At 32.9% G+C, this 72,089-nt stretch overlaps 3 protein-coding genes across 3 annotated transcripts; 1 reads left to right on the forward strand and 2 right to left on the reverse strand.

Moving 5' to 3' along the window:
* Positions 1–21,385: 21,385 nt before the first annotated feature.
* LOC134716807 (uncharacterized) lies at positions 21,386–39,332 on the forward strand. Its single transcript, XM_063579815.1, has 12 exons — positions 21,386–21,417; positions 22,092–22,234; positions 22,719–23,514; positions 24,115–24,428; positions 25,275–25,355; positions 26,164–26,272; positions 30,436–30,593; positions 31,537–31,708; positions 35,133–35,297; positions 36,403–36,584; positions 37,873–38,115; positions 38,285–39,332. The coding sequence occupies exons 2-12, from the start codon at positions 22,109–22,111 to the stop codon at positions 38,729–38,731; spliced, it is 2,793 nt and encodes a 930-aa protein (XP_063435885.1). The 5' UTR covers positions 21,386–21,417; positions 22,092–22,108; the 3' UTR covers positions 38,732–39,332.
* On the reverse strand, positions 26,549–28,957 carry LOC134715953 (collagen alpha-2(VIII) chain-like). Its single transcript, XM_063578547.1, has 2 exons — positions 28,833–28,957; positions 26,549–26,972 (listed from the first exon to the last, which is right to left on the reverse strand). The coding sequence occupies exons 1-2, from the start codon at positions 28,852–28,854 to the stop codon at positions 26,557–26,559; spliced, it is 438 nt and encodes a 145-aa protein (XP_063434617.1). The 5' UTR covers positions 28,855–28,957; the 3' UTR covers positions 26,549–26,556.
* Positions 39,333–47,777: 8,445 nt separating the features above from the next.
* Positions 47,778–55,944, reverse strand: LOC134715954 (uncharacterized). Its single transcript, XM_063578548.1, has 2 exons — positions 53,701–55,944; positions 47,778–51,983 (listed from the first exon to the last, which is right to left on the reverse strand). The coding sequence occupies exon 1, from the start codon at positions 55,694–55,696 to the stop codon at positions 53,708–53,710; it is 1,989 nt and encodes a 662-aa protein (XP_063434618.1). The 5' UTR covers positions 55,697–55,944; the 3' UTR covers positions 47,778–51,983; positions 53,701–53,707.
* Between the last annotated feature and the right edge of the window lie 16,145 nt (positions 55,945–72,089).

The following is a 72,089-nucleotide window of genomic DNA, read 5'->3' on the forward strand; positions in this document are numbered from 1 at the left end:
ATTCTACTTAATATAGAGTAGGGGGCTCATATTCGCCGTTTTATGATTTTGAGGTGTAAAAGCTTCAAAGGATGGTTGAAATGGAAGAAATATGCCGTTAAATTATATTTTTATAACAAATTTGATTATTTTTGAAAATGAGACTAAATTTCGGCACTTACGGCAAAAGGACCGAAAATGGACAACGATTTTCAGCCAATTTCCTGAATAACAAACGATTTCAAAGAAGCATTCCATAGTAATTTTTTGACTGATTGCCCTAAATTTCATTTTTTTTTACACCTTTCAAATGTCTTCTATTCGTCTATAATGAAATTTATTTGATAAATATTGTTTAAAGCTGCAGTTATTTGGTTTTAAATAGATATGTAAAAACCGCGAATATGTGTCCCCCGTTAACAAAAAAAATAGGACATTTCAAACACCCTTTAATCCAACTTTTCAGATGATTATTCTCAAAACATACACATTTTCAAGCTAAGAATATTTTGCATTTGAAGTTAACTTCATATAGAAATATCAGTATACTTCAAAAACATAAAGACCTGAACATAAACTGAAGAAAACATGGAAAGATATGGCGAAAATGAGCACCCCACAGCCCAAAACAGTTTATTTTCGATTTTGTCTCCGTGTGTACGAGACATAAGGAGTTACTCTCAGGCGGTGGCGGTATATGTATATACGAATGAATGAAAATATGTAAACTGGTGAAATTTTTTTTGCATTTGTAGAGGCATGTACATGTATTAAGCTAGTTCTCGGCTGACTACTACATTTTGTTGTTTGAGTGTAGCGAATACAAGCAAATTCCAGTTTAGGCATGTATGACTTGATTTGTTTCTCAACGTGAGCAATTATCACAACCAAGAATTTCTACTCTACGGTATGCAGTTTCTACATATAAGGATATAAAGAAAGAAAAATGAAAAAAGGCGTATAATGAATAAAGAAAAATGACTAAAAAAAATATTCAGAGAATAGAAATGCCGGACCCCCCTTTTTTCCCTCCCCTGCTTTTCCCGACCCAGACTCTCATATAAATTGAGGATCCTCATTGCAGTGTCCAAGTAATCACATACTCAAAAAAAGTTTTGTCAATATTATCATCGTATAATCATTAATTATTTGATGGAAAAAGGGGTGTTCCATACTCCGGAAAATATTCTTCCGAATTTGTACCGGTTATTATATAATACTGCATTCGCATTGGTTAGGCTGCTGCAACGGTTAGCTCTACGTAGCACTAGCCTAGGGTAGTATGAATATTCATGAGTTTTATAAAACAACGCGAGATACGAGATCACGTCATTGGCGCGATAATTATCTGACAGAACTCTCAGCAAGCGGTAAACAAAACAAAAAAATGTTCAAAAGCTCCCAAGATGACGGGCATACATCACTGGAACAGAGACGATATGAAAATTAGATAATAAGCGCTTTGAATATTGAATTAGCTTCGATATTGTACAGAGACAGCATATATTATAGGCATTCTAAAGACGATTTAAAAAAGGGGGAGTTTCACACAACGAAATATGACTATGCATTCGGGGGCTACTCTTTTTGTTAATATGAAAATATACAGAAGAGCTATATTAAATCAGCGACAGTAACTATGCGGAAAGGGGGGGGGGGGGGGGGGTGGTGCTGCTGCTCCTGTCCTGGTCAATCGTCCTCATCCATTTGAAAAAATACCCGCCTTATGCAGAAGATTTATTGGCTATATGTCTGATCTGTAGTCCAGTCCCTATGATACAGTCATGTCTGAATGATTCCCTTTATAGACCACCAAATTTTCCTCACTAGGGGGGGGGGGGGGGGGGGGGGTTCTGGTCAATCGTCCATATCCATTTGAAAAAAAACTGTTCCCCTTATGCAGAATATTTATTGGCTATATGTCCAGTCCCTATGCTACAGTCATGTCCAACCAACCTGATCCCCCCTAAATCTGTTTTAGAGACGCATATACACTTGTATCTTTGTCTCAGAACAAACTGATCTAAAACTAAACCTAAGCCTAACTCAGTAACTGATTAGACCAATAAATAAGATGTCTAGAAGGGCTTTTTGTCATAATTATCTAGACTACTACTACTTATGATCCCACCATAAACATATGGCCAAAGGGGATGGGGGCTATCCTGTGCTTGTTTCATCTTGTGCATAGTTACATGCTTTGGTACATGTATGTATACAGACATCTGGCTGGTGTAAACCAGAATCTGACACCCCATTCATTTACATTTATTGTACATTTATTTTTGCTTGTAAGAATCCATACGTATATTTAGCTGCCTACTCAAATTCTTTTATTGTTCTGATGTGTTTTTTTCCCTTTAAATCTGATTAACACAAAGAGTGAAAAACATCTGACACTTGTGAAGACAGGAAGTATCTTTATTAATAATTTAAATATACTTATATACATGCTCTTATTAAAAAGGAAAATTTACAAATGATGTATTTTGTTCAAAGTAAGCTGATCACTTTTTGTTTAGTTTTAAGTAAAAACTAGGAGTAAGGGAATTCTGACAATTTAAAAAAAAAATCAATCTAATGTCAAATATATTAATTTCACTAGTCCACTTAACCATGTTAATACAAAAAGGTAAAGTGCAAGGAGTACATGTATTTTTTTCTGCATTTCTTGTTTCAGCAACTGCTGTACCTTTCCAGTTACTAATTATGTGTTGTGTATTTATTTACAATGGACCATAACACTTTTGAGTGACTGGACAGGTTGATTATATTCATCTATAGAAAAGATACTGGAGAGATTGGTAATAGTTTTAGACAGCTGCAATTGAAGGTACACAAATTCAGGTGGTCATATCAACCTTAAAAGTCATATCAATAGCCCAGGCTAGGGGTCATCAGACATCAGTTATATCAAAAGCCTAGGGTAGTGGTCCATTACAAGGAATCACCAGTTATCATTATCAATAATGGTCTAGGGTAGTCAATTATCTGAAATGATTAGTTAACAAAGCCATGTCACTAGCCTAGGAAGTGCCCATTATTCAGGAATCACTAGTTACAGTCATATCACTAGCCTAGGGTAGTGCCCAATTATCAGGAATCACCAGCTGTGAACAAAGTCATGTCACTAGCCTAGGTTAGTGGTCAATTATCTTGAATGGTAAGTAAACAAAGTCATGTCACTAGACTAGGGTAGTGGTCAATTATCTGGAGTGATCATTCAACAAAGTGATGTCACTAGCCTAGGGTAGTGGTCAATTATCTTGAATGATCAGTCAACAAAGTAATGTCACTAGCCTAGGGAAGTGGTCAATTATCTGAAGTGATCAGTCAACACAGTCATGTCACTAGCCTACAGTAGTGGTCAATTATCTGAAGTGATCAGTCAACAAAGTCATGTCACTAGCCTAGGGTAGTGGTCAATTATCTGGAGTGATCAGTAAACAAAGCCATGTCACTAGCCTAGGGAAGTGGTCAATTATCTTGAATGGTAAGTAAACAAAGTCATGTCACTAGACTAGGGTAGTGGTCAATTATCTGGAGTGATCATTCAACAAAGTGATGTCACTAGCCTAGGGTAGTGGTCAATTATCTTGAATGATCAGTCAACAAAGTCATGTCACTAGCCTAGGGTAGTGGTCAATTATCTGGAGTGATCAGTCAACAAAGCCATGTCACTAGCCTAGGGTAGTGGTCAATTATCTTGAATGATCAGTTAACATAGTCATGTCACTAGCCTAGGGTAGTGGTCAATTATCTGGAGTGATCATTCAACAAAGTGATGTCACTAGCCTAGGGTAGTGGTCAATTATCTTGAATGATCAGTCAACAAAGTCATGTCACTAGCCTAGGGTAGTGGTCAATTATCTTCAATGATCAGTTAACATAGTCATGTCACTAGCCTAGGGTAGTGGTCAATTATCTTGAATGATCAGTTAACATAGTCATGTCACTAGCCTAGGGTAGTGGTCAATTATCTGGAGTGATCAGTGAACAAAGTCATGTCACTAGCCTAGGGTAGTGGTCAATTATCTGGAGTGATCAGTGAACAAAGTCATGTCACTAGCCTAAGATTGTGGTCAATTATCTAGAGTGATCAGTAAACAAAGCCATGTCACTAGCCTAGGGAAGTGGTCAATTATCTTGAATGATCAGTCAACAAAGTCATGTCACTAGCCTAGGGTGGTTGTCAATTATCTTGAATGATCAGTCAACAAAGTCATGTCACTAGCCTAGGGTAGTGGTCAATAATCTGGAGTGATCAGTCAACAAAGTCATGTCACTAGCCTAGGGAAGTGGTCAATTATCTGAAGTGATCAGTCAACAAAGTCATGTCACTAGCCTAGAGTAGTGGTCAATTATCTGAAGTGATCAGTCAACAAAGTCATGTCACTAGCCTAGGGTAGTGGTCAATTATCTGGAGTGATCAGTAAACAAAGCCATGTCACTAGCCTAGGGAAGTGGTCAATTATCTTGAATGATCAGTCAACAAAGTCATGTCACTAGCCTAGGGTAGTGGTCAATCATCTGGAGTGATCAGTCAACAAAATCATGTCACTAGCCTAGGGTAGTGGTCAATTATCTTGAATGATCAGTTAACATAGTCATGTCACTAGCCTAGGGTAGTGGTCAATCATCTGGGTCAGGATCCCTAATAGACCTTGAGATGAGGAACTCAGATGACGTAATTAAAAAACAATATTAGTCCGCCATACAATTGTGGATGCTGTGATTTTAAAAATGGACATTAATGAACAATAAGAACTGTTTTAAAGAGCTGATGTGATGAGAAAAGAAATATGTAGATTTGACCTGAAATAAATTATTAGAAAGGACAATTTTTTTATTGAGTTTTATGATCAAAATTTTGGGATTATTTCATGTGGAGAGTGACATTTTTCACCATCTTCCGGGGTCCAGCAATTTGCGAAAAAAGTAATCTCACTTGCCACCCCGAAAATTTAACCAGACATGTATAAATGTATCAGCTTCGATATGAGCCATCATACATGTTCAAGTAAACGATGTGGACTGAGCAATGGAGGAAAACGTTACCATTGTTGCCTATGGAAAATTAATTAAAAAAGTTGACCCAAATTGCGAACAATTATTTCAAAGGTGTTGGAGTGTTTCATGGTTCAATGATCACAATTTCGGATGGGAGCTGCTGAAATCGAGGTCAGTTACACTCTTTTAGTGCTATTTGATTAAAAAGAATACAAAATGGCTTCCAATAATTTAGATTTTTATCAAAAATATACCAATTTTATACTTATAAACAGTGAAGAGGCAGAAAATGGGACATGAATTATTTGGACTGGGGCCACTCAGAGGAGAAATAATTATGTTCTAGGGATGATCAATGTCACATACCCAAATGCCAAACGTACTAAAATGAATGTTGCACGTTTAGCAAAAATTTTGCAATTGAAATCTACTGATTTAGCCAAAAATTTAGATGCTTCACACCTTTGTCATAATGCATTGTGTGTGAATACAGACCATATTGTTTTAGAACCTCGGGAGATTAACAATCAAAGAAAAATATGTGTAGCTTCACACCAATGCACCACACATATTGTGCATGGCACAAACTATACTAACTGCATGCTGTATCTGAAATTGTGGTTTGTTATTATTATGTAGTAAACATGCCTTGCACATTTTACCTCCACATTAATCATTTCTGAAAAAACAAGTTTTTAACACAAGTAAAAAACGAAAATGGGAAAAAAGCCCACCCTCATACCCCCAAGACACTGAAACAAACATGGCAAACATGTTTATGCAAGATTATAAGCTCAGTCAAACATTTATGTGGTTTTTTTCGCCAGTGTTTACTAATTTTTACAGTGCAAGGGGAGTAACTCTTGATGGTTTCATTACTGTGTCAGAAAACTGGGTCATTCAATCAACAGCTGATCAAAGGCAGTAAACATGCGGTAGAGAACTAAATGAAAGTGAAACATAGAGACAAATCAATGAACAAAGTATGACAGTCATTAATTTAATAAGACAACAAAAAACAAAATAAATAAAAACAGAAAGAAACAAAAATCCAAATATAAAATCGAGTTACAAAGACAAACTGTGAATGACCCAATGTGGTAATATTGATTTTATATGGTTTTATTTTGTTTATAATTTTATTTCATGTCATTGTATGTACTGTGGTTTGGATATTGGGAGATATGAAGTGGTCTTTTTGTCTGATACAAAGTTTATTTCAGTGTCTTGGACCATTATCCCATTTTCATAACAAACTAAAAATAAACAAACTTTTTAATTTAAAAAAAACACAACTAACTCATATCATGCTCATATATTCCTGAAAAAGTGTTTGTTTTAATATATTGTAAGATGTTTAGTATTCTCTGTAAATAAACAAATAAATAAATAACTAAATATGCTTCCTGAAAGGCTGAAAGAAAACCATATTGTGTAACCTTTTAATATAAATGTTAATCTGGCCAAGAACTACAACCTGGCTGTGGAACGAATTCTTTCGGACTTGAATTCTGACATAGCTTTGGTTCTAACTGATGTTTTTTATATCCACTAATCAACCTGTTTCGCACTCTCTTGTTTAACAAGAAATCGATAGCCTGTTTTTTGCGAGCTTTTAACCTGTTTAATTTGACACGTAAACTTTTTTGATATGCACAATCGTATATTTCACATTTACGTATTTTTTTCAGAGCCACTACAGCACGAGACTCTCTACCCAGACCACAACCTACAGCTTTTAGTGTCTTAGCCAATGCAACATCCCGTTTATTATTGACTTTCAAGACTGCTGCAGATGCACGGCCTAAGGCATTGCGAGAAAAATTCTTATTCTTAGGTAGGTATGTAGAAATTGTCCTATTGACGGACTCACACTTATTAGTATTGCTGAAAAATTGCATCTGATTTAATGCGGTCTGAGACAGTTTCATTTCTAACAATGATTCTATTAATAATTTGTCAGTCTTATTTGGTTTCAAAGACCCATTTTGTAAACCATGACTGCTAAGGTTAATAGATTTGTACCACCAACTAGTTTTTATACCACCATTACATAGTGTTATGCTCCATCTACACGTATCGCTACAATTACCACTATAACAATTCACGACAGACTTAACAATGCGTGGCAAACATTTTGAAATTTGTTGTCGGTCACCATTATATTTTGCAAACAAACATTTCATTATACCATGCGAACGTAATTTTAAATCATTGGCAAAAGCTATTTTAATATCATTCCTCTGAGCCTTTGTAGCTCCAGGGAACATACCGACACTAAATTTTGCTCGCAATACCTCACGGAACTGACTTTGACCCCGGTGTATAGTATCTGCCAGTCTATTTACTGACCATAAAGGGTCAAATATTTCTTGCATGGCTTCTTGTAAACCTTGTACACTTTTTGCATCCCCATCAGTAGTACAATAGTCCACAAGTAAATCAAGTTTAGCAATTTTTTTACCTATTTCATACCCAAGATCCTTCTCACTCAAAGGATCATGCCTATTTGTATTTGATGTGCAGTACTCGTGATTAGGACATTCAATGTCATAACCTTTACCGCGTAACCATGCACCAACCCAGCAAAGTTTGTTTACAAGGTGAAAACCAATGATATCATGATTGTCAGTTTCATTTTCACAGGCAATACCAATAACTTGTGATGCATTTTGTCCCATTTTATGCCTACTTTTTATATGCACACTCTGATAGGTACCATCCATTTGCAATTTTATAGGACTATTTTTATTTAACCCTAAGGTTTCATTTCTCTTTCTGAAACTCTCAACCACTTGTTCGGTTTCATTTTCAGCAAGTTTAACAACCTTGTCACAAACAGTATTTGTTATTCTCTGCATTGTTCCTTTTGACATAGGAGGTATACATGAACTAGTTAAAAGTAGTCGCGCGCTATCATTACCAATATTACAGTTTATCACGCCAGTCTGAAACCCATAGTTAATTGTAGCACTCTTGCGACCAGCACGTCCTGTGTCAATTTCTCTAAATAATTTATATTTTTCTGAAATAAATTTACAATTCGTACACTTCATTTTCCAAATCCAACCAAGACCCCATTGAGTCTCTTGTACCAGTTCAAAATGTGGAACAACACACTTTGGACTTTTATTTAAATGACATATTATAAGACTATTGATCATTAAAATATTCAGATCTCTATCTACTGTTCTATTTTCAGTACTTTTATCCTCTAGATATTCATCTAAATAATCATCTGACAATTTATGCGGTCTTAGTAGTTTGACTGTAGTCGCACATTTTTCAGTTTGGGGGGCTACATAAGATTTTTTATCGTAACTCTCTTTTGAGTACAGCTTGAATTCCTTTTCTGTAAGGCGGGGTAACCAGACAGATTCTGTGGTGTTTTTAGGTGCCAAATCTGTAGCGGAATTAGATAATTCAAGTTTAGGTGGTGCAGGTGAAACTTGCATAGATAATTGTTTTAAAACCTGTGTAGATGGAGGTGTAGATGGAGCTGTAGATGGAGCAACACCATTATTAACACCACAACCTTGATCTGTTGTTAGGGGTACAAAACGCAATAGATGGGCTTGGTTACCAACCTTATATTGGTTTCTTTTCCTTTTCCCTTTCATTATTGAATAAATACACACTCTGTTATGTTTGTACAATTCTAAATTATGACACCATAAAGTCATGACGTCACAAAAGCGATGACGTCACAATGTTATCTTTACCAAAGAAAAGCACCATTTTTCCCTATTTGAACACTCACACAAAAAGAACTCTAAAATGGTTATTGCTTGATGGATTTTAAAACTAAAACCTGTTTTAGAATGGTCTGTGAATGATCTTAACAGTTATAAAAAAATTAAAATGTTCAATTCCTTATTTGAAAGAAACAAATATCAAAAACATTATTTTCTGAGTGAAAAAATCCTTAAATCTACCTTATTTACAGTAAAAAACACAATATTTTCATGCTTTATCATCTAAACATGATGATTTTAATAAAGTCAGTAAGGTAATGAAGGTTTGTTGAATGGCACTTTAAGCTATGAAAAGTCTTAATTAATGTCTAAATTGTGGATTGATAACATATGGATTTTGTGCTTTTTTTCTACTAAAAGATATAAGGAACAGTAATAAGCATGCTTACTTAAAAATACTAAAAATTAACTTATTTTATTTCAGATGCGGAAAAAAACTTCACAGAATTGTTCGAAAAGGTCTACCGAAGGAATTCATACTGCAATACTAGTGGAATCTGACATTTGCTGATCTAATATGGGTCAGGATCCCTAATAGACCTTGAGATGAGGAACTCAGATGACGTAATTAAAAAACAATATTAGTCCGCCATACAATTGTGGATGCTGTGATTTTAAAAATGGACATTAATGAACAATAAGAACTGTTTTATAGAGCTGATGTGATGAGAAAAGAAATATGTAGATTTGACCTGAAATAAATTATTAGAAAGGACAATTTTTTTATTGAGTTTTATGATCAAAATTTTGGGATTATTTCATGTGGAGAGTGACATTTTTCACCATCTTCCGGGGTCCAGCAATTTGCGAAAAAAGTAATCTCACTTGCCACCCCGAAAATTTAACCAGACATGTATAAATGTATCAGCTTCGATATGAGCCATCATACATGTTCAAGTAAACGATGTGGACTGAGCAATGGAGGAAAACGTTACCATTGTCGCCTATGGAAAATTAATTAAAAAAGTTGACCCATCTGGAGTGGTCAGTCAACAAAGTCATGTCACTAGCCAGTAGCCTAGGGTAGTGCCAAATTATCAGGAATCACCAGTGAACAAAGTCATGTCACTAGCCTTGGTAAGTGGTCAATTATCTTGAATGATCACTAGCATAGGGAAGTGGTCAATTATCTGGAGTGATCAGTCACTAAAAACATGTCTCTAGCCTAGGGTAGTGGTCAATTATCTTGAATGGTAAGTTGGCTATTGGTACTTTACGGAACGGAACGGAACGGAACGGAACAGAATTTCATTTAAGGTATCCAAAGGGGGCATTTATTAAAATTTCGAAAAATCTTTAAAACAAAACAAACTTTAAAATTTCTGTGTTTTACGGTTTTCCATATACAAATAACACAAATGTATACTTAATCTCATCTTCACAGGTGAAATGTGCAATAATGTATAACATCGGGAACTATTCTGTAAATGAATATGTCGGATTGTCCTGATAAATTATCATGAAATTAACGCATTTGCATGTCATGCATTATGATATCTAGACTGACCTCACGTCGTCCTTTCCGACGATGATTAGAAACATTGGTTCTGATTTTAATTTTTTAAATTTATTATTCCGTTCCGTTCCGTTCCGCAAAGTACCAATTGCTCTGAGGAATTGGTATTTAACGGAATCGAACGGAAACAGACATCTTTAATGTAATTAAAGCAGTATGATAAAAAAAAAATTGTCTGACACCTCTTTTTGCATAAGTGGTATGTGTTTTAGATAGCATTTTCGACTTGATCAATAATAAAAAATTTAACACAAAGGCAGGTTACACAAAAAGTCTTTCTCCTTCCATCGGTAATTATATTTTAAAAAAGAGGCCTACAACAGCCCGTTCCGACGTTGATTAGAGACAGTGATCAAGTTGAATCTGATTTAAACTTTTTAATTTATTATTCCGTTCCGTTCCGTTCCGCAAAGTACCAATTGCTCTGAGGAATTGGTATTTAACGGAATCGAACGGAAACAGACATTTATAATGTAATAAAAGCAGTATGATAAAAAAAAATGTGTCTGACACCCCTTTTTGCACGAGAAATAAGTGTTTTAGATAGCATTCCCGACCTGATAAATAATTAAGAATTTAAAACAAAGGCAGCTTAGACAAAAAGTCTTACTCCTTCCATTGGTAATTATATTTTTTAAAAGAGGCCTTCCACCTCTCGTGCCGACGAGGATTAGAAACAGTAATCAAGTTGAATCTGATTTAAACTTTTTAATTTATTATTCCGTTCCGTTCCGTTCCGCAAAGTACCAATTGCTCTGAGGAATTGGTATTTAACGGAATCGAACGGAACCAGACATTTATAATGTAATAAAAGCAGTATGATAAAAAAAAATGTGTCTGACACCCCTTTTTGCAGAAGAAATAAGTGTTTTAGATAGCATTCCCGACCAGATAAATAATTAAGAATTTAAAACAAAGGCAGCTTGGACAAAAAGTCTTACTCCTTCCATTGGTAATTATATTTTTTAAAAGAGGCCTTCCACCTCTCGTGCCGACGAGGATTAGAAACAGTAATCAAGTTGAATCTGATTTAAACTTTTTAATTTATTATTCCGTTCCGTTCCGTTCCGCAAAGTACCAATTGCTCTGAGGAATTGGTATTTAACGGAATCGAACGGAACCAGACATTTATAATGTAATAAAAGCAGTATGATGAAAAAAATGTGTCTGACACCCCTTTTTGCAGAAGAAATAAGTGTTTTAGATAGCATTCCCGACCAGATAAATAATTAAGAATTTAAAACAAAGGCAGCTTAGACAAAAACAAAAAATCTTACTCCTTCCATTGGTAATTATATTTTTCAAAAGAGGCCTTCCACCTCTCGTGCCGACGAGGATTAGAAACAGTAATCAAGTTGAATCTGATTTAAACTTTTTAATTTATTATTCCGTTCCGTTCCGTTCCGCAAAGTACCAATTGCTCTGAGGGATTGGTATTTAACGGAATTGAACGGAAACAGACATCTATAATGTAATAAAAGCAGTATGATAAAAAAATTGTCTGACACCTCTTTTTGCATGAGTGGTATGTGTTTTAGATAGCATTTTCGACTTGATCAATAATAAAAAATTTAACACAAAGGCAGGTTACACAAAAAGTTTTTCTCCTTCCATCGGTTATTATATTTTTTAAAAGAGGCCTTCCACCTCTCGTTCCGACGATGATTAGAAACAGTAATCAAGTTGAATCTGATTTAAACTTTTTAATTTATTATTCCGTTCCGTTCCGTTCCGCAAAGTACTGGTATTTAACGGAATCGAACGGAACCAGACATTTATAATGTAATAAAAGCAGTATGATAAAAAAATGTGTCTGACACCCCTTTTTGCAGAAGAAATAAGTGTTTTAGATAGCATTCACGACCAGATAAATAATTAAGAATTTAAAATAAAGGCAGCTTAGACAAAAAGTCTTACTCCTTCCATTGGTAATTATATTTTTTAAAAGAGGCCTTCCACCTCTCGTGCCGACGAGGATTAGAAACAGTAATCAAGTTGAATCTGATTTAAACTTTTTAATTTATTATTCCGTTCCGTTCCGTTCCGCAAAGTACCAATTGCTCTGAGGAATTGGTATTTAACGGAAACGGAAAAAATATAATTACCAATGGAAGGAGTAAGATTTTTTGTTTTTGTCTAAGCTGCCTTTGTTTTAAATTCTTAATTATTTATCTGGTCGGGAATGCTATCTAAAACACTTATTTCTTCTGCAAAAAGGGGTGTCAGACACATTTTTTTCATCATACTGCTTTTATTACATTATAAATGTCTGGTTCCGTTCGATTCCGTTAAATACCAATTCCTCAGAGCAATTGGTACTTTGCGGAACGGAACGGAACGGAATAATAAATTAAAAAGTTTAAATCAGATTCAACTTGATTACTGTTTCTAATCCTCGTCGGCACGAGAGGTGGAAGGCCTCTTTTAAAAAATATAATTACCAATGGAAGGAGTAAGACTTTTTGTCCAAGCTGCCTTTGTTTTAAATTCTTAATTATTTATCTGGTCGGGAATGCTATCTAAAACACTTATTTCTTCTGCAAAAAGGGGTGTCAGACACATTTTTTTTTATCATACTGCTTTTATTACATTATAAATGTCTGGTTCCGTTCGATTCCGTTAAATACCAATTCCTCAGAGCAATTGGTACTTTGCGGAACGGAACGGAACGGAATAATAAATTAAAAAGTTTAAATCAGATTCAACTTGATTACTGTTTCTAATCCTCGTCGGCACGAGAGGTGGAAGGCCTCTTTTAAAAAATATAATTACCAATGGAAGGAGTAAGACTTTTTGTCTAAGCTGCCTTTGTTTTAAATTCTTAATTATTTATCAGGTCGGGAATGCTATCTAAAACACTTATTTCTCGTGCAAAAAGGGGTGTCAGACACATTTTTTTTATCATACTGCTTTTATTACATTATAAATGTCTGTTTCCGTTCGATTCCGTTAAATACCAATTCCTCAGAGCAATTGGTACTTTGCGGAACGGAACGGAACGGAATAATAAATTAAAAAGTTTAAATCAGATTCAACTTGATCACTGTCTCTAATCAACGTCGGAACGGGCTGTTGTAGGCCTCTTTTTTAAAATATAATTACCGATGGAAGGAGAAAGACTTTTTGTGTAACCTGCCTTTGTGTTAAATTTTTTATTATTGATCAAGTCGAAAATGCTATCTAAAACACATACCACTTATGCAAAAAGAGGTGTCAGACAATTTTTTTTTATCATACTGCTTTAATTACATTAAAGATGTCTGTTTCCGTTCGATTCCGTTAAATACCAATTCCTCAGAGCAATTGGTACTTTGCGGAACGGAACGGAACGGAATAATAAATTTAAAAAATTAAAATCAGAACCAATGTTTCTAATCATCGTCGGAAAGGACGACGTGAGGTCAGTCTAGATATCATAATGCATGACATGCAAATGCGTTAATTTCATGATAATTTATCAGGACAATCCGACATATTCATTTACAGAATAGTTCCCGATGTTATACATTATTGCACAAATCACCTGTGAAGATGAGATTAAGTATACATTTGTGTTATTTGTATATGGAAAACCGTAAAACACAGAAATTTTAAAGTTTGTTTTGTTTAAAAGATTTTTCGAAATTTTGATAAATGCCCCCTTTGGATACCTTAAATGAAATTCTGTTCCGTTCCGTAAAGTACCAATAGCCTGGTAAGTTAACAAAGTCATGTCACTAGCCTAGGGTAGTGGTCAATTATCTGGACTGATCAGTTAATTAAGTCATGTCACTAGCCAAGGGTAGTGGTCAGTTATCATGATCACCAGTTAACAATTTCGTGTCAATTATCAGTAATCTGCAGTTATCAAAGTCTTGTCACTAGCCTATAGTAGTTGTCAATTGTCAGCAGTGATCACTAGGGAAGTGGTGTTGTCACTAACTTAGGGATGTTGTAAGTAATATGTCATTAGCCTAGGGGTGCTGTTAGTAATGTGTCACGAGCATAGGGTTGTAGTCACTAGTGTGTCACCAGCTGAGGGATGTAGTCAGTAATGTGCCACTAGCCTACAAATGTTTTCACTCATGCACCAGTCTAGGGTAGATGTCAGAAATTAGTCGTATCATTAGCAAACGGTAGTTGTCAGTAACATGTCATAAAACTAGTTTAAGGAAGTTTTCAGTGGTGTGTCAATAGCCTATGGTTGACATAGGTTGTCACTAACATATCACTAGCCTATTGGTGTTGTCAATAGTATACCACCAACCTAGGGATAGTGTCAGTAATGCGTGGCTAGCCTACGGTTGTTAATGAGATATCACTGTGGTGTTTTCACTAGCTTAGGGATGATGTTAGTAATGTGTCACTAGCCTAGGGGTGTTGTCAGTAATGAAACACTAGCCTAGGAATGTTGTCATTAATGTGTCACCAGCTTAGGGTGTTGTCAATAATGTCTCACTAGCCTAGGAATAATGTCATTAATGTGTCACACGCTTAATGGTGATGTCAATAATGTGTCACTAGCCTAGAGATGTTGTCATAAATAGATCACCATTATAGGGGTGTTGTCAGTTATGTGTCACTAGCCATGGGGTGTTTTCAGTAATGTGTCACTAGCCTAGAGATGAAGTCACTAGTGTGTCACCAGCTAAGGGGAGGTGTCAGTAATGTGTCACTAGCCTAGGGATGTTTTCACTCATGCGCCAGCAAAGGGGTGTTGTCAGTAATGTGTCACAAAACAAGAGGTGTTGTCACTTATGTGTCACTAGCCTAGAGATGTCAGTAATGTGTCACTAGCTTTTTGGTATTGTCACTAACCTAGGAATGCTGTCAATTATGTGTCACCAGCTAAGGGGAGTTGTCAGTAATGTGTCATTTGCCTGGGGATGTTTTCACTAAATGTGTCACTAGCCTAGAAATATTGTCAGTTATGTTTAACCAGCTTAGGGGTGTTGTCAATAATGTGTCACTAGCTAAGTGGTTTTGTCACTAGCTTAGGGATGTTGTAAGTAATATGTCACTAGCTTAGGGGTGCTGTCAGCAATGTGTCACGAGCATAGGGATGTATTCACTAGTGTGTCACCAGCTGAAGGGTGTTGTCAGTAATGTGTCACTAGCCTAGAAATATTTTCACTCATGCACCAGCCTAGGGGTGTTGTCAGTTATGCGTCACCAATCTAGAGATGTTGTCAGTTATGTGTTGCTAGCCTGTTGGTGTTGTCAATAATGTGTCACTAGCCTAGAGATGTTGTCATAAATAGGTCACCAGCATAGGGGTGTTATCAGTAATGTGTAACAAGCTTAGGGGTATTGTCAATAATGTGTCACTAGCTTAGGGATGTTTTTTGTAATGTTTCACTAGCGTAGGGTGCTTTCTGTAATGTGTCACGAGCATAGTGATGCAGTCCCTCATGTGTCACCAGCTAAGGGGTGTTGTCAGTAATGTGTAACTAGACTAGGGGTGTTTTCACTCATGCACCAGCCTTGGGGTGTTGTCAGGTATGTGTCAGTGTAACTAGCTTAGTGGTGTTGTCAGTAATCATTACTAGCCTAGGTTTGATAATTTATATCACTAGTCTATAGATGTTGTCAATAATGTGTCACCAGCCTAGAGATGTCATAAATGTGTCACCAGCATAGGGGTGTTGTCAGTTATGTGTCACTAGCCATGGGGTGTTTTCAGTAATGTGTCACTAGCCTAGGAATGTAGTCACTAGTGTGTCACCAGGTAAGTGGAGGTGTCAGTAATGTGTCACTAGCCTAGGGAGGTTTTCACTCATGCACCAGCCAAGAGGTGTTGGCAGTAATGTGTCACAAGCCTAGAGGTGTTGTCACTAATGTGTCACTAGCCTAGTGATGTTGTCAGTAATGTGTCACTTGCCTAGGGATGTTTTCACTCATGCATCAGCCAAGGGGTGTTGTCAGTAATGTGTCACAAGCCTAGAGGTATTGTCACTAATGTGTCACTAGCCTAGAGATATTGTCAGTAACGTTTAACCAGCCTAGGGGTGTTGTGAATAATGTGTCACTAGCTTAGGAATGTTGTCAGTAATGTGTCAACAGCCTAGTGCTGTTGTCAGTAATGTGTCAACAGCCTAGTGGTGTTGTCAGTAATGTGTCAACAGCCTAGTGGTGTTGTCAGTAATGTGTCACTAGTCTACGGGTGATGTCAATAATGTGTCACCAGCCTAGGGGTTGGCAGTAATGTGTCATCAGCCTAGGTGTGTACAAGTAATATGTCACTACCCTAGGTTTGTCAATTATATCACTAGTCTAGGGGTGTTGTCAATGATGTGTCACCAGCCTAGTGGAGATGCCAATATATATCACCAGCCTAAGTGTGACGCCAGTATTGTGTCACTATCCTAGTGATGTTGTCAGTAATGTGTCACTAGTCTATGGGTGTTGTCAATAATGTGTCACCCGCCTGGGGGTTGTCAGTGATGTGTCACCAGCCTATGTGTGACGCAAGTAATGCGTCACTACCCTAGAATTGTCAATTATATATCACTAGCATAGGGGTGTCATTAATGTATGACCAGCCGAAGGATATTGTCTGTACACGTCAAGAGCCTATGGTGTAAATAATAAATCACTAGCCTAAGGATGTTGTCAATAATGTGTCACAAGCCTATGGGTATTGTCAGTAATGTGTCACAAGCCTAAGGTTTTCAATAATATATCACAAGCCTAGGGGTGTTGTCAGTAATGTATCACTAGCCTAGGGTTGTCAATAATATATCACATGCCTTTGGGTGTTGTCAGAAATGTGTCACTAGCCTAGGGTTGTCAATAATATATCACATGCCTTTGGGTGTTGTCAGTAATGTGTCACTAGCCTAGGTTTGTTAATTATATATCACTAGCATAGGGGTGTTAATAATATATCACAAGCCTACGGCTTGTTAATAATTAAAAAAGAAATACTAGTAAGGAAATTGTAATACTTTTTTCTCAGATTTAGCCAAGGAGATGTAGTGTACAGGTCCAATGGACAGCATTCAAACAACTCAAGTACGTACAGTTTCTCAAAAGAGATTTATCATTATTCAACAAGGTTAACTGGATTTCAAACTGGCTAATCATACATGAATGTCATCATGTCTGCTTGTATTTAAATGGTAGAACTACGTTTGGTAACTGATCACTACCCTAGGGTGGTGACATGACTTCGTTAACTGGTCATACCTGATAATAGACCAATACCCTAGCTATCGGCTAGTGACATGACTTTGTTAAGTGATCATTTCAGATAATCGACCACTACCCTACGCAAGCCGTTAGCGATATGACTTTGTTAAATGATCACTGATGATAATTGACAACTACCCTAAGCTACTGACATGGTTTTTTTGAACTGGCGATTCCTAATAGTTTACCACTACCCTAGGCTAGTGACATGGCTTTGTTAACGGGTGATTCCTTATTTTTGACCAATACCCTAGGCTAGTGACAAGAAATTGTTAACTGGTGATCCCTGATAATTGACCACAACCCTAGGCTAGTGACATGACGTTGTTGACTGATCACTCTAGATAATTGACCACTTCCCTAAGGTAGTGACATGACTTTGTTTACTGATCACTCCAGATAATTGACCACTACCCTAGGCTATTGACATGACTTTGTTGACTGATCACTCCAGATAATTGATCACTACCCTAGGCTAGTGACAAGATTTTGTTTACTGATCATTCAAGATAATTGACCACTAACCAAGGCTAGTGACATGACTTTGTTCACTGGTGATTCCTGATAATTGGGCACTACCCTGGGCTACTGCCTAGTGACATGGCTTTGTTTACTGGCGATTCCTGATAATTGACCACTACCCTAGGCTAGTGACATCACTTTGTTGAATGATCACTCCAGATAATTGACCACTACCCTAGGCTAGTGACATGACTATGTTAACTGATCATTCAAGATAATTGACCACTACCCTAGGCTAGTGACATGGCTTTGTTGACTGATCACTCCAGATAATTGACCACTACCCTAGGCTAGTGACATGACTTTGTTGACTGATCATTCAAGATAATTGACCACTACCCTAGGCTAGTGACATGACTTTGTTGAATGATCACTCCAGATAATTGACCACTACCCTAGTCTAGTGACATGACTTTGTTTACTTACCATTCAAGATAATTGACCACTTCCCTAGGCTAGTGACATGGCTTTGTTTACTGATCACTCCAGATAATTGACCACTACCCTAGGCTAGTGACATGACTTTGTTGACGGATCATTCCAGATAATTGACCACTACCCTAGGCTAGTGGCATGGCTTTGTTGACTGATCACTCGAGATAATTGACCACTATCCTAAGCTACTGGCTAATGACATGGCTTTGTTTTCTGGTGATTCCTGATAATTGACCACTACCCTAGGCTAGTGACATGACTTTGTTGACTGATCACTCCAGATAATTGACCACTTCCCTAGGCTAGTGGCATGGCTTTGTTGACTGATCACTTCAGATAATTGACCACTACCCTAGGCTAGTGACATGACTTTGTTGACTGATCATTCAAGATAATTGACAACTACCCTAGGCTAGTGACATGACTGTTGACTGATCTATCAAGATAATTGACCACTACCCTAGGCTAGTGACATGACTTTGTTCACAGCTGGTGATTCCTGATAATTGGGCAGTACCCTAGGCTAGTGATATGACTTAATATTTGAAATATTCCACCATGTATGGAATGCATTGCATTATAAATAAATTTTGTGTATTTACTGTCTTCTGATTGGTTAAAATTATTAGTTTTATTTCAATGTTATCAACTTTGATGGCGACACGCCCACTCTGACGTTGTGTATTCATACGCCAACATGTGTGTACGTTGTTATTGTCAAGATAAATAATATAAAATAAGTTCTTTAAGTCTTATTTTTGATAGAAATTTATTTATAATGAATGGCAATAATTTATTTTGATTTTTACTTCGCGGATTATTCAATGTGAAGAGTCAAAAATTAGTTTTATGGTTGAATAAATTCAAAAAAAATAATAGCCATTCATTAAATAATAAAAAGGAAGAGAATAATGATCAGATTTTTAGATTTGAAAAGTCAAGCCTCAGAATCATTGTCATCGCCAGATCAAATTTATAACACTATATATATATATGTTAACTTTTTGTTTTTTTGTTAAATGAATCAAAGAAATAAAATCTTAACGCATCTTTGTAATTATAGTGCCTGAAAATTTTCCTAGAATTAGATACATTAAGTAAAATTAGTGAATAAAAAAAAATGTCTTTATATTGAAAAATGTCTTAAAATAAGATAAAAAAATTACAACAAAAAAAGTTTTCAAATTATGAAATTAGGTGCCAGGAGAGAGCTAGAATGCATATTTTAACACCATTTACCCCCAGACCCCGGCCTTAAAGGCCACCTCGCTATGCGAGGTGGGAGACTCGCTTTGCGAGTCTAACATTCCTCCTGTAACTTATCATATTTCTCCTATAACTTCAAAACATAATGACATCCCTGCTAACTACTGATTCCTGAATAATGGGCACTACCTAGGCTAGTGACATGGCTTTGTTAACTAATCGTTTGAGATAATTGACTACCCTAGACCATTATTGATAATGATAACTGGTGATTCCTTATAATTGACCATTACCCTAGGCTTTTGATATAACTGATGTCTGATGTCCCCTAGCCTGGGCTATTTATAATATATCTTTTAAGGCTTACAAATGTATATGACCACCGGAATTTGTGTACCTTCAATTGCAGCTGTCTAAAACTATTACCAATCTCTCCAGTATCTTTTCTATAGATGAACATAATCAACCTGTCCAGTCACTCAAAAGTGTTATAGTCCATTGTAAATAAATACACAACACATAATAAGTAACTGGAAAGGTACAGCAGTTGCTGAAACAAGAAATGCAGAAAAATAAATACATGTACTCCTAAATTGTCAGAATTCCCTTACTTCTAGTTTTTACTTAATTTAACTAATAGTAGTCTAGATAATAATGACAAAAAGCCTTTCTAGACATCTTATTTATTGGTCTAATCAGTTACTGAGTTAGGCTTAGGTTTAGTTTTAGATTAGTTTGTTCTGAGACAAAGATACAAGTGTATATGCATCTCTAGTCCAAATAATTATGACGTCTGGGACGGCTATTTTTTTTTTTTGGGACGCCTTCCTTTGTCCCAGAAAAAAATTAAAATAGCCTTGCCAGACCACAGGTACTTGTGGACAGGATACCCTTTGGGTGCCCCTGAGTGGGAAATTCCCGAATGACCCCCATGTAGTTTAATTTTGATTTATTTTTTATTAAACGTTTATTTAAATTGTTTTCACTGGGAATATATGTCGAAGTTACTGACAAACAGCATTTGAGATTTTTGCCAGTCGACTGGCAAAAATCTCAAATGCTGTTTGTCAGTAACCCCTCGAATGCATAGTCATATTTCGTTGTGTGAAACTCCCCCTTTTATAAATCGTCTTTTGAATGCCTATAATATATGCTGTTTCTGTACAAAGTCAATAGGCCTATCTAAGCTAATTCAGTATTCAAAGCGCTTATTATCTAATTTTCATATCGTCTTTGTTCCAGTGATGTATGCCCGTCATCTTGGGAGCTTTTGAAAAAAAAAATTTGTTTTGTTTACCGCTTGCTGAGAGTTCTGTCAGATAATTATCGCGCCAATGACGTGATCTCGTACCTCGCGTTGTTTTATAAAACTCATGAATATTCATACTACCCTAGGCTAGTGCTACGTAGAGCTAACCTGCTGCAACAAACAGATTTGTTATTGACCCGATTTTCTCCTTTATCCCCCTTCACTTATTGTTGAAAAATGGTTTGAAAGCATAAACACAATATCGAACTACTGGTATGATCATAATCATTAACCTGAAAAAGATTGAAAAGATAGTGGCCAAAAAAGCCATCATACTTTTATAAACTTTTTTTCAAAGAGTTATGCCCCTTTGATACCACACAACGGTGTCATAAAACTTAGTTTATAAAATTTATGAAATACTATGAAGATGCGCATCATTTGACTATTGTAGGATTTGTCATTTTGGCAGTTGTATTTGTGCCACCACGGGCAAAATAGCAATTTTGTTTGTTGCTTTTTTTTGGGGAGGGGGAATGGACCTTTACCAGGACTCCAGAATAGGGCTCTTCACGGTTAGTTCGGCCTATTGGATAGGGGGCAGATTTTTTGACAGAAGGTGGAAATAGTATGAAAGAATGGGAAATCCTATGTGTGTTTCCAAGCAACAGCTCTGTTTTAATGATGTTTTCCCGTATTTTTCACACTATTTTTACCTCTATTATGAAAATCTGCCCCTATCCAATATGGCCGAACTAACCATGAAGAGCCCTATTGTTTACTAATTGATTTGTTATCATCATTCGTTTAAATTGTTAAAGTAATTAAATTATGAAAACCTGCCTTGCGTTTTAGCTATGTCTATCATAACATTAAGTCTATCGATAGATTGACCCTTTGTCCCTTGGTCCCAGCACATACGAGCTAGCTCCCCCTTATCTAACAGTGGTATCGAATGGACCTTGGTGACAAATGACTTCATCTACAAAAGAATAAGTCGGGACATACAAAAGAATCTGATGACAAAAAGTTAAATAAAACAAACTCAATAATTTATTTTTTTATTCATTCAATCAACATGATGAAGCACAAAAACTTATAGAACATGTAGAATGCTTCACAGTTAAGCAATACTACTGTTAACCAAGACTACAGACTATAGGAATCTTTGTTCACATGTATGTGTATCTATATCAGAAATATCATGAATATTGTATACATGTATCACAATGCATATATGTTTTTTCAGATATAAAAAGTACCACAATGGAAACACTACCAATCACTAGAGGAAGACATGGTATTTTCTCAAGTCTTGTAAACTGGATTATATCTTCATGGAATCCATACCCTCAGAAAGACTTGCAAAGAATGATTGAAAGAAAAATACAGGTACTGAATCAAATCTCTTGGTGAATCGTCAAAGATATGGCACCCTACCACAGCTGTTTATCTTTTAAAAACACTTTAATTAAAAGGAAAAAGATTCTAGCCGACTACTGTTTAATTCACACTCAATTTACTATTAATATACATTACAATAGTAGTTTTTTAATCCTGAAAAGTCAATATGTATTTTATGCCTCAAGATTGAACAAGAGGGTGATGACACAACGTCCGAAGATAATTAGGTTCCCATCATGCAATACATTTAGTTGGTAGTAACATTCTCAAAAAAGAAATTTAGATACTTTAGCTTGCTTTGATAATTTTTCTCTGCTTAAAAACCGCCAATCTGAGTCAAACATAGCAGACACCCTGCATATAGCGTTCTACACGGTGTATTAGCATATTTTAATTCTGATATAAAATAGTTTGCAATTTATTGAATTTTAGAAATTTTGCCCCATATGTATTAAAAATTGTCAAATTTCAGAATGGACAGATTGGCATTCATGCCTCATTACAGATCTCTGATTCATCATCAGTATGTGATGAAATGGAACTTTTATTGGACACAATCTTACAGCAATCTACTGTACCAGAAACTGACAAGGGAGATAATCTTATACAAAACCCAGACAGAATGGGTTATCAGCTATCAAAACTTGATAGGGGCGATAATTTGATATTTGAAACAGTTAGGGAAAATACAATTACAAATACTGCGTCTGTATCTGAAATGGAAATGGATTCATTAAGTCAGGAAATAATTTTAGCAGAGCTTGATAGGGGAGATAATTGCTTTGTTCATATAGATTCAAATAAGGAAGACTTAATTGAAAGTAAACAAATTTCAAATGGATCAAACTTGGAACTGATCAATGCTGATGTAATATCAAAACCAAATCAAAATATGGATACAGAGCAGTGTAAAAACATGAAAACTTCATGTCTTTTAAATCCTGAGCAAGCTACAACTGAGTTTATGAAGGATGTTTTTGATGGTGATTTTGACAGTTTAGGTGTACATAAAGATTCTGATACCATGGTTGACACTAATGAGATAAATACCAAACCACTGAATCAGACTCAAAAACAGGGGGGAAATAAAGTAAATAATTTCTCATTTAATGAGAATTCCTCTGCAAAGGATATTAGTAAAGCAACAGGGAGTTCTATAATGAATAATTCAGTATCAATACTGAAGAGTGAAGGAAGCCTGTCAGAGAATACAAAAGTGGGTGAAATAAAGAAAGTAGTAACGGTTTTTGGCAAGAAGGATACAGAGGGTAAATTAGTACATTGCATGGTTTTTTAAAGCCCCCTCTTCAATGGTAGAGGGGCATTAATTTTTTGTATGTCCTTTTCAGTATCAGGTCTAAGATTTGGTGTAAGATGGATTCAAGTTTAGATTTAAGGTAACTTGTGGTAACAGAAACTTTATTTGTTAAAAATGGTTGCTGACTGTCAATTTTTCACACTTTGGATAGTTAAAGAATTTTATTCATCAAAAGGTGTCTATTTGAGCAGTGCTCATAGTATTCTAGTTGATCATATAATATAAAAAAGAAGATGTGGTATGATTACCAATGAGACAACACTCCACAAGAGACCAAATAACACAGAAACTAACAACTATAGGTCACCAAACATCCTTTAACAATGAGCTGATAATGTATAGTCAACTATAAAAGGACCTGAAATGACAAATGTAAAGCAATTCAAACGAGAAAACATAATTTATATAATGCATTAAGTGGCTAGCCTAAGCATTAAGAACAACTGGTGCATTATGCACTCATGGCCCAGCTGTTAATTATTAAAAATTGTCAAATGTACCTATATTAGTTTATAAAAAGCTTACCATTCCTTAATGGATTTCTTTTCAGACTGTACAGCAAAAATAAACACTGGGAACATGAATTCAAAGTCAGATTTAGATTATAAGAATAAAGAAAATACTGATTCAGAAACCGCGCTTAATGATGTACAATTGACATGTAAAAATGATGATCAAAAGAATGAAACAGAATCTGGAAATTCAGTCCATAAAATGAAATCAAAGACAAAATCTGTCACATGGGGTCAAAGATTAAAATGTGACAATAAAACAAAATATGCTGTCAAGACCGTCGATTCTGAGGCCAGTATGACAAATCTTCCTTCAACATCAACCTATAATCCTGATAATCCATATGGAGAAGTAAGTTTGTTTTTAGTTTATGATAATTTTTATGTCCCATCTAAATGTATTATGTTTGTCAGTCTGCACCTGTTCATTCATTTGTCCTCCGTTCATCCTTCTGTTTGTTCGTTTGCTGCAGGTTAAAGTGTTTGGACATTGAAGGTAGATTTTTTTTCTTCTAATTTTAATGCCAAAATTAGAGTTTTGACCCTTTTTAGGATATACATGTATTACAATCCATATTATGCACATATTTGTTTGTCATTAAGGGTAACTTTTGACCTTTTTTAATAGATTTTTTGAAACAGTACTAAATAATAGTTCTCTGTGTAAATACTATATATATATATATATATATGAAAAAGTACATGTTCTATGAAAAGTTTTTCATTTAATTGACTTGATAAAGCTATAGAGAATATTATTGGTTTTGATTTGTTTCATATGTACATTTTCTACAAGGCTAATTTTCAAGATACAAGAATTCAGAAAGACCAAAAAGCTGAAATTTTCATTCTTAATTTAAATCTGATTTGGTTGTGTTTAATTAGATACATGTATAATGTAACTCATCTTATGGAATAAAGGGACTGAAAGAGACCAATCTTGAAAATTGTTTTTCTGTATAACTTTTTATAATATAGATTTTGTATATTTTAGATATAGATTTTAATGAACATGATAAATGCAACAGTTCAAATTAAATCATTGATACCATCAAACATTATTAACAATTATTTTTATTTAAATATTTTAATTTCTTGTAATATTCTAATATTTATATTAACAATATATATTTAAGACGGTAGCAATATCTGTTTCTCAGTCAAGTGGAGATAACCTAGACCTGATTTTATTTTTCAGTCATCCAGTGAAGAAATACTAACAGAGAATGATTTGGCCTATGGGAATGAAGGTTTTGCACAGTACCAGTTGTTTATAGCTGTAATGATCATTAATTCACAATTAAATTATATGGAAACATTAGGAAAACAATGATCATATACAAATTATATGTTAATAATGATCATTGTATTTTTACATCACTCATTGTTGGGTTTTAGGGAGTATAAACTTTTGCCTTTCTAGATCCCCTCGTCCAAAGGCTTTTATTATTACATGTTGTCTTGTATGTAAACATTTCTGCAAAGATTAAAGCATCTTGATTGAAAATGTTTAGGGGGCTAGGCTTAAAAACGAAATTTTACATTTAGGTTTGGTATACTATTGAGTATTTGAAATTGATTTCATGTGTAAAACTTTTGGCATGTTTTATAAATCTGAGCCAAGTAAATTCAAGGTACATATTATTTTGCTTTCACCAAATTTACAGATTCGAAGAAATATTGATGACTCAGAATCATGCATTGTTTTGTTTGTAAATTATTTACTTCTGTTCTTCTCACAAATATACCTGCAAGGTCATTGCTGACCTGTAAGTTTTCTAGTTTATATATAGCATCCAATATCGTATGTTGAGTTCAGAACAAATTCTAAGAGCATGACTTCTTACTGACCTAGTTTTATTTAGACCTTATAGCAAATCTTCATCATTGAAACCACTTGAATAATTGGAATCAGACTCTGAAATAATTCCGTGGGTTTGTAGGCTTAAACTTTCAATATTTCATCTTGATTATGCATGTACTAGACAAAGGATTTTGTTCAAACAATTATCCAGTCAATTGTTGTTTTGATTTTAATTCTAGTATTGTTTTAGGTATATTTTATTTGTATGCTATTTGTACTTCAGATTGAAAAGAAAGTAGAGATTGAAGAAATAAATGATAAAATGGAAAGATTGAGACAACTACATCGATGGAAAATGGACAAGATCAGAAACATTGTAGACATTGCTAGAGGTTGGTTTTAAACATATTCCTACTGTCATAAGCAAGAGAAGTAAGCACAATTTTTGTTTTCCCAAAAAAAGAATTTCAGACAATATCTATCAACATCCAAAACATCAGAATTTTGTAAGAAATCATCAATCTTAAGATTTAATTATGAATTTGTTTGTAATATATAGCCTCCAAAAGTTACCAATGATTAATCAGAACACCAGGATACTACAGGATCAAACCTTCCTCAGATTATAATAATACTCAGATAAATGAATAAATCTACTGGGGTACATCAAATTTGTTTATTGAGAAATCATATGTCCTGAAAATGTGCTGTAATTCATGATGTCGCTATAAATACTATAACTTGAATCAGACTTCATCGTTAATTGATCCCCTTTCTTTACATCCAATACCATACTGAGGGCCCCGGTCTGGTAAGCTATAGACTTTATGTACACACTTGATACTCTGGTATCATTGAGATAAAGAGTTGCAACAAGTTTTTTCCCACTTTGACTCATAACGACTGAAGAAAACTGATATACACCTGAAATAGGTACAGTGAAAATGCCAGTGCTGGGATTGTAGCCATTTCTTATGTTTGTCAACACTTTGTTGAACTTTACGATCTCCTTTGCTGATAGTGATTTTGAACTTGTTAAAGCAGCTGAAAAAGCTGGAATTTTCTTCTCATGGAACAAGGCACATCCTTTATCTACAATAGATCATTAAGATTGTAAAACATTTGATAGATAGCTTTAATTGTTTACATTTAAATCAGAAAGTACAAAAAATGGGAACCCAAAAAAGACCTCATATGTGCATTTTTCTGTAAGGCCAAATGAGCTTTTCTCGTCACTTTGTGTCTGTTGTCTGTTTACAAAATTCTTCTCCTCTGAAACTATTGAGCCAAATTTAACCAAATTTAATTTTGAGTATCTAGTTAAAACAAATGTGTCCAATGACCAGGCTTGTCAACCAAGATGGCCAACATGCCTAAAAAATAAAACATTGGTTTTGTCTATTATTGTTGATTCATTTATTTTCGTGGATACCAATTTTCGTGGATTATTGAAAACGTTCATGTTTGTGAATATCTAATTTCATTGTTTTGCAGAAGTCTGCATAACAGTCTATAACAAATTTGTTATTCATTGAACATTTAATTTGTGGTTCACCTGTTTCCATGAAATCCACAAAAGTTGGTACCCAACAAATATTTTGAAAACAGCTATGAACAGAGTAAATCTGACAGGGACTGAAATGTTCAAAATGTTGAGATCTACCTGCTGCATGAGTATGTTAAAACTGTCAGACAGCTTCTTATACAAGTTATAGCTCTTGAAAGCTAAATTTTGTTATTTTAGTGAAATCTGTGACATTTCTGTCCCTATTGTGAGACATAGAGATCCAATATTCCTTTGTTGGCTACATCAACATTAAGGTTCAGTCTGTTGTTAAAAATTTTCATAGACATTAATATATTGGTCAAACCATCATAGAATCTTATAAAACTTTTTTTATACCCCACCTACGATAGTAGAGGGGCATTATGTTTTCTGGTCTGCATTCGTTTGTTCGTTCGTTCTTTCGTCCGTCCGTCTGTCCTGCTTTTGGTTAAAGTTTTTGGTCAAGGTAGTTTTGATGAAGCTGAAGTCCAATCAACTTTAAACTAAGAACACATGTTCCTTGTAATATGATCTTTTAATTGTAAATCCAAAATAAACTTTAGACACCAATTTCATGGTCCATTGAACAAAGAAAATGAAAGTGCAAGTTTCAGGTTCAAGTTTTTGGTCAAGGTAGTTTTTGAAGAAGTTGAAGTCAAATCATCTTGAAACATAGTACACATGTTCCCTGTGGTATGATCAATTTTAGTGCCAAATTAATTTTTTTACCCTATTTCACAGTCCATTGAACATGGAAAATGATAGTGCGAGGGGGGCATATGTGTACTTTGGACCCATTCTTGTTTTAAGTATTTATGATAGATGGACAAAGTTTTTTGTTACAGTTAACCTTTACAGACATTCTGAATTAGATTTATTTACATGACTAATTTGTTAAGCTAAATGTTATCAAACTTTGACCAATACTTATCTTCAAGACCAACAAATAGTTTCTAAAGAAATAGTTTGATTTTTTTTTATAAATTTTGTATTTTACTGATAAATGGACTCTCTTTATCAGTGAAAATTACACTTTTACACTGACGGCAGTAATTGTTCAGAGGGTTTAATATTACCCCTTTCAATTGAAAAATTTTGAAAACAAGAAGTTATAAAATACAGAGAAATTTTTATTTATATAAATAATGAATGAATAATGTGCCAAGCAGTGTACTTTCTTTTCCATGAAGACGCTGTAATGAAATATTTTTCTTTTTTAGATTGTTGTTTCCTGTAACTAAATAAAGTCAAGTTCAATTTTCATGATTTTTATTTTTTTATTGTTAAGTTGTATTTATTTCTGATAGTCAAAAGTGTGATTGAGGTTTTTCCCTTTGAACAGAAATGGTTAATTGTATAAATGAAAGTTTAGAAATGACTTAAAAGACTCAAATATTGAATCTTACCTGAATCTTTCTTTAACAACATTTCAACTAAATCCTTGACAAGGGAACCCTCTGAAAAGAATTTATGACATAAATTTCAGTATAAAAACAGAATACATTATGTTTAAATTGAAAATCTTACATTAGACTGCAGTTTGATTTAACTACAAATATTACAGAATTCTCAATGAAATGATAAAAAAAAATAGTTTAAGTGCCCACAAATGATGTTGACATGCACCAACAGCTAGGTTACTTCCCTTTCATGATCAAATTCAATGGTCAACACTGGCAAACCTTAAAAGTTTTTTTTTGTTTTGTTTTGGTTAAAAAAAACATTTCTCAATTAAACTCCTTTCCTTATCTTGAACATAAATGTCTTTTGAAAAAATTACTGAAGTTTTCTATAAAGTCAAAAATTTATTTACCTAGTTTAACATCACATGATCCCATTATCATCTCTACACATAAAACCAATGTCAGAACAGAGATACTGTACATTATTGTTAGATTCATGATGATTCAAAGGGAAGTAACTCTGGTAAGTTGAAATAATTCAAAATTGCAAACTTTTATAGTTATGTGTCCTAAAAAAACAGTAAGGTTAGAGGAAATAGAGAAGGTCAGGTAATGGGATACTCTTAATGAGTTTTTGTCATGTTGAAATAAGAAGGAATGAAAAATCAATTCAATTCTTGGAAAATTTACTGAATATTGTGGTGTTGGATTTGTGACCAGATTTAGTACAATTTCTTCATTTCAAAGGTATAAATGACATTCAGGGCTGAATTACCCATGTATAGTTTTATAAATAAACATAATATTTTTATTACATAAGACTGAATAAACCTTTGATTCAGCAAATGAGTGATAGTTTGAAAGACATTTGATTTTGCTGCAACATTACCTCTTTATCTGACTTTTTCCTTTAATAAAATCTTATCAGTATGAGTTCTTCTTACACTACTGACATTATTGACCATGTTGACTTGTCTTTGGATATTCTTCATCAGTATGGTCTAGATTTTTACTAATTCAGTGGTTTAAATTGATGAAAAAAGTTCAGTTAGATCAAATTGAACTGATGTCCTAGCTGAAATGGAGTAAGTAAAAATGTCACAGTAGTTGTTCCTCAATTGTAAATGACCTTATCCTCTTGACAGCAAGTATATAGAAAATGACAATACACCTTATCGCTATTAGCCTACTCGGACGGCCGACCCGGCCCCTTGACCTTTTGACGCATACAACAATCACTTTTCCATTGTGGCGTCAGATATTTTTTTTTATGACGTCAAAATTTTACGGGAACCTGTGTGAAATCCAGTAATGGCAGACAAAGGTGTATACTGGAGTAACAATGCTAAATATGCACTTTTTTGTTAAGAAAATTTAAGAGACTCTCAATTGAAGTAATTCTCTGTTAGGAGAGATTTGGAGCTGAAAGCAGATACATAAAGATGTGCCAAGTTTGAAAAAGTGCTGTGTTCATAATTAACCCTCCACCTGATATTGTTATAACCGAAAAGAAAGTCTTCTTTTAGAGTTTTACTCATGCAAATGTTCAAAATAACTTTAATAGGTATGACAAATAGTGTTACTTCTTATCATTTGTTTATTTTAGCTTATTATGTGAATCCTACAGGAAGAGTCGTTGAAGAATGGAATGATCTGAAGCGGGGCATGAAAATTGAAAAACAAGCAAAAAGTCTTACCCATGTGAAACTCAAGATGTCAAAACTCCCAGAATTCATACCATTCTTCACATTGTTTATTACCTTGGTAATTAAATAAAGTGATGAATTGAAATAATTGTTTACCTCAATACCATTTTAACTGCATTTATACATATAAAGTGATATGCTGGGAACAGATGATATATAGATATGTGATATTGAAAAAATAAAGCCTATATATGTATTACCCTCCCATTAACTGCAATTTAGAATAAGATCTTAAATTCATGGCTTCTCCATGAATTTAAAATGACCAAATAATTATTTAGTACAAACATTTTGTATGGATAGCAAGGTGAAAAAGTCAGGTCTAAGTCATGAAATACCAGAAAATAAGTTAGAGTTGTTTCCCTTTACACAGGTGATTTAAAATTTAAAAAAGTTGATTCAAAAAATACTAGAGGTCCAATGCTAAAGTTGAAAGTTATATTCAAAAATGCACTTTGAAGAATGACTAAAATTGCATGGACTTCACAAATACCAGTTTTGTATTGAATTTCATTGATTTGAAGACAACATCCATTATGAAAAATGTTTTTTCAATAAAAGTAATTTTAGTCTTTTTGTAATTTAGGAAGAGAAGAATCCAAACACTTTAAAGGATGCACTTTAAAATTAACAGAACTGAACCCTGATCAAAGAGTTGATAATTATCATGTGTTGTGAATACAATTCTTGCCCTTGCCTATGCTGTGTTTATATTTATTGGCTTATATATATGGATTCAAACAAATGTGTGGCTGAATCAGGACTTTTCATTTTTGAGTAGGGGTCTTTTCATTTTAATATTGTGAAGTCAAGAACCTACAAATATTATGACTGATGCTTTAAAAAGGACATTTAACTCTCTAAAGAGCACAGGTCTTTCACTTAGAAATTTAATGGGTCCTCAGGATCTCTCATTTTATTTAATGAGAATTTGAACCCCTGATCATTCATAATATAAAATAAGCACATTAATATAAATTTGTTTCTATTTTATATAACAGGCCCAGTTTGTAACTTGTGGTGTTTTCTGCTATCTTGGAGGCCTGGATTCTCTTGGTATAGACCCCACTATAGAATGGAGAGATGGCATACAGACCTTTCTAGGAACAGAGACAGTCCACAAGTGGGTTATACCAAATTTGTGGATAGGACCATCAGGCAAATATATAACTAGTAAGAACTTTTGTAGTGATAAGGTATAAGCAATGGTGGCTGAAGATATTGTTTTCAGTTTTATATGTGATAAATTAATAAGAGTATGGTACATGGTTTATGTGTTTTTTAATATTAGAATATTCATTTCATCTTGAATATAAAAAAGAAGATGTGGTATGATTGCCAACGAGATAACTGTCCACAAGAGACCAAAATGAAACAGACATTAATAACTATTGATGCCTTTTAAACAAATATGACAATCCATTCAGTAGATACTGCTATTTTAGAAATTGGTACATCTTTTGTAATTTATAATCAATTTTGTACAATGTGTGGAAACTTAGTCTCAAAATCTGGTACTCTCAGGAGGGCAGCTCTGTGGACATCTGCTTCTGTCAGTAGGGAATAGATTATCTGTACTGTAGGTACCTTCTTTGCAATACATTTTTTGCATGGTGCTAACAGTTTAAAAAAAAGGAAAGTTTGGTACTTTGACTTTCCTAGTGTGTTTTTCTTTGTTTATAAACATCAGCCAAATGTGAACACACTGTGTGTGGCTTTCTACACTGATTACAGAATTTACAGTAGAAATTTTTTTCACCATGAATCAGTGTTCTTGGAGTACATGTAATGGTATACATTTTTCTGTGTACACATCTAATCAAAGTAACAATTTTAGGATTTATTTGAATCTGGCATAATATTTAAACTTGGAAAACTGATAAGAAAAGTATGATGAAAATTATTCCCATATTAAAAAAAAAATCAGTGAACGTAACTTGAACCTTGGCCAGCCATGTGTTTATTTCTAGTTTTCATTAAAGTTATTTTGTTATCAATTTCCAGAATTCGAAATGATTTTAGATTCAAATAATTACTTATTAAACAATCAACAAAATCATTTAAGGATTATGTACCCTTGTGTTGCTTCAATGCTAAGCATATGGAAATTTTATAGAAAATCCACAACCTTCATCCTTGTTCTATCATATTTGGCAATTTGATGACCGATATATATAGGATTATTGCATGCAGTGCTAGCATTGATTTCCTTAAAACAAGTTTATTAATGTAGTTATTGGTTAGAATAAATAAAAATATGGACCAAATCAAGTACACCTTTTAGGGTGCGCTTGACTTTAGCTACTCTGCAAGAGGTATTCTGGAATTTACAGGTTGGTTAGAACTTTTTGTAAAATATAAACACTAGCACATCATAAAAAAGCAAGTGAGTAATCTATGTTTCAAATTTTATAACAAAAATCTCTTTATTAAAGGCTGTGGATTTTCTATAAAAATCTTGGTTTATTTGCCACAAAGTACTCTTGTTCTATCAAATGCAATGCAACAGTAAATAATAAAGCTTTGCATCAAGTTTCCCCCTAGTAAATGTCCAAAATAGCCTGTCTCTATTATTCATTATATCTGTAGTTTTGATACAATTGATGTTTGAAAAATTCGTACAAAAATGGCTACAGAAGGGTACATAAACCTTAATTTTGATGCAACAAGAATTGCATATTTTACAAATTGAACACTGTAAACCAACTTAATTTCGCTTTTATGTCTTTGTAGTCCACTTCGCAACAATTTTTTTGAGATTTTCTAATTTACTTGATGCCCCTACTTGATAAGGAAAGATCCAAGTTATACATATTTTGTGACAATTTAAATTTGCATTATTTTTCTACTGGTGAAAGTCGCAAAAAAAATCGTACTTGAAAATTAATTGGTTTACAGTAAAGCAAACCTACAACTTTTAAAGGATTTGGGTCAGGCAAAGAAATGGTTTGAACAATATCTCCAGACACTGCAGGATATTATAAGGATTTTGATCTGATACAGCAGAATCTATCATGCCATAGGCTTAATCATTCAGACAATGATAAGATTTTGTTACGATTTTGATCGGATACAGCAGAAATTCTGACACAGGAAAGTGGCAACCATTTAGACTACAATAGGATATTTCAGATAATTGAGATAAGCAATCCAACATTTTAATGTTTCAAGTCATAGCACTGACTAATCTCAAATGGTAGCCATATTTGGCTATGTTTGAATGTTACATTATGGGTTTTAAAGAAGACCTTTTTGTTCAATAAACTGAATGTAACTTTTTACCTTTGTAATACTGGTTATTTCAAGCTTTTCTGTCAAGTTTTGTCATAATCAGTTCAATAGTTTGAGAAAAATCTAGTATATTGAAAGATGACATCTTCAGCGATTCGAGCTAAATTTCTTCGACAAATCCAAACCAAGCCGCATCATGATAGAATAGAGTGTGGACCAATAAATGATCAAATATCTATCTTATCTGCCTACAAACAGTTGAAAATGATACACAAGATGATTTTAGGAAGATAAAATACCACTTATAAACCTCTTTGTCTTCTTTATAAGGTCTCTTTGGGTCAATTTATACCTCTCATTTCCTCAAAATTTCAACTTTTAAGGCCAATAAATAAAAATATTGGGGTAACTTTCACTCATTTATGGTAGAAATGTTATAAGAAATGAGTAATTGAAGCATTTTAGCAGAATGAATAATCCATATAAAAGTTTACTGTCTCCATGGAGGTTTCAATAAGTCCTTACGTAAAAATTAAATTTACGCCATGTTCCAAAGAGGGACATAAAAGGCTTCTCTTTTAGTGAATTACTTGTCGTTTCAACATTAAAAATAATTTCATCTACTTATAACTATATACTTCTTTAAGTATTACCTAGGAAAATGTTATATCATAGCAAAATATAAGAAATAAGGAGAAAAAGCCCACCCCCTCCAAAAAGATAAATATATGCACATAGTATGGCTTGTTCTGTCAACTGAATACTCATGGTACAGTCCTATTTCAAGACAATTTTCTCATAAAATGTGTTTTGGAGACTCAATCCACTCAGAATATTTCATTTTTTTTTTATTATTTCACTTAAATAGCAAGAAATTTTAACACATGAGATTACTCACAAGGCCATAGGTGCATGTACAGCTTCCCATATTAGGTGTAATACCACCATTGATTTTCCCCTATTAGTCTTTGTTAAATTTGCACTTTTCAAAAAATTGTGCAGAATTTATTTTTGTTTCAAATAAAGAAATACTTGGCATGAGTAAAGTTTTATCCTGTCCAGTTCTATAGAAAAAGTTTCACATAAAATTTCATTGCATATAAGAAAATAACCATCATTGGAAGTTAACCAATCAAATTTCTCCCCTTATTCTATCTGTGTACAAGGTTTAGTCACCATGTAACCTCAAGATTACAAAATTTTCTATAGAAATCACAAATAAAAAATAATGGTGTTTTGAAATACCCAAGACATATGTTTATGACACAGAAATAGTTTTACTGCAATAAAATATAGGATTAATTACCTACAACGGTCAAATATTTATGTATTTATGTATTTACTATTTCAATTGTTTTGTCCAAAGGTGTTGGAGCATTCTTTGCCCCATGTCTTAGAGATGATATAGAACTACAAATAAAGACACTGGAACAGAATTACAGTACTACAGAACCTTTAGGATGTTGTGAAATGGCCAGTAGAAATACAGCAGCTACAACTACACAGACAGAATGTCAACATATGACTGATGGTACTTAAACAAAATAACAATGGCACTATGTCCAAGTGGTTTGCTTTGTGCTCTAGTTGATCATTGTACAAAATCTAACATTAAACCATAGGCAGATTTGTGGCTATATTTTACTGTAAGAAAATTTAATGAAAACTGTGTAGTTTAACATTGATTTCACAGTTTAAAACAAGCATCCTTTTTTTCCCATTATACATCAGGCATGAAGCCTTTGGTTGGTGACTTCACAATTTCAATCTAAAAAACTAGCAATCAAATTTAACAGCATAATTCAGTTTTGATCAATGAAGAACTTAGATCAAATGAGTTTGTGTAAGCTTGGGACAACATCTTATGCATTTGTGTTTTTATGCCCCACCTACGATAGTAGAGGGGCATTATGTTTTCTGGTCTGTGCCTCCCTTCGTTCGTCTGTCTGTGCGTCCGTCTGTGCGTCCGTTCACTTCAGGTTAAAGTTTTTGGTCAAGGTAGTTTTTGAAGAAGTTGAAGTCCAATCAACTTGAAACTTAGTACACATGTTCCCCATGATATGATCTTTATAATTTTAAGCCAAATTATAGTTTTGCCCCCAATTTCATGGTCCACTGAACATAGAAAATGATAGTGCAAAGTTCAGGTTAAAGTTTTTGGTCAAGGTAGTTTTTGATAAAGTTAAAGTTACATCAACTTGAAACTTAGTACACATGTTCCCTATGATATGATCTTTGTAATTATAATTCCAAATTATAAGTTTGACCCCAATTTCATGGTCCACTGAACATAGAAAATGATAGTGCGAGTGGGGCACCCGTGTACTACGGACACATTCTTGTTTTGAGATAAAAACATTACTTATAGGTATAAACTGTAATACCTCCTAAAGACATTACCAACAGATGCCTATACATAGTGTAAGGATATTTTGTATTATAATTTGCTATGTGACATTAAGCAAACAAAAATCAATCAATTAGACCTGCATAATATACACATTTTTTTAAATAGTGATGAAATAATTCTCAGTAAGAAGACAAGAGAACTTTTGTGTAGTTAGAGTACGGTATATAGGATCTGGATTTACACTGCACACTAACATTATCTTGTTCATATTGAATTTTATTTTCAGACGTTGGTATTTGGAAAGCTGGTATACAATGTAGTGAGAGACCTTCAGGACAAAACAGTGTTTCTCACAACCTAAAACCATGCTGTTATAACCTTCAGGGTCAATGTAAACTTACCACACATACACACTGTGTATTCTTAGGAGGGTACTTCTCAAAGCATTCTGCAGAGCACTGTAGTCAGGTATGACCATATGCATGCAACAGATAAAAAAGAATTGAAAATTATCATACTGATGATAAGTTTTTTTGGTAAAATGTTTGAAAATATTTTAACATATTCAATTTAGACTACCTAAAAAGATTCAAATTAAAGAAAGAAAAAACAACCTACATGTACATGACCAAGGTCTACATAAAAAAGCCAAGAAGAAACACAAAACTGAACTATTCATTGCTATTAACAGTGGCGGATCCAGGGGGTGGTCCCACGGCGCACTGGACTACCCCCATGACGAACCTCAATTTTTTTTTAAAGTTCTATTTTTTCAATAACTAGCTAATTAACAAATTAACACTTAAGATTAATCCTTTCATCGCAGTAATTGGTTATGGATTACCTTGATACCTGGAGGTGTCACAATGATGGAATACGGATCAATGCGTTTCACCTGTATACATGTAATTCAATTGTCAAAACAGCTCTTCAATATGAAGAAGTTGACTTCTTATTTTGAAAGGTAAAGACAAATTATTTTTGTATTTTTAAGTGAAATTTCCATATATAATTGCATTCTCCAACTAATACTGGTTTGCCAAGTCCATCTACAATGCCTTCCGTACTGCGTTTGTGGCAAAAGACTTGCGATTCAATGCTTTCAAAACCAGAAACTGTAGCCGGTGCTCTGAAAGAATGTTGCAAAACCGACTTTCCAATTATATCTGTTATCTGAAAAATCATAGCTACCATGGGGGTGACGAGTTGCGAATGTGAGCGATCCAACAGTGAGTTATCACTTCTAAAAACCTACCTGAGAACAGCTATGGGACAATCGCGTTTAAACGGACTTGCGTTGATGCATGTGCACTACAGTTTGGAACTAAACATAAAACAAATTATAGATAACTTTGCAAGGAAACCCCGCGAAGCATGATGTTGAATGACCTGATAAACGACTCTTTAAGTTTGTTAAATTAGTAAATTTTGAAAAATTTTACGTAAAACTATTTTTACCGATTCGGAACATTTTAGCTAAACCTTTTTTACAGCTTGCCTTATTCAGATGACAGTTGTATGTTGTGCTATTTTAGATTGCAAGATATTGTATAGTCTTAAATAAAAATCAGTTTTACATGTCTTTAAATTCCTTTACCTAGGAATATGTGCATTGCATGGTGTTGTCCAAATTCATGATCTTCCATAATGTCGAAGGTATTTTTTAACCTTTTTCATACCATTCAATATTTATTTGGGACCACCCCCAAATTTTTTTCTGGATCCGCCACTGATTAAGTATTCTTTTTTTTTGTAGGTAAATTGTATAAATTCTATTTGTGGTATGGGTGGAATTTCATCAAAATCAGATAAGCCCTGGTTACCAGACAATCCAGCACAATGGTGGAGACTGCCTCTCTCTATTATCTATCACCATGGTATCATCCATGTTGTCATCATTGGGGCCATTCATTTCCTTATCATGAGAACTATGGAGAGGTCTATTGGTTGGCTGAGGATAATGGTAGTCTATGTGTTGAGTGGTATAGGAGGAATACTGGTAAGAAGATTGTAAATCCTTTAAATTATGAAAAGCTATATGATCAACGGGATGAAAATAAGCTTTCTTGATGTTTCCTTTATAAGTGAATAAATCTTGTCAGCTTTTTCAGATAATGTTGTAGATGGAATGAAATATTTAACAACAAAATGTTTTTGAATATTTTCAGGCAGCCTCCATATTTGAACCCTACTCTCCCCATGTAGGTGCCACAGGATCAGTTGGTGGATTACTAGGTGTAACCGTGGTAGAAATACTGTTACTATGGAGATTTGTAAATAGACCATTACTTGAAATCTTTAAGGTTCTGTTTGTCATTGTCTTGTTTTTAATGGCAGGAACTCTCCAATACATAAGCAATTACACCATAATTACTGGCCTTATCATCGGCTTGTGTTCTGGTGTGATAGTCTTACCCTTTGTAACCTTTAGTAAGATATCACACAGATCAAGGGTCATTCTGATTGGTTTCAGTGTCCCCCTTTTAGTGGCAATATATTTTATATTACTGTATGCATTCTTTAAAGTTCAGTCAGTTACAGATTGTTATGGTTGTAAGGTAATTAATTGTATTCCATACACAGAAAATATGTGTAGAGATGACTACGAAAAATAAAATTCATCTTTCATATAAACACATGGATGTTTTATTGACAATGAAAGAGTTTTATTTGTATTTTTACTTTGCTTATTGGCTTTAAATAAAATGTGTAGTTTATATTCACACATATATGTTGGATTGTTTGAAATATTTGATCATATTTACAACTTTACATCTTGGCTACTAATAAAATTCATTGCACATAATCACACTTGCATGTTGTAATTAATTGATACTGAAAGTATTTCCTTGTATTCACAATTTTACATACTAGTATTGGCTACGAATAAATTTCTCACATGCATGTTTTAATTGCTAATGAATATATTTGCTTGTATTCACAAATTTACATATTGGCTATCGTCATTACTTGATGTCTGGCTTCATTCATTACTTGATGTCTGGCTTCATTTACGTAAAAATCAATTAAGTAAAAAACTGAGCCAGTTTGTTTCACACAGTTTTATTTGGTATTATTGATACTGGGCAGTTATGATCCGTTAAAGTTCAATGACTCATTAGTGAGTGTTTAATGTCCTACACTACAACTTAATGCTCTTTTTAAAGTCGGACAGTGACACCATTGAATGCCATTAAAGTTGATAGAACATGAGATAACATTAAATTCGTTTTATTTTATTTTGAAAAAGCGTTGATGTTTTGGAACTTATTATAATATAACCACAAAATTTTCCTATTTGGGATTTTTCGTCTACAGATACTTGACAACCAACTATTAAAGGTGGTCATATTTGCAGTCAAGAAGCAATAATTAAAAAAGATTTTAATAAATTGATTTCATAAATTTCATTTAGTGACCTAGTTTGACCTCCAGTTGACAATAGTAACTCTTCCACTACAGTCCAGTTTTCCTTACTTGTATTTCATGATGTATCTTCATTTTTAAACCTTTTTTGGTTCATTTTTCTATGCTGTTAATTTAGAAATCATTGAATCTGACATTGTTTGTATTTATTGTTGTGATTTTTTTAAATGATAAAAACTGTAAGATTTATATTCTAATTTCCTGAAAATCTGCATACAGATATATGTACATGATAATTAAAATTTGTACATGTATTGTGATATTCAACCAAGTTGCAATATTCATATTTATAAGAACTTTGAAATAATTTCTGAATTTACAATATTGGTTCTGGGTTTAAGATGCTAGTTAGAATTACAATTAACTTGTTGTTTTGAATTTTGATATGCTTTCCATTCTCTATTTTGGTGATTTAGACATTGACTTTGTAGAGCTTGCTTGATTGAATAAAATATCTGTAACTTTTCTAAATTCTTGACTAAAATCAATTAAACATTTAGATTTTAGTCTATTAGATTTTATAATGGGCATAACAAATCATGGTTGAATGAGTCCCTTGGTGGCTTTTGTTTAATTAAAAAAGTATATTTTTATAGGAGAAAATATAAAAAAACATAAAGTGCATCATCATCATGTATGAGTTAATATTCATTATTTATATTGACTATATTTGATTTGTTTTAAAAAGGTCAAGAGAAAAATAAATGTTTATAAAAAGTGAACAATATCAACAATCTGTGAAATTATACAGAACAGTTATGTGTTACTAATAATGTTTGTGTAATCTGTTATATCAAAATGTTTAGAATTTGTTATATTTGAAAAATAAATGTTTAAAGTCTATACATCTTGATCTTTCCTATTCCATTGAAAATGCTATAAGAATACATTAAAGGTGTCAGGCAAAGAGGCATTCTTAAATATTATAGGTAGGCATGTCTGAAGTCTTACAATCAATCTTGTAAATATAGACAGGCAAATCTTGATTTTTACAATCAATCTTGTAAATATAGACAGGCAAGTCTTGAGGTTAAGATTCAATCTTGTAAATATAGGCAGGCAAGTCTTGAGTTTAACAATCAATCTTGTAAATATAGACCTGCAAGTCTTGAGTCTTACTATCAATCTTGTAATTATAGGCAGGCAAGTCTTGAGTCTTAAAATCAATCTTGTAAATATAGGCAGACAAGTCTTGATTTTTACAATCAATCTTGTAAATATAGACAGGCAAGTCTTTTGTTTTACAATCAATCTTGTAAATATAGACAGACAAATCTTGATTTTTACAATCAATCTTGTAAATATAGGCAGACAAGTCTTGAGTTTTACAATCAATCTTGTAAATATAGGCAGGCAAGTCTTGATTTTTACAATCAATCTTGTAAATATAGCCAGGCAAGTCTTGATTTTTACAATCAATCTTGTAAATATAGACAGGCCAGTCTTGAGTTTTACAATCAATCTTGTGAATATAGGCAGGCAAGTCTTGATTTTTACAATCAATCTTGTAAATATAGGCAGGCAAGTCTTGATTTTTACAATCAATCTTGTAAATATAGACAGGCAAGTCTTGAGTTTTACAATCAATCTTGTAAATATAGGCAGGCAAGTCTAGGGTCTTACAATCAATCTTGTAAATAAAGACAGGCAAGCCTTTTGTTTCACAATCAATCTTGTAAATTTAGGCAGGCAAGTCTTGATTTTTACAATCAATCTTGTAAATATAGACAGGCAAGTCTTGAGTTTTACAATCAATCTTGTAAATATAGGCAGGCAAGTCTAGGGTCTTACAATCAATCTTGTAAATAAAGACAGGCAAGTCTTGAGTTTTACAATCAATCTTGTAAATTTAGGCAGGCAAGTCTTGAGTTTTACAATCAATCTTGTAAATATAGACAGACAAGTCTTGAGTTTTACAATCAATCTTGTAAATATAGGCAGACAAGTCTTGATTGTTACAATCAATCTTGTAAATATAGACAGGCAAGTCTTTTGTTTTACAATCAATCTTGTAAATATAGACAGACAAATCTTGATTTTTACAATCAATCTTGTAAATATAGGCAGACAAGTCTTGATTTTTACAATCAATCTTGTAAATATAGCCAGGCAAGTCTTGATTTTTACAATCAATCTTGTAAATATAGTCAGGCCAGTTTTGAGTTTTACAATCAATCTTGTGAATATAGGCAGGCAAGTCTTGATTTTTACAATCAATCTTGTAAATATAGGCAGGCAAGTCTTGATTTTTACAATCAATCTTGTAAATATAGACAGGCAAGTCTTGAGTTTTACAATCAATCTTGTAAATATAGGCAGGCATGTCTTGAGTTTTACAATCAATCTTGTAAATATAGACAGGCAAGTCTTTTGTTTCACAATCAATCTTGTAAATTTAGGCAGGCAAGTCTTGAGTTTTACAATCAATCTTGTAAATATAGGCAGGCAAGTCTTGATTTTTACAATCAATCTTGTAAATATAGACAGGCAAGTCTTGAGTTTTACAATCAATCTTGTAAATATAGGCAGGCAAGTCTTGAGTTTTACAATCAATCTTGTAAATATAGACAAGCAAGTCTTGAGTTTTACAATCAATCTTGTAAATATAGACAGGCAAGTCTTGAGTTTCACAATCAATCTTGTAAATTTAGGCAGGCAAGTCTTGCGTTTTACAATCAATCTTGTAAATATAGGCAGGCAAGTCTTGATTTTTACAATCAATCTTGTAAATATAGACAGGCAAGTCTTGAGTTTTACAATCAATCTTGTAAATATAGGCAGGCGAGTCTTGAGTTTTACAATCAATCTTGTAAATATAGACAGGCAAGTCTTGAGTTTTACAATCAATCTTGTAAATATAGGCAGGCAAGTCTTGAGTTTTACAATCAATCTTGTAAATATAGGCAGGCAAGTATTGAGTTTTACAATCAATCTTGTAAATATAGACAGGCAAGTCTTTTGTTTCACAATCAATCTTGTAAATTTAGGCAGGCAAGTCTTGAGTTTTACAATCAATCTAGTAAATATAGGCAGGCAAGTCTTGAGTTTTACAATCAATCTTGGATTAATCTAGGATTACTATATTTGGTATGAGGGATCATTGCAAGGCTTACATGTCTGTCAAAAAAATCCTTGGCCTCATTTCATGACTCATTTTAAAAAAAGTATTAACATAAACTATAAGCAATATGTCTAACTATATTTGGTGTATGGGATGATTGTATGATGTACATGTCTATTTAACAGGGTTCTCCTTCATCATACCATTGTGCCAGTATACTTGACCCTTCTACCCTTTAAACTCGTATTCCTCATTCTTAAATTAAAGAAATGTTGAAGGAATTGATCGCAACTTGATAATACAAGAATGAAGGATAAACCATAGCTTTTCAAAAAAAATAATCACTGAATCTTACAACAAATCAAGATGTTTGAATTGGTTAATACACGTTTGGAGGGCATGCTTTAGACAGACGGTCTTCATTCGTAATAGAACCAATTGGGATCTTCTTGTTGGTATTCCTTTCTTCCCATGAGGCAAACAGGAGCTTCTTAGGACGAATGAATGTAATCTAACAGTATCCTTTAACTTCATGTCCCGCTATATACATTATGTATTAAAGAATTCATTTTTTTGCGGGTGACTATGTTGACTATTACATCAAACTTGAAATCAAAGATATAGATACAATAATAATGAAAATAAGAATACGTGGTGTGATTTCCAATGAGACAGCTTTCCATCATAGACAAAATAAAGTAGAAGTTTAAGTCTTCTCATATAGAGGGACTGACCAAAGTCATCGGATTGGTTAAGAAAAAAAGAGTATTCGATCTTATTGTGACATTTCCATTACTATGTAGCAACTTTACAGTAGATCCACCATAGGAAGATTGGTTTTTTGATGTCTTTTTTACGCCGCATTAGCGCAAAAAGGTTATATCTGACTACACCACAAATATTTTAACAAAAGCCTTTGCTTACATCACACTAAATGTCTTTACTAACTTTAGAGCGAAATGATGTCAGTTGATACTATATTCAATGGTTTCCTTGATGCATATTCCGGCTCCCCTGCTCATTAGAGTCTTTAAAACTTTTTATTATGATCAAAAGTTTGGTTATTTCTTAATCTATCTGTATGGAGGAGATCAGTTCAAACAACTCTTGCATTGGGTGTCTGTTTAAGTGTGCCTCGGTAAATAACAACCAGGTTCATTTTTTAACCTTACATTTTAGATTCAAAATTGGAACTAAAATGATAGTCATACAATATTTGCAGTGCATACGACGTGTACAAACGCAATTTTAAAAACTATGATGCAATATAATTACTAGTAACCTATAAATACAAGTTATAGTTTTATATGGAGAATGCCTGAGGTATATATAGGAGCTCTAATGAAGGACACAGTATTGGATACAATTTCTTGTACTTCGGTCCTTATGAAAAAAATATTTCCTTTGATTAAAATCCAGTAGCAAATATTTCATGCATATACTGTACGGCAAATCATACTGTAATCGTTACTTTACAGTAAAAAATACAAAAAAAGAATATACTAGTAAAAAATAGAAAATAAGATGTCTACTAGTGAAAAACACAACATTATAGATATATACTAGTAAAAAAAACCCCAGAAAATCAGATAGTAGTAATTGATATTGCACAATGCGCTCTCAAAGAAAAATCGTATTTGACTTTCATGTTTAAAAAAGGCATTTCGTATTAAACCGACTAGAACTGAGTGCTTCGAAATACTGAGATCTACTGGTACCCATTTACTTATACCAAATGCATTATTCTATTATTATAAAGAAGAAATGATTATTGTATTTCTTCATATTCCCCATGTTATATTTTCATAAATTTATGGTGTAAATTGAAATCATGGTTGACGAATAAGCTTTTCAAACAAATTACGATGTTAAATTCATTTAAAAAAAAAGTATTGGAATTTTAACACACATTTTGTGTTGAGTTCAACTACCCTGTAAATATATTGATTGTAATTTACACCAGGTACCATTGTGTACTTAAATAAAAGCAAGTCTAACAGCACGTATTATTACAAAGCTAAGTTATGATAAGGGTCAAGGATTCGTTCAATTAAACTCTGTGATTGCGACACCGAAGCCAAAGTAATACCTTTGCTGACGTTAATGAATGCAATTTTACCTTGATTAACTTTTTGCATTCTATATAACAGATTATCTATGATAAGGTTGGCAGCACCTTTTATAATCAGGAAATCAAGCGAAGCATTCGAAATCTTGATACTGATTCAAAATTAAACAAGATTATTATAAAATTAGACACTAATAATACAGATAATAATCGATGCTTTTGAATGTGTTATTCTTATTTGTAATATATACGATCCCAGTATGGAAATTTTTTCAAGTTTTTGATAGAGTTATGGTTAAAAGGTCCAAAATTATTTTGTAAAAAGTGTACAAAGGGTTACGAGTTCGTTAAGGTTACATCACTGTTATTCTCATGAATGTGTTATTTACCCATTTCGACTGATGTATCGTAATACGTTGTCCCAGTTTGTTTTTATTGTCGAGCCTGCAACTTTTGTTGCAGAAAGCTCGAAAAAGGGATAGTGATCCGGCGGCGGCGGCGTTAGCTAACTTCTTAAAAGCTTTATAGTTTAGAAGTTAGAAGACCTGTATGCTTCATACTTTGTATATAGATGCCTCATGTTACGAACTTTCCGTCAGTCACATGTCCAATGTCTTTGACCTCATTTTCATGGTTCAGTGACTACTTGAAACAAAAGTTAAGATTTTTTGTAATGTTAATTTCTCTCTTATTATAGTAATTGAAGATTTTTTGTAATGTTAATTTCTCTCTTATTATAAGTAATTGGATAACTATTTTTTGTATGTGCGTACCTTGCAAGGTCCTCATGCCCGTCAGACAGTTTTCACTTGACCTCGACCGCATTTCATGGATCAGTGAACAAGGTTAAGTTTTGGTGGTCAAGTCCATATCTCAGATACGATAAGCAATAGGCTAGTATATTTGGTGTATGGAAGGACTGTAAGGTGTACATGTCCAACTGGCAGGTGTCATTTGACCTTGACCTCATTTTCATGGTTCAGTGGTTATAGTTAAGGTTTTGTGTTTTGGTCTGTTTTTCTTATAATTTATGCAATAGGTCTTCTATATTTGGTGTATGGAATGATTGTAAGGAGTACATGTCTAACTGACAGGTGTCATCTGACCTTGACTTCATTTTTAAGTTCAGTGGTCAAAGTTAAGTTTTTGAGTTTTGGTCTATTTTTCAAATATGCATTAGGTCAACTATATTTGGTGTATCATATGGAAATATTTTATGATCTACATGTCTTTTACGCAGGTTTTATTTGACCTTGACCTCATTTTCACGGTCCATTGCTAAGTGTTAAGTGTTTGTGTTTTGGTCTGTTTTTCTAAATTAATAAGCAATAAGTCAACTATATTTGTTGTATTGAAGAATTGCTAGCTGTACATGTCTGCCTGGCATGGCTAATCTGACCTTGACCTTTTTTTCATGGTTCATTGATCAATGTTTTGTTTTCTTGGTTAATGTTGAGTTTATGTGACAGTTGTAATAAAGCTTTATATTTAGGTCTATCAACATAATATCAATGATTAGTAAAGAAGGCGAGACATTTCAGCGTGTGCACTCTTGTCATTCTTTTGAATGGATCAGAGGTCTGTCGCCGTCATGAGCGTTAGAACATTGTATTTTTATGCCCCATTTATGGCCATTATGCTTTTTGGTATGTGCGTCCGTTCATTCGTCCGTTCGTTCGTCCGTCCGTTCGTTCTTCCGTTCGTTCGTTCGTTCGTTCGTTTGTCCGTCCGTTCGTTCGTCCGACCGTTCGTTCTTCCGTTCGTCCGTCTGTACGGCTTCAGGTTTGAGTTTTTGGTCATTACAATATGGATGCTAGTCATAAAGACAACAGTTCACCAACTACTGAACAGAAAACTCAAGATTGAGCAACACGAGCCATACAAACTAAAATGGGAGTAAACTAAGGTGTTTTAAGCGGGTAAACAACTCCAACTACAAAAGTACGTCTTTTTTATTTACTTTTGTCGTTTTTATTTTCATTTTTTAAACCCTCGAATCCTGTTTTTTACGGGCCATCAAGCAGTGACCAACGACTGAACTAGATGGTTTACAGTGAACAACATCCTGTCAACACCATGGTTGTCAGTTCAGTCCCGATCCTGGCAAGCTTCGTTATATTCCGATCATAATTGACTAAGATATCCTGTTTTCCTGCCGAAGTTCGGCATTCTCTATGGCACACCGGTTTCATAAATTAACAAAACAGAAAGGACTATTTAGATGATTATGATAATGGATGGCGTCCAGTGGCAAATTAATGAAATGCATATTTTGGACGAGAACATGTTACTATGACATGAATATGAACCATGCTTTGTACTTTACCGTATTTTTAACTTGTCGATTAATAGTTTACAAATCATGTCAACCTACATACATAATTCTGACTTCGAACAGTTCTGTCTTACTTTTACTGCTTAATTCTGCATGCTTAGTGCAAATAGCAGATCATAGCATACTTGTTTTGACCTGGCCAGTTAATGAACCCACGACCTCTGTAGTCGATACGGGAACGCTCTAACGAGACCACCGAGTTGGAATACCTTCTCAGTCAAATATAATGTTACTAAAAGCTATTCCAGTAAGTAGGTTGTTATGGCAGTCTCTGTGAGTGTTTTTTTAATATTTATAATATGTTTGGTAGACAGTTTTAAAAACAACATTTATTCTTATGGGTATCAAATGTTTTCCGTCTCTTTACTTTCTCTTTTTTTTGTATCTTGTTATTTCAATTTTATGATCTTGTTATTTTAATAGCCCACTTGTTTATCATATTGGAGTCTTCATTAAGCAGTCTTTAGAACTGAGGGAGTCGGACAAGCTTATGAGTTTTTTTTACATATTTAATTTATAATTAAACTCTTAAAATATGTTTTATTATTCTATATATTGTATTGTTTTACATTGTATTGCATGGTATTGTATAAATTGTTTGATTGTATTGCTTGATCCTTATTGGTGTAATGTATGCAATAAAGATTACATAATTTATTTTGTCACTGAATATTTTTAGAATGTTATATATATTGTTTCTTACATTGCTTGAAGAGAACGAATACATTGATTGATCAATGAAATGTCCAAAAATTATACAACGAACATAAATCTTATATTTTCATTTTTTATTCAACTTTGAAAGTTACAAAAAGTAAACATTTCACTGGACGGAATTATTTGTATCAAAACGTGCAACATATCAAAAATGTCAAAAATTCTTCAACAACAATAAAAAATATACAATAAATAACTTAATATATATAACAATTATTAACAAATATTTCAAAATATCTTATATTTCCTGAAGTACCTATACCACGCTCAAACCAAGATATGGTAGTTTTCAGAGAGCACACAATAATGCATTCTGATTGCAACTGAGAAATATTTCTTAATTTTATTCTTTTACAGCCATACTATAACTTTCAATACAATACATTTTGATGTAGCGCATTAACTGTTGAACATATATTTAATTCTGTAAAGAATCTAACAAATGAAATCAAGTTATACATGTGATCAATATAAAAACTTCATGGAAGTTTCAATTTAAACGAGACCAAGATTTTCTCTGACAGTTGACTAAGGTCACCTGTTCTATTTTATCTAATGCAATATGCATATAACGTATAATATGCATAAGATACAATCTTTTATCAGATTTATGTGCAATTCGTATTACATTCATTTATAACAAAAACACAATACATTTAAACAAGCACAAAGTGTCACAAAGTCTACTTGAAGTATTTAGTTATTTGACCCTATGACGTAAGGAAGATCTATTCATATAACTATTGTTAGATTTACGAATTTGACCTGCATTTTTATATAATCATGTTAAAATTTAGAACAACTAAAAGATGTGTCCTTAGGTCTAAATGTTTATGTTTAATACAGATAATTTTCCAATTTTGAACTGATGTACCAAAGTAACTTGAAGACTTGAAATATTACAATGTGGTTGTGTTATATTGTGTGTATCATCAACAGAATGAATATACTATTACAAGAGTTAATAATAAATAATTATAAAAAGTAAGCCTTAAGATATGGTATTACTGCCAATGAGACAACTATAGAAGTTTTAGTAGTGAACAACTGGAATACAGGTCACTGTAGTCTACGACCTTCAACAATAAGCAAAACACATACCGCATAGTCAGCTATAAAGGCCACAAAGTGACATATGTGAAACATTTGAAATGAGAAAATTAATGCCTTTTTATACCCCCCCCCCCAAAAAAAAAATGTAAACAAACACAAATATTTCTTTTTCAATTGCTTGAAATAATTCATACAAACAATGTATAATTTCTTAAAATAGACTATGCTATATACTGGATATATTCCAAGTTCGAATATTAAAGTTTTATATTTTACTATACCATTCACACATACAGTAACGCTTCATGTGCGTCTTTTTAAATTTTAATGACAAGTTTTCATATTTTAAATTGATATTATTGCAAACTTAAGTAATTTTAAACAAGTTTATTGCACCATTATAATACTTGGTTTAACCCAAATATTCTATTTTCTTAACTTTTTATTTCATGTAAACACCGCAAGTTCAAATACAGGCCGTCGAAACGACAGAAGTAATCTAAGTCAGTCCCAAAGCATGCCGTTGAAAATAACGACAGACACTGACCCGAACCTAATGCTTATGAAATCTTGAAGTTTGTGAACTCGCTTATTGGTTACAATTTATTGCTATTTGCGCATCTTAAGTGTTGGCAAACCTGAGTTGGGGACACTGTTTTGCTCTTAGTGTGAATTTCATAATTTTACGTAGAATTGAAGTATTTCAAATAAGGGTTCCCAGAAGTTCAACAATCAGATGTAATTATTTTTTGCCAAAAATAGAGCTGAGGTAGCATAGTTAAATTTTTGTTATCTATAGAAGTATTTTAATTTTTGGCAGCAACAACAAAATAATAAAAAAAATGACAATACTAATACACAATAAACACTCCACATACTCGCTAACATGAGCATATGGTTATTCTACACGTTCCTTATACGTGAAACACATGTCTTCACTTTAAATATCACCCACTTAATAAAAATTGACTTAAAAAAAAAATGTGTTCTAAGCGATTGTAAAGCGATTTTGTTTAACGTTGTATGTGTTAAAAGTTTTTCAGTCCACATTTAGTGTATGATCAAACATTTCATGTATATTATTAGCCCTTTTGATGAGAAAATCAATATACTTATGGATAATAGTGAAAAGAAAAACAACCTTAATGTAAACAGAACGAATACACATTATATCATTATAAAAAGTAAACAAATTAATGCTTTTTATTCAAAATAATAATTAAAAAAAAACGATTCAAGACCATCCCATAACATTACGAAATTTTAATATTTCAAGTAACTGCTGGAAATAATTTTGAACATTAACCAAATTAAAGTCAAATAGAATGCCTATAAACATGAATTTTATTAGGCATGAAAATCCTGTTACAACGGTTAATTTATAAAGTTTGGTAATGAAAAGAAGCCAGTTTAAAAAAGAATAAATGTTATATAATACTCCGGTACATGATAAAGGTGTATCGAAAGAGGAAGAGACAAGTTCCGCTAAATTTATTTCTCATTAGGAGCATTTAGAAAACTAATTTGTTATGTCAAATTGATATAACTGTTCATTTGATGCACTTGTATTGCAGGAGTATATAGTTAATTCATAATGTCAATCGAGGTTAAACAAACTTAACCATAAAAGACGATTTGAAAAGAAACGGGCTGCAATGGTATAAAGTGTCCTTATACATATAGCAAGCAGAGGAAATAAGGGCTACCAAACTCAGAGGAAGAACTCAAAACTGTTGAGAATTGTTTTTTCCAGATTGAAATTTAATTAAGACGAAGGTCTTGTGAGAAAAGCAACGAACGTGCAAGCATGTGATTAAAGATGTTAATGTGTGAAAAATTGTTATGTTTTTCACAGAAGAAATTGTTGCATCGAAAGCATTTCAATAAAAAAAATCTTTTAAAATTTGAAATCCGTGGAGAAAATTTGTTGAAGAGTAAAAGTTGGAGGTTCTATTCATATTACAATGATTACTTGAAAAAATATATTGAAAAATTACATCAGTTTGGCATAATATATAGTTTTACATCTTTTCTTACAAAATATTTAGCATAGTTCTTCATTTCTGTAAAAAAATTAATTCACAACTGATCAAAATAGTTCAACATTTACTCCCCTTCACTCTCATATATACACGTTCTTTATAAACCAAGTGGACTATAAAAGTTAAAATTAAATGGTTGACTCATAGTGAATTTAACATTTTGACAATTCAGGGGTGGTGTTCTCGAAAGTATCCTAAGAGTCGTCCTAAGACACATCTTAGACAAATTTTAGGATGGACTTAATATCTACTTAGGACACTCTTAAGTTGTGTCTCGAAGCTATCTTAGACGAATCTTATGTTAGGACGTCCTAAACATATCCTAAGTAAAAATTTTAAATTGTTCAAGATATTTTTTGATAAAACATTTATAAATGACGAAATTATTTAATAAAATTGTTTACGGATTTTATAATAACATTTACAGAATTAAATGCATAATAACCAATGTAATTATATAAAAAATGATTGTTATTTAAACTGGAAAACATTTTGTTTTGAAATGAGTATTTAATTTGTAGTGTAATCGTATCGTGAAACACGAAGTTCAAAGTTTAAAATCATGCACAATTTCTTTCTATACAAGTTAATAACCGATGGTGCGTTTTATTTCATTTCATGTTCATTTTCACGTAAAATAATGAGCAAATGCAAAATCCAAATTTTATTACACTAGGATGAAGATAGGATGCACTTAAGACACCTTATTGGGTGTCCTAAAGTTGGGACGAAAAATGAGATATATCATAAGTTAAGAGAGCTTCGAGAACACGACTTAGGACAACGAACTGTCATAAGATAGACTTAGGACACGTCCTATTCCTAAGATAACTTCGAGAACACCACCCCAGGATTTCAAGCGCCTAATTTCAACATCAATTTTTAATAGGCACTGGGACGAGAAAATGAAGTGTTGAAAAATATAAATGATATTGATCTAACACCAAAATAAATTTACAACCAAACAATAAATTACGAACAAACTTCTCAAGCAAACTTGAAATAAATGAAAACTTATTATTACAACTGGAACTTAACCACACAACATGTTTGTACAATTTTAAGAATACATTAATGCCCATAAAATATAAATGAAAGAAAGAAAATAGTCTCGCGCTTACTCCAATAACATATACTTCTATCTTCTAAAACACTTCCACAGTTCCTGCAAGATAAAATTAGATTAACATGAATCGTAAGCTTAAGATGACATTGTATATGCACCAACATTCTGATGATCTCGGCACTACCTCGTTGGTGTTAAAAGACTCCGAATATAATACACAATTGGAATTTAGAATATTTTGTTCTCTTTTTGTCCCCCTTTACTCATTATATATTTACAAACCAACTAATTCCATGACAGTTCATAGAATTCAAAAGGCGAGAACTAACTGATAAAAAGATACTATTCACTGGCAAAAATATAATAGAAAGTATGTCCATGGGTCTAGACATCCACTTTAATTGGATATTTTTTTTATCAGAGACCAAAGTCGACCATTCACTTAAAATGAAAGAAGATGTACATGTAGTATGATAGCCAATGAGATAACTATCAAACATAATTCAAAATGATATAGATTCAAGCAATTATATGTCACCGTATGACTTTAACGAAGAAGAAAAAACATACCGTATAGTCAATTACAAAAGGCACATACATCTATAATCTTTAGATATTTAAGAATTGATAATCAATTCAATTAGAATGACCAGGTCAACGAATTTTAATAACACTTAAATGACAATAATTGGGATCGACTTATTGATATTTTAATCTCGGTAAACAATTTGCACAAAAGATTAAACAATTTTATTCTACACAAAATCTTTCACACATTATATGAACCATACATAGTCCCTTTTAAATAAGTCTTTTATTACTTTTGATGTTTAAGTGTTTGATAATAATATTTTCCCACAGAATAACTAGAATGTATGATAAATATTAGTTTTTTTTGCCATCAGTGACAGTTTTAAGGCCTATTTCTGAGCAAGCTTATTAGGATGACATAAGATAGCAAAGAGAACATAATTCATATTTTTTCCATTAAATTGCTTAAAATTAATACATAAATTAAAACAACTCACATAAAAAAAGTTTACCAATTCCATTAATACTGTGTCATCCTAATAAGTATGCTTAAGTTAAAATGTTTGGATTTTGCTTTACATTCAGGATTGGACATACAATTTTAGTCACCTAGTCCGTCCCTTGAGAAAATTTACCATGATATTTTACGCGTTTCCGAAAAGGAAACTACTTTCCCAATTTCTTCTGGGGTAAGTTTTCGAGTCATCTTTCAAGATTCTTAAATTGTCACTATTCCGGATTATTCATTATTGTTGAAGGGAAATAAGTATAGATATAGTCGAAATATACAAAACTCGCATTAATTTTACCGAATCACGTAAATGCGTTAAACAATTTGAACACATTAAGCTCGAAAATCATCTTGTCACGTACATTTAAGAATAGCTTTGTTTATGATCCACCTGTACACAGGACAGATAATCTTCAAAGTTCATTGTGATTTATAAGAGTAATGCAGTAAAGATATGGTTGAAGATTTTAAGGAAGTATTTCAATAAATACTTTCGTTGTGAATATTAAATTGACGATAAAACTATTGTCCTGTATAAAGTGCAATATCATAGCTATATCATAAAGTAAACAGATTTGTGCAAATCAAGAGTCTACATGGTGTTGTGGAAAACAAAGTTTTTTCTTATTCCAATTCATTTGAAAATATTTTTATTTCGGTTTTAAAGGCTTGAAAGATCGTAAAAACAATTCCATGATATAAATATAACCTTTTAGGTTATCGTTTATTTAAAACATCAGAATGATATATCTTAACATTCAAACCTGAACTTACATTTTGTTTAAGAGGACTGTACATAGTTAACAAGATCATCAGAAACAAGATGACAGGCACTAGGTGTGACGACGGACGTGTCACATAATTGCTGAGCAGATAATATATCTAATGATAGTTTATTGCTTAAAGTTCCTCCCTCAAGTTTTGGATGATTTGGAGAGTTTGGTAGAGGTTGTAGTCTCGTTGGCGGTTTAATACTGAGCATGCAACTTGAGGTATGGCTGACTTCAGACGTATTTGATTTGGAAAATTTATCTTTCTTCTTCTTCTTCTTTTTCGACGAATGCGAATCTGAAATCGACGTTATAGTGCTCTCTAAATCAGACGTATAACTGTTTGAGCATAACATAGTTTCATTTTCGTTTTGAATTGGTCTACTCTGAAGCACAATTTTAGAGAAAGACTCTTTAATTTCACCAGGAATAGCAAGTCCATTTTTACTAGCACTACTATTTTGACTGAGTTCGCTTATCTCGTTATGAGTATCCAACATGTTTTTGGAGGTATCTGTTGTTAAGAAAGCTATTCCTGTTTTATTTGTACTAATATCTAAACCTGAGTCAGCCGCAGACGATATTGTAACTGTCGTTTGCGCGTGATCTGTTGATTTCATTCTCACTTCCGGATGTGAACTTGATCGTCTTTGCAATGTATCGTCTGCATCTTTTACACTCTTGCTTGTTATCGGGTGTGACACTGAGAATGGGTCTAATTCGTTACTTGAATCGTAATCACTAGTATCACACTGATTAAGGAATTCCTGAGATCCAAGTACGTCACATTTCATTACTTTAGGATTATCATATACATCATCACTGTCTGACAAACTTTCATCGTCATCCATCGTGTGCATATGAACACCATGTGACGTAGCAAAAAATACAGGAACTTGAAATCCGGTATTTCGAACGCCATTTTCTTTAACTTGTTCCTCTTTGAAAACTTTTATTTCGTCAGATAGTTTAACTTTCAACTTCAATTTGTCAGATAAACTGTCTTTCGAACTGTCTGGCGAATATTCTTTATTTGTGGCGTCATCCACCGAATTTCGTTTTTTGCAGAATATCATATCTTTAAATGTTTGCCAAATATCTTTGTTAAACATAAACACTGTTAATGGCAGCGCCATTACATATGAAAACTTCAACCATAATAAAGTAACGTTAGCATACGGACTGTAATAAATATTTTTAAAAGTCAGACGCGCAATGAACGCACTTAAAAATGGCATTTCACAAATTAACCAGGCCAAACAAAGTACACCAACCGTTTTTGTAGCACTAACTTCAGTTAAATACAGATTTCGGTCACTGTCTGTGTCTTTGGAGTATTGATGTTGAGTCATGATAGTATGTATATGGTCCCGCTGAGAACACGCAGCCTTCAGAATGAAAACAAAGAAAAAAATCATTGCACAGAGTGGTAAAATGTAACACAGCAACACATTGAATGCAAGGAACTGGCTGTTAATGTCTTCAGCTTGAAGACAGACACTCAGATAAATATATATTTCGACAGAAATCAGTCCGGCAATGAATGGAAAGCTAAATGCCACTGATTGTATCCAAGTATACATTATCATAAAAATTGTTCTTGGAATATTTTGTAGACTTACATATTTCTCTGGCATTATAGAATAAATAAATCTGTCAAGACTGAACAATGTCAGAGTCAAAGGCGTTTCTATTGTTACTATGTTCATGAAAAAGGAATTTACCTGACATAAATTCGTATCCAAATCTAAAGATGGGGATACAGTATATCCTATTGCAAATGAAAAGTTCAAAAAACAGTTCAACAAATTTGTGATTGCCAAATTAATTGTTATTATATTTATTACAATCGATCTATGTTTCCGACTACTTCCTATTGTTATTGTTAGAAGGAGGTTTCCAAATAAACCGACAAGGAGGAATATCACCAAAAATGTTGTTTTCGCAGCGGTAGATGGAACCAATGTAGAATTCCTTGTGTCCGAAGAATTTGCAGCCATATTCCCACTATTGATCTAATACTTCCATGTCGTCAGCAATTTATTCCATAACCACAAATTCCACAAGAAATCACTGGAAACATGTTTACAGTTTATCCCATTTTAAGAAGTAACATTTATAAACACAAAAATATCGTACACTTTGTAAAGCATTTCACAAAATTAAGTCCATAAACGTTATGTATGAGAAAATATTTAAATATTGGCAAGCAAGTTTAATCTTGCGATTTACCTACGTTAATTGTCACACCTGGACGGACAATCGATAGACCTAATCATATATATCGACTCGGAAGGTTTTATTTTCCAATCCGGCATAATGTAAACCATGGATTCGCCTTGAGTAATCAATAATGTAAAGTTTCTTTAATATTTATATACAAATATTAGGATAGTTTTGTAAACTTGACTTACTTTAATTTTGTATAAAAATAATTCAGAAAACAAATGGATAAATAACGAAATAGCAAGACGAATTAAAATGGAATTTAACTTTTTGAGGTTTTCATTGTAAGCCAATAATTTGCATATTAAGTGTAAACAAAAAACAAAATTATGCAAGATCATACTACCATAGTTTCTTTGTATCTTTCGTTTACACATATTTATTTATAGTGGATTGGGAAACAAGTGTTGCGACTTATATGATTCCCTTCTCACTTTGCGGGTGCGAGTGCTGCCTTGTAGCGGCATTAGCCTGCTCGTTTTTTAAATCTACAAGGATGTCTTTAACGTACAAAAGAAATGACTCTCTCTTAACACGGGTCAGTCATCTATCGCCCTCTTCCGATGGACTATCATCGTTTCCTCGAGACTATACTCGCAAATGGGTGTCAAGGGAGAGCCGATAGTGCATTGGATGTCAAGTTTTGCCTCTATTATCAATTTACAGTGTCTTAACCTATTGGGGAATTGAATATTTAATTCTTTATCATAATTGTACTTAAAATATATTTCCAAAATTTTTCATAATTCAAAAAATAAATTGTAATTCAGCGATACATGTTGCAGTACGAAAGAACAATATTTTCATTTTTTGTCCACTTTGCATCGAAAGACACCAAGATGGTTGTTAAATACACCAAACAAAGTTTTGGTTTTGGTTAGCGATGTCAAAAAGATTCATGGGGATTTGACCTTATCTCTTTGCCGTTCCCTTTACATCTTATTATTCATCTTTCAAATCAACGAGACGCGCAAAGTTCAGACAAATTGTATGCAAACTTCTATTCGCAAAACAACCTCTCAAATAATTAAGCTGCGGTAATATCTCGCATGATATCTTTCGAGCTGTTCTTTTCTCGCCATTGAGGTGTGGTTTCCAGTCTATAAATTGAATTCTTCATTGAATTCTTTAATCAAAAGTTTTTAGTCCAAGTACATATTGTATTATGCAATACCGGGATGTGTATGTGCTATTCATATATTAAATATAAAGAACTGTGTTTCTAAAGATTTATCTTATATAAAGGTGAAATCAATGCCATATAAATCTTTAATAATTTGCCCATTACGACGTGTACATTGGAATCCTTGAGGACCAAATTCCATTTGGCAGGATTGTTTTCCCTGTCAAACCAACCTGTCTTCTCTTAAGAAAACCTTAACCATAATTTTTCATTACAACCACATTCATGACATTGTGCAAGGTATCGCAGTTTTTACCTCCAGAATCCAGTAAAATTGTTTTTGTATAGTATTAAAGGAATTGAATATGTGTTCTAAGTGCTGTGATATGTTGGTTTCTTTCGAAGATGAGAACTAGCATAGAAGGTATTGGAATGAATAAAATGTAGATAAACAATATCATTTACATTGTGATATATTTGAGTTATGGCAGCACATTCGTTTGTTTCGATTCGTGGAATTATGAGGAAATAAACACAGATACCAGGATTAAAATTTTGTACGACCAAAAACGTTCTTCTGACTTCAAAATGTTACGGTCCCGAATTGGTTGACCGATACAATGTTCAGCGTCTGTGTCGTAATCAATCATTGGTTCATGTTATTGCGATCTTTGATCTTTATATATACCACTCTTTTGATATTTAATGTTATAGATTTAGTCATCCTGAAGTGTGACATTTTGACTAAGCGTGGATTCACATGATGAGTGATGCAGGCATTTATGTATGGTCTATGAATACATCCGGTCTCACTTCTTATAAAGTTTTTGCCATTCCCTTAGGATTCGATTAATTTTTCATTAACTTGTATCTTCTTAATCAATTTATGAGATTTAAACATCGGTAAACTATGCCACTGCTGGTGGAGTTTTAATTTCTCGAGGGTATCACCAGCTCAGTAGTCGACATGGAATTATCATTGATATGGTCATTTTCATAAATTAACCGTTTACAAAAAATTTGAATTTTTGAAATACCAAGGCTTTTCTACTTCAGAAATAGGTTACCTTAGCTGTATTTGGCAAAACTTTTAGGAATTATGGTCATCAATGCTCTTCAGCTTCGTACTTTATTTTGCCTTTTTAACCTTTTTAGATGCGAGCGTCACTAATGAGTCTTTTGTAGACGAAATGCTCGTCTGGCGTTAATACAAAATTTAATCCTTGTATCTATGATGAGTTTATCTTTGTCTACAACATTGGTAACTCGAAGCATCGGAGTTCGACCCCGACGTTTCGTCGGGTATGTATCACATTTTCAATTGTTTTTTCATCGTTTTTCTTTTGATCATTGTGTTGTCTGTTTTTATTTAACTTGTATGCTTCTTCCGTGATTGATTTTACAGACATGTTTTAAATCTTATGCTGTTGTTTTGTTATTATGATACCTATTGATATTAGAACTTTCATTTGAAAAAAGCGAACAAGTAAAAGAAAGACAGACAATAGAATAGAACAAGTGAGCTAGAATTGAACTGATAAATATTTCTTTTGTTCTCTCACGAGAAATTAAAATTGCGTTTCCATGCATGATTTCACCAAAGTTTCAGATATGCTTTAGTTGCATATAAGTATCAAACCCTTTAATACATTTTTGAAGTTCATCAATTATACGAAAATAAATTTGACATGCAAGCATACTAATAATTTCAATGACCCAGATTTATCAGTGCAGGGTATAATGTCATAAGACCTACCCGAAGACTAATACAATGTAATATATTACATACCATATTGATTGATCATTTACTGTCATTTTAGCCAGTTTTAAATATTTACCAACCATTAATGAACACATTTGAACGTAAGTATTGTCTATACCGAGTTAGAGGGATTGGATAAAAGTAAAAAATAAACATTAGAAAATACTAAAATAACTTGTGAGTCAACTTCTATGACATTAGAAACCACAAACGTGAGAATAAGCAAAAAATAAAAACATAAAAAATATTGAACTTGAAGTAAAATCAAAAACGGAAAGTCCTTTGTCAAATGAAAAAAAAACCCAAATTAAAGGCCAAACACACATCAAACGAATTGATAACATTTGTCATATTCCTGTACATTTAACATTGAATCGTGAACTTTTTTAATTATGTAAAAAATGTATGGTGAGCGAAAAAACCTGTCCAGATTTCAGCAAGGTGATTAGTTATGAATTCGTATTTCACAAATTAAAAACACCAAAATGTACAGGAAACACATACAAAAAAAACATCTGTTAAAAATTAAGGACTGTCTTGAACACCCTATACGCTCCACCCTACCAGCCAACAAAAGAGAAAGAAAATTGATGAATTGAGAAATGATTATGCAACTTAGGTTCAAACTCCCACAGGCGAGGTAGACCTTAGATATACTTGATTTTTATTTTTATTGGTTATAATCTCTCTACGTGATTAGGAAATTATACATCCTTAGCTTTCAAATGTTTGGCTTAGAGTATTCCTTTTGACGATTAATCGAGGAAAGCCCTTCGTACACATGAAGTGTAAAAAGTGTTTGCATTTTCTAGATCGACACCACTACTGGTGATCTCTAACTTACTAAGTCCAAGAAGGAATTTCCAGCTCAAAAGTCAGTGCTTCGGTTTTAATATGATTTTGATTAAACATTCTATCAAGTTCTCCATAAACAGATTAAGAATTTACTGTGGTTCCAACTCCTGCAGGCAAAGTTGACCAACTATTGGCTTGGCTATTATTTTTATGTCTTTGTTTTGTTCATCATGCTCCTCACGTTTTAAGTATCTATTCAATCTTGGCTTTCATATGTTTAGGTTTGAATGGTCCTGATGATAATACTTAAAATGAATTTCTGCACACAAGATTACTTGCAGTCTGCATTTGTCAAAACTGTGGTTATTTCTATTCTGTTCAAGACTGTTGGATATCTACTTTTGGGTATAAATTGTGCGGTATTTTCTCGCTGCGTTGAAGACCCATTGGTGGCCTATCTGTTATCTGTTCTTTTGTCGGGTGGTTGTCTCTGTGAAATATTCTCCATTTCCATTCTCAATTTTATTTTTTGTATATAACGCAGAACGCTTCGTGAGTATAGATAAAAAATGAATTGATTCAGATGATTGCTAGTTTTCGTTTATCAAGAACACCATTGAGTGCTGAATTATCTGTATTTGGAATATTTTGTCGTCTGTAGTACTCATATTATGTATTTACAAACTCTTTTATAGTTCGTCCATACCGTATGCGAGGCTATTTTCGCGTCGGGTTTTGTTCGCGTTTTGATCTAAAGTTTCGGTGGATAAAGACTTACTGTGTTCATTATTCACGATTGATGGCCTCCTATTATGTATTTATTTGCATTGCATAATGTCATTTGATTACAGACTTTTCGTTTTGAATTTTTCTTTTTTACTTTTCAAACGAAGAGTGAAAATGTCGCGCTGGGTGAATGAAAAATGTTACCGATGTTACTGTATTCGCCGATAGAAATATACACGAAAGAGGTAAACAGTAAACCAAAAAACCCTAACAATAATTTCAATCTACCTGCATTTCATACTATAGTATATGGTTGTCGTAAGTTACTCATTTGGTATCTGTCCTTTGCAGAATTTAGCGTTGATGTATGATGATTATTAAACAACCTTTGTGGTCAGTGCAAAACTTGCATAGACTCGAGGAATTTAAAACAGTAAAGAAAATGTAATTTATGCACCTCACACAGTGAGGCGCTCTGCTCATTAGCTTTTAGTAAATAAAAGGTGTTTATACCAAATAAACTTAGCATAGATACCAGGATTAAATTTTGTTTTTACGCAAGACGCGCGTTTCGTATACAAAAGACTAATCAGTGACGCTCGAATCCAAAAAAGTTGAAAAGGCCAAATAAAGTACGAAGTTGAAGAGCATTGAGGCCCAAATTCCTAGAAGTTTTGTCAAATTCAGCTAAGGTAATCTATTCAAAAGTTTTGTTAACATTTAATTTATTAATATGACCATATCAATGATAATGCATGTTAAGCATTGCTCGAAACACAGAAGAATAAACCATTATAATATATCTTATTTGTGAAAATTTTGATATTTTGATACCTTCCTTTAAAAAGTTAGAATATGGTTATGATGTCTAAAAAAATGAAATATTGTATGTCAAATTCTATGTGATTATTGATATCTGCATTGATGTAAAGTTCTCATTTTTCACCTCAATAGCGCAATGCCGCATATATCATGGTGTGGCGTTGCAAGTAAATATTTACATGGAGTTGATACTTGTTTGGTAGAACGGATCATATATATTTTTTCAGATATCAATATCCTTTCAGATCATATCACTTGAACATATTTTTCCTTTCCCTTTATCTATGTTCCCATTAAGTTCAAATTACCGGAATAATATCTGTACTTGTTTTGGTACCAAATCGTACAAACTTGTGGGAACAATTAAATCTTCTTACAGTGTATCCACAAACAAAGACATCGATATTTTTATACCTTTATGGCCTTGCACCTGTAATAACCTATTATCCTTAATGTGAATTGTTGTGCAACAAAAGGTTCAATTCTTCATTGGAATTTGGCTAGATATTATCGGATCTAATTATGACGTCAGAAGACCGAATACAAATGAAATATGTAACACGACCCAAGTAATGATAAAAGGTGCAACAATGACAGGTTGGCAATCCATAGACAATAATACAAAATTAATTATTCATGTCCAATGTTATTACATTTATGATTAGACAAAACAAAGTAAAAACATATTAAGGAATCCAGAACTGTCTTATATATAATATATGCTTTGTTGACAGGAATTAAATCGTCGGCATTCTTAATATTTTAGGGTAACAAACAACGTTTGCATTAGTTCGTTTTTCATTTGAAGACTCTGTTTATAGATATTGTTTTTTATTTGTATATTGATAATTGTATAGAATAATATTAAATCGATCTTCCGACAGAAAACTCTTGCTTATGATTGTTCGGGTGGGGTGTTTAAATACACAGCGGCGTCTAGTCAGATTAGGAATAGGGAAGTTAACTTCGGTGCCTTTTGTGTAGAAAGAGAGTTTGCTACGTTCTTTGCGAGTTTACAACTCTTTAAGGAGTTTTATGGTGGCTTGCTGCAGTGAAAAAATTCTGCTACTTATATCACGCCCTTTGTTTCAAAAAACAGTCGAAGTTCTCTTCCTTACTCCCGACCGAACCTGCATGTTGCATTGGAATCACCGCATACGAACTTTATTCCAGCTCGATTCTTGCCAAAGAATTATTTTCTTCACCATTTTCTATGTAAGACTTTATATTTGGTCAACAACTGGACATTGATTGAAACACGTGATTTTTTTTTTATCTTTTAAATACTTACTTTCGGTTTTTCGATACTTTACATTGAATGTTTCTAATGAACTTTGATGCATTGTAACTTGTGAGCAAATTTATAATATGGGGATGTTATATATGATGTCACGTGTATAAAAAGTTGATTTCTATATATCTAGGTTTTTTTATGTCGTTGGGTTGAAAACCGCAAACCTTGCATATCCTTTTATTCATGTAAAATGAAATTTTTGACTTTTCATGAGATAGTAGACCTATTTGTGGACTTCGACTGTTGTCTGATCTTTGATCGAGTTTTCCCTTTGACGCCGCCCCCATTTCCATTCTCAATTTAAGACACTCATGTAATATGAGTTTTTTTACCATTCCGGATATGAACAGATCTGTTACCAGACCTCTGGTCTTATCCAATCATGCCTTTTCTACTGTGTGATGGTCTCAATTCAGTAAAGTTTCTCATTAACCTTAGACGTTTAACTTCAAACTATAATTCCGTATAAAACATTCATTTTTTATTGTCTATATAAACTGTTCAAAGCAATTTTAAATCAATTAAGAACAAAACTGCATATTGTACACTAAAATAAAAAAAAAATAAGCGACCACTATTTTAAGATAGAACGATTTTTTTAAAATAAATATTTTGACCTAAATCGTTAATAAACATTATTAACATTCATTTAAAAATCAACGAAAGAATGTATATGCGTCAAAAGAATCGACCTACTGCTGGGTTTTAAATAGGTCATATGTGGTCTAGTGGAAAGAAAAAAAACCCGGCATAATACACATTCTTTTATGATTTATATAAATACATTCCTTATACTGTGGATTCATTTTTATCCGTTGAATACCAATTTTCGTGGTTTTCGTTATTACTAGTGTACATCGACTTTTAATCTTAAACGAATTGCAAAATTATCCGTTTGATTGTACGCATTGTAAAAAATACGGGCATGGAGAACATCCATTAAAAGCCACTGTTGATAAAAAAAATTAAGATATTAGCACAGACGCACCTTGATTTATTATCAATGACTTTGGATATTCACAGGGTAACGTTAGTATTGTTTAAGTAATTGACCCTTTCATTTTTATCTGTATTAATGAAAATGACAAAAAGGGGATTCAAATAGAGAGTCGAAAGATACCAAACTGACATTTAAACTCATAAATCGATAAAAAGTAATTGGGAGGTAAAAGTAAGAAAGCTGATCAAAACACAACCAACAAAACACGGCACAGAAAACTAAAGAATGAACAACAGAAACTACACCAACAGCCGGGATGTGCCCAGGTTTTCAAGAAGGGTAACCAGATCCTACTCCATTGTGGCTCCCGTAGGTTTGCATATACTAGTATAAACCCTGTTATAAGTTTAAGTCAGTAGGTCCCATTCGGGAAAGGAGGACGGGATTGTGTTTAAACAATTGAAATCTATCCATCGAAAAATATATTCCACAATGGTCAACCAACTCGAGATGGCGCTCGTGAAATTTTCGAAGAGATAATTTCAAGTTCATCATTTAGAATTCTTGGATTAAACAGCTTCTTTAGTTGTGAGCAGCAGCCTTCTATCAAGGAAATAAGGAAAGGAAATACAAACCCTTGAATATCGTATCAACAGGGTGTAATAATATATATCGTTTCAACAGGGTGTAATCATAAATATCGTATCAAAAATGATGCAATAAAAAAACATTTAAAAAGCAACGGATCCTAAGAAAAAGAACGAATATATATATAAGAAAAACAATTAACAAAACCATAACCTGAAAATCAAAACAACAAAATCCGAGAAGGAAGTTTGGTGTTCTGGAATGATGAACAATTTCTGCTGTTTTAGTAACCCCCGTCGTGTTTATCATTTCAAGTAACATACTTGTATCCATTCTGTGTCGTTTGTTAATATAACTAATAAGTTTCTGTCTGGAATGGAGCAAGGTGTGCTACTGATTTTAAATCAATTTCAACAATTGGGGTTCAAGACGAGCCATAGATAAAACTGTTAATAAAAATGATATTTTCCATATTTCTTGCGTTCGCGATGCTTTTCTGGATTACCTTCACTAGAAACACAGCCAGCGATGTATAAATATGCTTTAAGCTTTGTGATTAAATTCTAGAACCTAACACTTATTTTGCCTTAGGGATTTATAACTGTATTTTTTTAAAAATATTTTAAGGATTCAATGTGACTAAGGTAAAGCTCAACCTCAACATACGTTTGTGTACACAAAATTATCAACGTAGGTGCCTATGCATGCAAATCTTGTTCTTTCGGTGAAATATGCTTCGATCCTACTTGCATAATGATAATAATAAAATGAGGATTATAATATTTCCCCCAGAAACAAATCAGAACAGGCTAGGGGACATAATGTTTGCAGAAAAACACATTGGATAAGGTTTTGCTATATGTAGTTGAAATGGGAAGAGGTTTTTTCGTTGAGTAAATACGCTTGTAACATAAATCTATTTTCAGATTTTAAAACTTGCATACAAAAGATAAATAAAAATAAAGTAGTGTAATATAAATAAATTTATTATTTAGCTCTTAGAGCCTACACAAAGCTTTCTTACTAGAAAGGATATGTTTCTTTTTCACAACTTATGTCTATCAATTAAATTTACATACATATATAATAAATAAATGCACTATTATCTACATATTATAACTAATCACAGGAGTATACAATTTTCAATAACATAATAAACAATAATAAATCTTGCAGATTAAAAAACAGAAAGGAACACTTGGTCTTTGAAAATAATTATTATACAAAACATGAATGAAATATACAAAGAATTAAGTGCAGCACTTCAATAAAATGGGGGGAAAACATAATATGTAACATAATAATGAATTGTAAAAAGGACAGTAATCAAAATGAATTAGTTAACATTCATCGCTAAGACTTAAAGTAAAATATATTATTACATTAATAAAAAAGTATGATAAATACATATAAAAGGGAATTCTAAATTGAAATACTCATACATGTTACACAATTAATTAACGATTTTACAACTGTTTTGCTCTATTTTTGTGTCTTCTTTGCTTGTTACGTTTACGTTTACATTTTCTTTTTGTATTCTTCGATTTCTTATTTTGGCATCCTCTTATTTTGTGTTTTGTCCGTTTCGTCTTTCTGCGTCTTCGACATTTTGTCTCACTTCCTTCCTTATTAATCTCACAGAGAATATCTGTGCCAATACTAAGTGCAATACTTTTTAGTCGACTCAAAGAGTGAAGAGAATTATTCATTTCTTGAGGTGTGGGCATGATCTGTTTTTCTTTTTGTACTTCATTGCAAGCAGATCTAGATAGTTTACGTTCAACGCGTTTGCACTTTTTCGGGTATTTACATATATCCATCAAAAACCATCTAAAATGGCACAACATTTTTTTGCCATTAATAGCAATGTCTTCTGTATTTAATGTTGGACTATACATTGCACTTTCTTCGATATTTTTGACTGCAGTTGATATTTTGTTGTAAACACATATCGCCCATTTCAACTAAAAATATAAACAGATTATAAGCAAAAGTCTACAAGTAGAGTGACATAACTGCCGTCAATTAGTTCTAAAGTAAACAAGCTTCATAATAAAAATAAAATGGAATAGAATTTCATATTCCAGAACAGGATACAATTGCTTTAGATAAAATAAATATTTTCCGTCAAAGAGTATCAAATAAATAATATGTAATTATAACAGTGAAATTCTTTGACCTTTCCATATATAAATATTTGTGATGTCAATATTCAAAAAATGAAAACAACAATATAAATTCTATGCGTCCAAACTGCTTTCCTGGATTTACTTGGATGAAGAGTTGTTTCTTTGGCATTCATACCACACCTTCTTATAATCTAATAACCTTCATCAGAAATGCTCAAAGACAAATATGTGAAAGCCAATGTTGTATAAGAATCTAAACAGTTGAAGAGCGACATGACAAAAAACCTTAAAATAATAGCAATGTCCATTAAGGGTCAACTTTACTTAAACTTAAAGCCTTTTTTGTACAAAAAAGTGTATACATAAAATGCAAGGAACACACAAAAAAGAATAAAACAAGTTCCACATGTTCTCATGATTCTTCTAAAAATTAGAAGCCACCATTTTCATTAAAACAACAAAGTATTTGGGTATGTATTTAAGGATAGATGTCAAGTATATAAAGAAACGTTTTAGATCATTGACCCATGTTAGTCCTTGGTGTTAAGTTAAAGTAAATATTGGTTGGGAAAGTTTAATTCAGTGAAGAGTCCGAAGAGCACTTGTAGCCACACATTTTATATTACATCTGTCGAATTTAAAGTTTAAATCACGTTGACAAATTGAGTGAAATAACCACTTCACATGTTATCATGTATAATTGTTGATTTTAAGTAAACAATAATGAATTTGCAAGATTTTAGTGTTCAATTTTGCATTAGCTGTCTTAACTGTTATAAAATACAAGAATACCTGCAATATTGCTGGTCCGTGACTGAATTGAATTAGTATATATATATGTAGCCGGTAATTTTAGTATTATCATTGTCATTGAAGAGGTCAAGCAGTAAATTCGGAGATAGATTTTTTTCGAGTTTCAGAAACTTTTGTTCTTAACAGATCCATTTTTTCTAACTCAAGTTCTTCCTTTCCGACTATTACTGTGATGTTGGGTGAAATGTTGAAATAGAAATTGCTTTATACCTATCTGGAGAACCAAATTTTGTCTGTAGTATTTGTCGGGTGTTTGTTTGCCTACTATTATGCTATTAGTATCGAAAGAAAGAGCGGCGACGTCATAAAGGGTATACTTGTCCTTAATCTTATATATCCCTGTTTATTTTGCACTTTCGACAATACCCTGGTGGTATTTAGTATTTACTATGTACGGCCGTAGTCCCCAATTATCTGCAAAACCACTTTAGCTGGACGTTCGTGTATATGATAAGGATATTTATGTGATCATGTGTGATTGTGTAACTGTTATGATAGAGAATCTGTATCATTCTAATTTAAATTTATTTATCGTGCAAATGCTGGTATTTGTCATCACTAAAACACACCTCGCTGTCTGGGATTACACTCATAAGAGAAGGAAGTAGAGGGGCATTCAGAGGTGGATCCAGAAATTGTCGTAAGTAGGGGCCCACTGACTGCCTAAGAGGGGGCCCACTCCAGTCATTCTTCAGTGATTCCCTATATAAGCAACCAAATGATTTCCCCAAAAGGGGGGGGGGGCGGGCCCCTTGCCCCCCCCCCCTAAATCCGCCTCTGTCATTAATAAAGGCAACATATGTCTACCGCTGTTTAATAGTCACATCGATTAAGCAAAAAAACACAAATCAAAAAACAATTTAAATGACGTAGTAAATCATTTTTGTTTTCGAGTTGACCCCACAAAATAAAAAAAAATCATTAGTAGAGAGGATAAGACGCTTTATAGCACCGCGGGTTAATTATCACGTTGTGATTTGGAAAACGCCGTCACGTGGGGACCCCTATGGATCCGTAGGGGTTAGTAAATTTCATAGGGGTTCATGACGCCACCTCTTCTGTTAATGGTGACGTCATCTATTGGTGTTGTATTTCATTTGACGGGATTGATTTAGCATAATTTGTACTTAACAGCCACTAATTGAAAACAACCCCGTTTTAAATGTCATGCGTCTGAAGTACTTTCTGGATTTACTTTCAACAGGAACGCTTAGAGCCGAATGTTTCAAAGCCAATGATGTAAATGAACCTAAACGATTGATTAGCTACACGCTGAAACCACGTGAGAATAAGATTTGAAAAACTCACCTTTTTCTTAGGATGAGGACAGTTTAGTTCTAGAATATCGTCCTGTATACCAACTGTTTGAAATTGTATCTGTAAGTAAAATACTTTATGACTGATCTTTATTTGTAAGAATTGGACACTCCTTAGGTAATTACATATTATGGAAAATAGCTAGGTTTCTGCAACCTTCTTATTCTGCTTAGAAAATGAAACTAGATTTTTTAATTTCAACATACTTGGTATATAATGAATAGCGCATGAAAAATAAAAATATATACTATAGCAGACATAAGGATTCATGTTATCAAAAAATGAATCGTGGAACCAGTAAACAATCCTGATCGACTGATTGATTGAAGTGACTGTTGAACCTCCATGTGCAAAAGTTACTTGAAATTTTGTATATGCTTCTACCCTTTTTAATACTAAATCAACAAAACAAGTTGTGTTTGAAACAATATCTCAGAAGTCCAATACAATAGGAAGATGTGTGACCCTACAAAACACACACTATTCTGGATACCACACAATCAACTTTTGCTCTACCTCCTAAATGTCACGTTCTTGTCAGTGTATGCCTGTTAAAGTTTTTCGTATGACTGAATTCTCATTAACTTTTGGAAGTCAAACCAAGCAAAGTTCACTAAAATCTTCATCATTAACACTCATTTCGAAAAATAATCAAGTTACAGATTCGATGAATAATCTTATTGAATATATTGAAAGAAATGACAAAATAATATAAGTATCATTAGGAAGAAGGATCCCTGTGAAACGCTGTTCACTTTGATGAACATCTGCTCTCTAGGAATGAAAGATATACTGTTGAAAAGAAGGTTGTTTAGTATTAGCATTGCAAAAACTATGACTAGCATTGTAAGTTAGTTATCTAGAGGAGCAGTAACTAGCATTGAAAGATAAGAAAGTCATGGAGTTATACAGGTAGATCAATGAGTAAAACGTTGTATAGGTTAGTTTGTGATTAGCATATATAAAAGATTGTTTAGTAAAAGATGTTGAATAATATTACTGATATAGAAATATGTTGAGCAAATTTCAAGCACTTACCACAGTACTTACCACGATACTGCTAATAACATTTTATTTCTAGAAAATAGCATTCAACCTTGGTTAAGATTCGATATGTTTCATCAAATATTCCAATTGGGAGCAATAAATATATTACATTCAATACGTATATTTAAATATTCGTATTTTTTTTTATCAATTTAATAATGTCAACGATTTTTACTTTAGTTTTGATAAAATTGGACAAACTTGTACTTTATGATAACAAATACGCATTATAGTAGCTACTTGCATACTTGTATTTCATTTAAAGAATTCCACAATGTTTGGATGCGGACCGCAAAAATGGCAAATCGAAACCAAAATTTTAAATAGATTAATATTCTACACCCTTATATTTAATTAAAAACAATGACAGATGACTGTTGGAACCGATATTTTTTTAACGTTCATAATTCAAATGATTGATATCAATTTTCTACAATCCATCATTTTCATATATGATGACATTGTTACAAAAGAAATCCTGTATACTAGGGACGACTTAACCAAAACATACCTCTTGATTATAAATTGAATTCAGCACATCAAACAAATTACTCAGCTCGTGCATGGTTAACTGGTAAAAGTCTGTAATGCTCTCAAACGTTTTATTTGCTGAAGTACTCTTAAACTTCCCCTGTGACATACATGGATTGCATTTATTTGTAGATGATGTCGCAACTAAATGTAAACCGATCACTAAAGTTGCTATCATATAATCACTTGAAGCTGTTCCTGAAAAGAAAATGTGTAATTAGTATTTATTTTGAAAAAAAAAGTGCCCAATTTTCTATTCGTGTGTCCCGAGGTGTCTTTAACATAACAAACATTTGAGTAATGTAATAGAAAGTAAAATCACAAAATTTCTGATCTCCGAGGAAAATTCAAGCTGACTTATGTAATAGGTGATTTTCTGTGAATGCTCTAAGCTAAAGTTTGTGTATTCAATGAAATAAATAAACTGTGATTTTTTATAAAAAAAAAAACCAATACTTCAAACATTCAAAATGACATTTTAAATCTTCTGAAATGTTAAACTACTGTATGTGTAGCTAACATGATATCTATGCTTAAATTGTCATCATCGACTCGAAAAGTCCGGATCCGGACACAGTGACAAATCGGGTATATTCTATTCACATTTGGCCTCGGCCATCACTCCAGAGACATTAATGTTCGAAATTATCATCTGATGCAATACTATTAATACCATTTATATTATTTATTTTAAAGCCTAGTACTTCTATCATTCAAAAAGAAATAGCAGTGCTCCTCTTTTAAAATTGTACGGTAATTGGACTGCATTTATGAAACTGCATTTTTTTGGTACTTTAAATCAAGCAATTTCCGGCAATAAATGAAAATTTATCAAATTTATAATGCCATTTTATAAACTATAGGCATAGATACTATCATATATATAGTAATTTGTAAAAGAAATATCATTTTTAAGGAAACCAAAGCAAAAGAAAAACTAATTTATCAATGTATCTTTAAATTAAATATCAATTCGTTTGAAATAAGTGAACCCTTATGTTTTATGTGGAAAAATTAAAAAAAGAATAACATATCATTACTAATTTAAGAGTTACTTTCGAAAAACTTTTCTGAGTTTTTCTGTTTTTCATACAATCTAGTAACAAAATGTAACAAAGATGTACCTTTCATATCTATCTGTTCTATTACTCAAATATAGTAATGTATTCTTGTGTTTGGTGTTGAAGAATGGTTAAGATTAAAAAAAATCATATTTTATATCATTTGTAAATGGATTTTTTATTATTTTTCTTGCATTTTCGAAAGCAGTTTCTAACCAATCATAACCCACAACAAAAATTACTCTCAGATCATAACAATAAGAACGCAGGTATTTTAACGACTATATATAGACATCTGGGCTTTATTCTATTCTTAAAATAACGAAAGCGATTACCATAATCAATATAGAACACTTGCTACATATTCGATACGTGTAGAATACATACAGAAATGGATTCAATTTGACGCGGCGATAATCATTAATGTAATGACGTGAAATAAACAGATGTTTTACACATTATCTAATTTAAACACCGTGAAAAATTGTGTCGGCATTTCCGTATATAAATTCCATATTATATTAATTCTGGAATAATTGACTCATCATTTTTTTTTGATTTTTTTTTTTGAAGATAAATATTTTATTTCTTCATAAAATATTTCTTAATACAATTAATTCATCATTTTATGCAATTCGAATGAAACTAAAAAAGTTACCAGAAGAAGAATATTGGGCAGAATTAAATATTCTGATGAACAGCAATTGTCTAAATAATTATAGCAATCACCGTAGCTAGATATAAGAATAAAAAAAACCAACACAATATTGAACACGATAACACTATAAAAGTAAAAACTTGGTCTGTTATTATAGTACAAAGTGTGTTTTCGCTTTCTATTTGTCCTGTTTGTGTTTCATCTTAATGCGATCTCATATTTACTTCCATCAATTTATTTCGATAATATTCAAATAAAAGGTCTGCTAAATAATCATGCAAAAACATAGAAATAGGATAATGAAACTAGGTAATCAAATTCAAAATCAAATCAGCACTGATTAAAGTTGTTATTACTTCAATAAAGGAGTTAGACCATGTGAATGAACAAGGTTTGTCTTTAGGAGTGCTACAAATAAGATTATCAAAAACCTAAACAACTTACAACATCATGACATGCAACAAAGAAACAAAACAATCAGAAAACCTACAAAAACAGTCGTGGTGCGATTTGGAAGTTTTTTATTATGTACACCAGCCGCGGTATTTCTGTATGTAAACC

The sequence above is a fragment of the Mytilus trossulus genome, chromosome 4, assembly GCF_036588685.1.
Source record: "Mytilus trossulus isolate FHL-02 chromosome 4, PNRI_Mtr1.1.1.hap1, whole genome shotgun sequence".
Lineage (NCBI taxonomy): Eukaryota > Metazoa > Mollusca > Bivalvia > Mytilida > Mytilidae > Mytilus > Mytilus trossulus.

Bases quoted from the DNA above. Each gene is read 5' to 3' on its own strand.
- LOC134715954 (XM_063578548.1), bottom strand. From the start codon at position 55,696: ATGGCTGCAAATTCTTCGGACACAAGGAATTCTACATTGGTTCCATCT.
- LOC134715953 (XM_063578547.1), bottom strand. From the start codon at position 28,854: ATGTTGTTAAAGAAAGATTCAG. The intron at 26,973-28,832 runs GTAAGATTCAAT...GATCTATTGTAG, and splicing joins GTTGTTAAAGAAAGATTCAG to ATAAAGGATGTGCCTTGTTC.
- LOC134716807 (XM_063579815.1), top strand. From the start codon at position 22,109: ATGGAAACACTACCAATCACTAGAGGAAGACATGGTATTTTCTCAAGT. The intron at 22,235-22,718 runs GTACTGAATCAA...GTCAAATTTCAG, and splicing joins TGATTGAAAGAAAAATACAG to AATGGACAGATTGGCATTCA. The intron at 26,273-30,435 runs GTTGGTTTTAAA...TGTTTATTTTAG, and splicing joins CATTGTAGACATTGCTAGAG to CTTATTATGTGAATCCTACA.